The 60,948-nt window shown below is 41.0% G+C and overlaps 1 protein-coding gene across 2 annotated transcripts; it reads right to left on the bottom strand.

The window, feature by feature from the left end:
* Positions 1 to 772: 772 nt before the first annotated feature.
* GPR12 (G protein-coupled receptor 12) lies at positions 773 to 13,153 on the bottom strand. 2 transcript variants are annotated; one of them, XM_074915015.1, is made up of 2 exons: positions 12,996 to 13,153; positions 773 to 12,381 (listed from the first exon to the last, which is right to left on the bottom strand). In XM_074915015.1, the coding sequence occupies exon 2, from the start codon at positions 12,364 to 12,366 to the stop codon at positions 11,362 to 11,364; it is 1,005 nt and encodes a 334-aa protein (XP_074771116.1). In that variant the 5' UTR covers positions 12,367 to 12,381; positions 12,996 to 13,153; the 3' UTR covers positions 773 to 11,361. The 2 variants fall into 2 exon arrangements, with proteins under 2 accessions (XP_074771116.1, XP_074771126.1); XM_074915025.1 differs by having other exon boundaries at positions 773 to 12,378.
* Between the last annotated feature and the right edge of the window lie 47,795 nt (positions 13,154 to 60,948).

Genomic DNA, 60,948 nt, shown 5'->3' with positions numbered 1-60,948 from the left:
CTGTCTATAAGAGTCAAACTGAAAAAACAGAACTCTGATCATGCATCCGATTTTGCAGTTACTTAACTGGAGGATCAGGACCAAACTTCTAAAAAAACGCCTAGGTTAACATAGTTTCTTTCAACTTTTACCTTTCCCCGTTAATGATCTCTAACTCAAATACTAAGTATTTAGATACTTTTAGCAAGGCTCAATGCAGATCCTCTTGTACATCCATTTCGAATTTTGTTCCCCAAAACTGAGCGTGTACAATAACAAATCTCTAACTCAAATACTAAGTATTTAGATACTTTTAGCAAGGCTCAATGCAGATCCTCTTGTACATCCATTTTGAATTTTGTTCCCCAAAACTGAGCGTGTACAATAACAAATGGCAGTGTGTCAGAAGTGCAGTAGAGGTAAATTAACTTGGAAAAGAAAAGTAAACTTGGAAGGGCATCCTGGCTTTCATTTGCAAATCTACATTCAAGAATTCTTGTTATCTCTTTCACTTATTGCACAGAACTGTAGTGCCTGGTATTTCCTTCTACAGTGTTAGTGGATGCAGGGGATCTGCAGAAGTACAACTGAAGTTTGCACATCTGAATTTAATCTTTCGAGTTTAGTTAATGCCATCTGCTATCTCTCTGGATTGGAACATATTTGATTTTATATTTTTAGAAAGAATATTGTTTTGTTATTTGAAACAGAATGTGAAATTCAATGAAATGAAACACACAACCATTCTTTTTTTAGAAAGGAAAATTTATTTATGGTTACATATACCACATATAAAATTAACATTTAACTGAAACATGTAATTGTTTCAATCATTTATGACTAAACACTTACAATGTTGACTACAAAACTGTACAGTTTATATTTAGTAACCGATTCTTACAGCATAGTGCAATTGTAACATTTTATAAACAAAATAATTTGTGCCTTTTTTTAAATAAAGTGCATTAAATTACTATCTTGTAACAACAAGAAGCTCTGTAGTTGCAATCCAAAGCTTTATTATTAAGGGAAACTGAGGCAAAGATGTTTCACTTCCTTTTAAAATTACTTCATATACTGGCAAGCTATGGTTCAAACTTCAACCACAGTTAAATAAAAAAACCCCTTAAATTAGTATAAGAAATAACCACAGACCTTTATGTATTAAACCAGTAATTGGTTCTCATATGAAAAGCACAACATGCAGAATTTAAAGCCATTTGGCTCCTAATGAGATGTGTAGTGTGAGAACTGCCCCCATGCAACTGCTTTTGCTAAAGCTTTTAGAATTCAGCATGGCACCACACTTCAGTCTATAGTATCAGGAGTTTACGTGAATCATATGAAGTTTCCTAGGAAAAACTCTCTCTGAGAATTTCATGAGATAAGCATGATAAACCACAGGTTGTTTTAAACTGCATTTGGCAATAAAAAAAAAAAGTTGGGGTTTAGTTACTAAGTCTAGAAAATTACAAATGGTTCTACTAGCCTAGGGTATTCCAAATTTCATGGCCTGAAGTTAAATACAGTTTTAGGGCTTTATTTCAGAGGCACAGTTATAACATTTTATCCTATGAAATGTCTTCTTACTTGTAAACACATTTACGATCAACTTTTGTAGGTTTTAGCGGTGACAGTAAAGCTGAGATCAAACAAAGGACAACACAACTGTAGATTTTAGCCCCAAAGAGTAAAAAGATGTAGACATACAAAATGGATAGAGGTCTAATGTGGCTCTTTCTACAACTAATGACAAAAGTAAGAATGCCCGTTTCCTTCGGTGGGCTCTGGCTGAGGCCCAACAGAAAAGTCTGTATTCTTCTCCTCCTTCATACATACATGGGGCCGCTATCAGCTTCAACGGAAAATATACTTGAGCATGTGCAAGTAACCCTAGAGACTGCCTGAGTATTTTGCTGTGTATGTAATCTAGGCAATTTACCTGCCTCTTCAGCTGCAATACCCATTCCACACTTTTGGCACAAATCACACGTACTGTTTCCACATTCTGGAAAACTGCATTTTCCTCCTATACATTTTAACCTGTGGGACCGGCTTGGGTTCAGAAGCAGACTGCTGTACATTCAGCCACACTGCTTTGGGACAGCTGCCGCGTAAAAAGGTGCCGGCTGGAACGTGCTAACTCACAGCAGCGAGTTATTCTCCTCCTCCCTGACTAAGGGAAGTCTCTGCTTACATTGAAAAGGAAATACAAAAGAAAGGAGCTTAAATTTGGTTGGAATGTGACTAAAGGCTCACTATTTTCTGTCATGTCTTCAGAAAGCTCTCTGCTGAGAGTAGAGCTCCCTTCCAAACTCAGCATGCTTTGACCCTGCAATCAACATTGTAGAAAAGCCTCACTTCTGTGCCATTTTCTCATGAGCCCTCTGTGGTGGAGGCACCACAAGGTGGACTGAGCGCTGCTCATACATTAAGGGAGTACATTGTCTGTCAGAGGGCAACCAAAGAGCAGCAAAACTAAAACCCATGGATGAGGAGCAACTCCCCAAGCTTCATGAGGACACAAAAGTACATCCCTTTCAGGATGTGGCCATCTCAATTTTCAAAGGGCCAGGTCATGTTGCTTTCATTCGCATACTATAAAATATCTCTTCCCAAAGCAATGAAAGCTGAATTCCTGATTACTTTGATGATTTTAGCAAACACTGAGAAGGAAAATTCTACGGGGCCTAGAAATAATCAATACATTATGAGCTCCATGACCTAGGCTCTAAATCTTACAGGTCCTAGTCCCTTTTCCTAGAAAGCCCCTGAAGTATGTGTATTTCACTTGCCCTTTAAAAACAAATGTCTAAGGTTTTTTTGATACTGCAATATTCCCCAGATCAGCATTAGCCCGTGCAAAATGTGCACCTGTGTCACATGACTGCGAGGACTGCTCATGATCTGTGCAGTCCTGCCACCAAAGCACCTATGAAAGAGAGAGAGAACAGGGAACAGTGTGCACAGAACATAACTGCTATATAGGCTCATGTTAGTGATAAATATCCTTCTTGTATTCTGTCAGATCTGTGGCCATGTAACACATTCCTGTAATCCCAAAGCTGACAGTGGGGTTTTGTCCAAATCAAAGATTTGGGAATTTACCTCTCTTCCAAAACCTCTGGATTGTCTTTGGTGAAATACCAATTACTGACCACTGAATCTTTCAGTGTTTGCAACATTCATACAAGTTTGGCAACGTTTTTCTTTAATCACATGAAACTGCCTAGCCAAAGAGGTTCCACTTTGACCATTACAACATCAAAGGCATAGAGCACATCCAGCATATCATACATATAAAAAGTAAATAATCATAATTATGTATATATTTAAGTATGTAATTATACTATTTAAGTATGATAGCTCATAATAATTAAGTTAATGGCATACCAAAATACTCTAAGAAACTGTTTCTCCACTCACATGTAATATAACTAGTACTTAAGTTCTTTAAGTTGAACCTGGACATAGGTATTGCCTTTTAAAAATTAGTTCATACTTTTTTAAAAAACAAATCTATTTTGTTGGCATTGATTCCTTAAAAGGGAAAGGCCACTCCATTTTCCAAGGTGGATCCTTGCAGGATGCAGTCTTCAGCATGTGCAGTTAGTATTGGCTTGCTTTTTTCTTGAGAAAATGGGACTAGGCCCCTGCTCAGACATCATGGTAGATCATATGATTCAGATCAAATGGATTGAGAATAAAAAAAGAGCATCAAAGCATCACCAGTATAAAGCAAGCAGTAGCAGTTCACTTGCTTCCCCACCCCCCACGCGTATCCGATAAACTTCCAACGTAAGGCAAATGCTCACTGAATCTGTTCAATGAAAAAGTGCTGCTGATATATTTGAAAGGGTTGTAACAAACTATTAAAACCTTTGTAAATAAGCTTTTACCAAAGAATGCAACACTGTACTTATGAGAGGCAGGTTCTTAGAATCATAGAATCACTGAGGATGAAAAATACCTTTAAGATCATCAAGTCCAACTGTAAATCAATGTTTGTCTCCAAACAGAATGGAAAATTCTATGGGGCCTAGAAGTAATCAATACATTATGAGCTCCATACATAGGCCCTAAATCTTACAGGTCCTAGTCCCTTTTCCTAGAAAGCCCCTGAAGCATGTGTATTTAACTTGCCCTTTAAAAAAAAAAAACAAAAACCCCTAAGTTTTTTTGATACAGCAATATTCCCCAGATCAGCATCAGCCAGTGCAAATCATCAAGTCCAACTGTAAATCAGTGTTTGTCTTCAAACAGAAAGGACTGTGCCAAACATCTTCCTACTGGGGAACAATAAAAAAAGAGAAAAAAGAAAGAAAAAAAAAGAAACACACCCCCCACCCCATAATCCTGTGGCCATCACCTGAATTACTTTCAAATAGCAATTTAATGAAGTCCCTAAATGTGCAGTCAATGTCTGCAAGCACTCTATGCTTTTTAGAAAGGTCAGTTTTACTTAGAGATAGCAGGTAAACAAATCAGTTCACTCGTTCTGGGACACAAACCTCTTACCCACTACCTGGGAGGGGGAAATCCATAATACTATCTCGTCCCGTTAAATATCTAGCACGTCAGCAAGTCTGTAAAAATTGCCTTGGCATACATAGAGTGCAAAACAAAAGGTTTGGAGAGGTGAGGACAATTTCCTTAAAAGCCAATTCAAGGAGTTTGGTGTGGCAAGCTTAACAGACCTTTGTTTTAAAATCAGTTTTACTCTCTCAACCCATTTGCAAAGAACCTCCACTGGAAAATCTCCCCTTATGCTTTCAATGGCAATGAATTAGTCTGCATCACAGCAGTGATGCACTAGTTAACTGCAATATGGTTTCATGTAACCTACATTCAGGTTTGGCTTTTTCCTTCTCTTCTAGAAGAAGTTTGTGTGACAGTGAAATATGCAACTGTTTCTTCTCATCTGGTTTACAAGTTCACAATAATTGTGTGAATAAACTGCAGCATGGACTTTTTTAGTTTTTTAGTGCAAACGCATATTGTTTTCAAGGAAACAGTTACTGTAAAGTCACAGACTCAGCTGCTCCTCCGAAGAAACAGAAATACATAATGACTTACTGTAAAATAATCTGCTGTTGGTTCTACTTTTGTATTTTCCGTATTTTTTCACAAAAAAAAAAAAACAACCTTCTGATTTCAAGTGAAGCCTTGTAAGATTGTACTAAAGACGAATAATAATGTGAGTAAAACATTTGAGATCAAGTTTTCAAGGGAGGAGGACGTCACTTCTGATCCCATTTATTCCTCCATGTTCTCTGGACACCATTCAACAGCAATACTGCCAGTCTCAAGGGCACAGGACTGCTGCGCTACACCCCAGAACAATGACACCCCCAGGGCCCATCTCACGTGCTCTGTGTATGTGAGGTAAGGTTCAAAATGGACAGTTCAAAACAACCTCACAGGGGATGCATTTATTAAGCATCCTTCCTATCCAAGCTCAAGCACCCATTCCCTCCTGATTCACCAGGACTTCCATCCTCTCATCTTTCATCATCCACCTAACATGAAAGCACATATCCTTGCAGTTCATCCACATTTTTAATCTATTAAAAGGAATTGCAATTCTTGGTCTGAAGAAGCCAGTAGCACCCAGTTTTATGGAGTAATTTCCTTTTGTACCAAAAAAGTATTTCCAGATATAAGACCTTTCAAATTTACTAGGAGTCACATCATTCTTTTAGTGACAGATGTGCATACCTAATTTATCCTTCCTGTACTACTGCCTATTCATGACATGTAAATCATGCCCCTTTCCTTTAGTCCACTCTCAATAAGCAGAGTTAAGAGATTTTATTTTTTTTTTTCTCCACTGCATATCTCTGGGTCACCACTAAGCCAAAGTAAATGTGGCACTGAAAGAGTCATCGCTTTATATAATGGCATTCGAAAACCAGAAAAAAAGAATCAGGAAATTGAAATATTACTTAAAATTGTGTTTCCCGGTTATAGTAATGCACTTTTTTCTGCACTGGCCTTTTTTTTTCTGGTTAAGCACCAAATTTCACAGGTTTTTGAGTAGCCCTGCCGCCTAATATAATACCAACAGGGCTTCTTGCTGACATGGCAATAACAAACAGGCTTCTTGCTTGACACACTAAGTGTGCAATACGCTAAGCATGTGAAAATTTTGCTTTTCTAAGCTTACCACTGAAGCTATCAAACTGTTTTTGTAAAGTGGCTTCCTGCGGTATTATTAAAAAGATGTTGTCTAGTTGCAAACAACAACTCTGGTGGCAAATAGCCATTTGTTCCTGTAAAGGACAGATTATTTACTGCATTTAATCAACGTACTGGAGCAACCTCTTGTTCTAGAATCAGTTGCTCCAAAAGGCAGCAAAGTAAAACCTTGAAACTATTCTCAGATATTCTCCCAAAGAGATGTGATGAGTCTATGTGTAGATATTTAACATCTTTAATTATGTCTTTCATAGCTGCATTCTTGATACCCCTCAAGTACACCACCGCAATACCTGCTCCTGAACAGTTGGCCAGTGGCACTTAAAAATATTCTTGAATTCTTACAACATAGGATCCATATCCAGTGACAGTCTATCTGACATGGTCATCAGAAATGCTGTCGGCCTTTTTCTGGTGCTATTCCTATACACCTAGGACTTGATCTGTCTACAGCTGGTGTGCAAGCATACTATTCTTATTCCCACTCACAACAGAGCTGTTACATCAAACTGTACTGCACTGGCAACCATGCTAGTCCTCCTACTTTTGCTACAAAGCTTTTATACTGACTTGTGGGTATTCAGGATTTTCTAGAAAACTTCCAGAGTTGGTTTCTGTTTCAAGGACAGAGAACCATTCAGTATCTCTGATAAAGTGACAGAACAGCTGGTGTTTTTTTAAATAGTGACCACTCTGTCCAATTCTTATTTTTCCTTCTTTATTGTACATACAAAAAGCAGACCATACAAATTTTCTCTCCATAATTTCAGGGCCAACGTTTTGCAAATACGGTTCTGAATGTTACAGAACCACATTTTTTTTTTTAAAGTAATGAGTGTGTAGTTATATTTCAGGGTCTTGGTTTGTAGTGATGCTATTTTATCCCAACCTCCAGTCACACTGCAGGCTGCTCATTGCTTTTGAGAAATGAATCCATAAGTATCTTATTTTTTAAAAGCTAAACAATCCCTAAAAAAATGAGGCAACAGAAAAATAACTCTTTGGGGACAGAATAGGGGCTGGTCTAAACCAAAGTTCACTGCTGTCCATGGAGGAGTTTTAGTGACTTCAAGATGCCTCAAGGCTGGCCCCTGAACATGAAGGATGGACACAGCTTCTTATGTCACTGAGTGTCCACGGTAGGAAGATGCAGCAGTGACAGCAGACGTTTCAGCTTGCTTCCAAATACCTTGGGTATTGGTAGGGGTGTTTTTCAATGATATCATAGCCTTGTTCTTTTAAAAGCCAAGCTGTCTTCAGGATGGGCTAGCACCATTTATCATATCCATCTTGATGGGCATGACAAATTCACATATTCTCAGTTTTTGTTTAGTGAAGAGTATTCTTAGTATTAAGTTACAATCGGAAATCCTGAACACAACAAATTTATCCATAGAATGCTGTACAATTAAATGCCAAACAATGAAAAGAATAAAAATCCCCACTGCAATACATAATTCTCTCTTGCAAATAGCACGAATTCAGGATCCAAGAACTAAGGTAGAAGGTTATTGATGAGTAATTCTATTCAGGAACTCAGTAATTGTGGGACACTATTTCTGGTTGGTTTGTGTTACATCAGTCTGATAGCAACTGCTTAACAAAGGAAGACTTCTGCTTATGCAAGTTACTAGTTTTTGTCTAAAGAATATATTGCTTCCTCTCTATTGCTCTGAGTTTACTTAGCAGTTTATAGTATCCGCAACATGGAGGATTTTATTGCTAAAAACTTATTTCCCCTTATTGCTGAAATTTTACTGTTAGGAGAAATGGTTTAAAAGAAAAAAAGACAATTAAAAAAAAAAAATCCTCTCCCAAGAGTTGAGGATGAATATATGAAAAAACTGACTACAGTACATTTTGCCCATCAAGATACAACCTGTTACTAACTTTGTGTCAAGTGGTTTTAATAAATAAAAATGAACAATTCTTTAAACTAAAATACACAGTAAGAAAAAAGTACTTTGTCATTACAATGAAGACATGAAAAATACTTTACTGTACATAGAATGGTGAATCTAACACCTGGCCTTACACACAGGTGTTGTTTGATGGGAAAACAAAATGACAGAATCCTGAAAGCTGGCTGGGTTTCTGCCAGTTTCAGAGGAATCTTAGGTGGATATTGGCACCTCACCATGCAGAACCAGGGCCTCCACTGTAACTTTGAGGTGATAGCAGAGAATTGCTTAATGCCGCAGGGTCTGAAAAGTGGCTGTCTGTCAAGCGTTTCTTTTGTGCAAGTGAGGTAGGCAGCTTTGTACCCACAGCTCTACCCCTACGTCCTAGAGTTCATTCAGAGGCGTGTTATACAGCATCTATACAGTACTGTCTGACAGCTGTGGGCACGCCTATGTCATTGACTTCCAGTAGGATTTTCTGGCCTATGCTGCACAGTCTCTAAGAACATATTTCTGGAAGAGGCAGCATCCTCACTGGAGGTCACAGCAGTAACTTGGGAGGCATAATCATGTTTTTCATCTGTCTGTGGTAAAAGATAACCACGTGCTCCTCCTCAAACGAGGGCAAATCACATCCCTATGAGCTAGCTTTATGGGACTTCATAATTAATTCTTCTTCCCTCCATTTGACTTACGCTGCTCCTCAGGAGAGGAGCTTCCAATTACAAATCTCTCTGCTCTGGCACAAGGAAAAGGTTGGCTCCCCCGGCACTCTGGAGAGCCTCTGCGGAGTTCAGCAGCCTGTGGAACGAGGAAGATGACAATGACACTAGGTGAACCACCACGAGAAGAGGTAACAACATTATCTCCCCCTGTGCTGTTTTCTTTTGGCTTCCCTACCACCCGGGTGTTGTGGGGAAAAAAACACTAGTGCCTGTGAGGTTATCCAAGAGGATAAGAACAAATCTGCATAAGCAAAACAACAGTTGTCCTCATGATTGAATTTTGGTCACAGTTGTAGTTGCTCATCTTCATGACGCTTTTTAGCAACTTGATACAGACAAACAAATGAGGAAAAAAAAAAAAGAGGGGGGAGAAACTTTGCATTACTTTAACTTATTTTTTGCTTTTAAAAGTGCCATTCTACATTATTCAGCTCATGACTTTTACTGCCGTTTATTCCCAATACTTAGCATACTTGCAAAACTGCAGGCATACATTGCATGGATATTTATGAAGTGATTATTTCTTATACAAAAATTCCTAACAAAATGCAATGACTAGAGTTCCATTAGCATTCAGAAGTAGATAAAGAACACCAATATCCTATGCCGAGCAGGGGCCATAGTCTAACTGTGCTGAGCATCTGTAAATAGCGGTGAAGCCAAGGGAGCTGCAAGTTCACAGCTCTACTGGACCATGCCATGCAATTATTAAACTAATCACATTACAAAGTAAGAGCCAAATATCATGAAGGTTGAACCAAGTAAATAATGGAATTTGAACCCAGCATTGCAACTAAAATTAATTATTGCTCATAAAAATCTCTACAGAGCCTTGTTTACAGACAACTCATTCACATTTGAGATTCGGCTTTGTGTATAGCATATGATTCTTAACGTCACAGCAACTTTGCCACAAAAAGCTACAGTCATCCAAACGTCCATGTGAAAAGGTCAGATTTCATTTGGAGAAATCCAGACCAGCAACACAGTTGTCTCTACTATCTATACTATACAGGTATATTTTTTCATTCAACTGTAAATATTGCTATTTTTACACTTTAGTTTGTTGGGGTTTTTTTAAACTGTAATGTAAGATACTGAAGCGACAATAGAGTATGCTGACTTTGACGTTCAAAGGAATATAACCTCCTACTGATGCCGGGGCATTAACACATTGAGCTCCCATCAACACTAATGGAAGTGGCACTATGAACTCCCATGCACTGACATTAGGGTACACCTTAAATTCATGAAGACATCTGCCAGGAAGATTTTTCTCTCTGACAAGTCTTCAAATTAGAAAACAATGTTTTATTTCTAGTGCATTCTAACGCGGCTTCGGTAAAAGGTTAGCAGCAGTCTGAAATGTAGCCATTCATGAGAGGAATCTCTGCTTTTTAGACCAGAACTATCACCCTGTAATGAAGTGAGCTGATGTGTACAGTGTGAAGAATCACAATCCGTAATGGATTAAACTGCCAGAAAAGGAGAAAATATTGTTTCATGTTGCAGTTCTGGTTGCATACAATTGTGAACCAGCTCTGAGAATTTATAAACATCAGTATTTTAAATGACATTGCAGAATGATGAAAACAGGTGGTAATAGCTTTGGCTTGATAACAAACTTAAGGGGAACCATTTCATGAGATGCTAAATACGTGTTGCAAGCAGTTTGTAGGTTATTTTGTTAGACATTTTCTTATACACTTCTAAAAAGATAAACTTGTCTGAGAAACTTAGTGTTCCATCTATTGCAAATGCACAGCCAAATGAGGCCGTATTGTTTCATCAATTTGAAAATCCCCCCTGAATTCCTTTTAAAATAGTATAATGAGATCTGATGTCCCATATCTAAGTGAAAACATATGGCTGACTTTTGAAAAGGAAGGCAAAGCATATCATCTGTTTTAACATCCGGCCAGAACTCAGGAGAGAACAGGTAACCCTTTAAAACAATTATCAAGCTAATTCATGCCGAGATGTAAAGTAAAAAGCTATACAAGCATTTCCTCACTGAGAGCAAATTTGTTGCACTGAGATTATTACAGCAAATACCATATAAATCAGTACAATTGGCGATTATTTTGAGAGTATTCTGATGATATACCAATGGGGTAACAGGACTTGCGGTTTCTTTTCTGTTTTAAAAAGAATTAGTGGGGGAAAACATATCCTGTCAACAGACTGTAACATGCAGTATGACTGAACTCAATCATATAAACAGTTTCAAAGGAGGTATGCTGTTTTAATTTAATTTTAATTAGCAAACTTAATGTAAAATCATGGCAAACATGGCAAAGTCTGGGTAATATAACAAAAAGACCCTGAGCAACATTATAAATCTGTAAGAACACTGATTATTTTGATTTTGGAAATCTCCCTTAAACCACTTGATTCATTTTGGTCACTGGGGTTTTCTGTTTACAAAAAGGTCAGTGCATCCTGTGGTTTTTGTATGAACCCATCACACACCATTTAATGAATGCATCTAAACCAAATACAGCATCGCAAGAATGTCTGGAAAGTAACATGTTAAGGAGCATCCTCCTAGCTGCCAATCAGACATCACTGGGTGATCTTGCTCTCTGAGACAGGTTAGAAGGAACACAGCCACAACAGATGAGCCAAAGTGCCTTCTGTATCTCCTGGTTTCTGAAAGCATATATTACAGGATTGATGATGGAATTGTAGGTAGCTGGCAGGAGGGTGGCATAGGTGTATATAGAAGGATAGGTGTAATCTGCTATCAAAGAATAGAGCGTAAAAGGCATCCAGCAAGCAGCAAAAGTCCCCAAAATAATGGCCAAAGTAGACACTCCTTTTCGGGTGGTCACATAGTGGGAAGTGGCCAGGAAATGGTGTTGCAAGGCAATCTGATGGGCATGGCGCATCACGATTTTACAGATTTGAATGTAGAGCTGCAGCATGAGGGCAAACATAAGCAAGAAAGAGACCGAAAGGACAGCTGCATTATTTTTAGTGAGTGGTCTGATAACACTGCAGGTGGATTCATCTCTGAGGCAGTTCCAGCCCATTACAGGCAGCAGTCCAATACAGATAGATGCTCCCCAGAGCAATATAAGCATGACATAGGTAAAAGTGACAGTTCTCTCTGAATTGTAAGTCAAAGCGTAATACAGGGAGAGGTAACGATCAACAGTAATAGCCAGCAAGCTGCCAACAGATGCTGAGAAAGAGGCAACAATCAGTCCAATCGTAACCAGTTTCGTAGCTTCTGATTGCAGAAGGTATGCAAAAACGAAATTGATGATCAATCCAATGCCCGCTAAGAGATCTGCCAGTGCCAGGCTGCCTATCAGGAGGAACATGGGGGCACGAAGACTGGGATTATGGAAAATGATAAGGACCACAATGGCATTTTCGCAGGAGATAAGGGTCCCTGAAGTACACAACACAATGTCCCAGGGGTTTACCAAAAGCTCTGGCTCTGGGTCTACGACAGGAACCAGGGAGGAGCCTGCAGCTGAGGCATTCTCGGTAGAGCTGGCTTCTACATGATCCTGAGGCAACCAGCTCAAATTAACCTTCAGATCTTCATTCATTTTAACCCCTGTCTTCTTCAACGGAAAGACATTTTTTTTAATATTCAGACACAGCACCGGTTACAGCATCCCCAGAGCATGCAACGCCCTAGACAGCAACACCGATCTAATATGTGCAGGCAGACACTTGTTACATAAATGCGACAATAAAAACAAAAATAAAAACACTGGGGGGAAAATACTTAAAACTGCCCCAGATTATCTGCCAAGGGACTGACACACGGAAGCTGAGTGATCCTAACGGTAATTCCCTTCACCTGCATAGGGAAGAAGGCACAGGCACGGGAGGGAGCCCATGAAACGTCTAACACACACCCCCCCCTCCCACCAAGCGCTGCAATTTGGGGTGGGGGCCGGCTGTGGGGCGGTGTAACCCCCGTTATTCTGCAGCCACGATTTCAAAGTGGAATTATTTTCGGTCACGGAGGGAACGGCCAGGATAGGGAAAGGGATAATCCTTTAGCAACCCTCTGTGAGGAAACCCCACCCGGGCTGCGTGAGGAGGTGAGGGGAAGGGGGGGGGGGGGGGGGGGGGGGGCGATATCCCCTGAGAATTTACAAACTCGACGCAGTCACCACACACACGCGGACACCACCACACGCCCCCACGCAACCCCGGCGGCTGTCACCTGGGTTTTCCCCCGGCGGGTCGGAGGAAGGAAGGAAAGGAGAAGGAAGGAACAGAGGGGTCGCCGTGGTCCCTTCAAGGCGGCAGGCGGGACCGACCGGCCGCCCTCACGGCGCGGGGCGGAGGGCGCAGGGCAGGTGCGCGCCCCCTGCGCGCGCGCGTGGCGCGCGTGTCTGTGGCGGGAGTGGGGAGCGCGAGGGAAAGGAGGTGGTGGGGGGGGGGTGTCCTCGTGCGCGCGCGCCTGCGCAGGTGCCTCCCGCCGCGCGCGCGGGGGAGGGCGGGGGGGGGGGGAGAGGGGCGGGGAGGAGCGGGGGGGGCGTTCGCCCCCCCCGCTCCTCCCCGCCCCTCTCCCCCCCCCCCGAGGTAACGCCGCGACCGCCCTCAGAGAGACAGAGATGGCGGTTATGGGGGTGTCCGTCCCCGTCGAGCCTCAAACCCCGCTGATAAGACCCTGAGTGAGCAGCGGGGCTCATCTCCAGAGGCGCCTTTCGTGGCTCCCGGTGTGTAACCGCAGGAAAATAAAAAAATAAAAGTATTGAAAGGTTTAAAGGAGCCACGCGCGGTCGAGGGCCTAGAGCAGGTAGCACCTGGCAGTGGTGCAGGGAGCCTGGGCATTGGGGTTGCTTGGGCATGGGGATGCCCTGTCGTCTTGAGAGGGTGACATTAAGGGACACGCGGGCAGATTGGCTGAGCTGTCACGTACGGGATGGCGCCCATGGGAAATGGGCTTTCGTAGAAACCACTGGGCCATAGGAACCACACCAAACGGCTTTAAACGCCAGCTGGAGATGTTTGCGTGAAGGAAATAGCCTCTCGTGGTCCCCCATGTTGTCAGTGGAGAGAAGCGTGACCTCCAGGACTTGACAAATAAAGGGATGAGTTGGTCTTTAGAAGAACCTGGGCAGTTTTAAGAAAACATGCTTTGTCCTCATTTACACCACCTAAAGCACTTTGGAAAACGTGGCCCCGAGGGACAACTGGAATCTGGAGGGAAAAGTTCCTTCTCCCTTGTTGTGTAATGTGCTCGGCAAGCGTGCGTGACGCCGTCCTTCATTCGGGTCTACCTCAGTCACTGTGTTAAGCCTTGGGAAACTTTGCTGGATCATCCCAGATGATTCATTCATATTCCTAGTGACCCTCCTGCTTCATAACAAGGATTAAAAGTGGATATCACCTTGCTGTTGATGGCTGTCTTCCTGATTTATCCACTGATTTCTTATGTGACAGTGTAACAAACACTTTCCTCTGATCTAGACTCAGTATGTTTGGTATGTTTCAGCATCTGTCACTCTTACATTTAGAACAGTTATATTAAAAAATGCAAAAGCTTTTCTTCATCCTGTTTAAACATTTGTATCACAAATGGGGAAGACCAGCATTTCAATTAAATATTTTAATTTAGGACTTTGGAGAGCTGCTTTTATTCACTTAGTTTGTGAATGATTTTCATTCCAATTGCAACACATTATAAACAAGCTAATGTTTGTTTCCTGTATTGCCAGTTTGTCTCTATTAGTGAGATGGTGGACTGTCTTGGTCATTAGGGCAGATGGCACTGGCACAGATCTCACCCTGTAGCACTACAGAACACTTGTAATTTAGAGGAAAATGTCTTTTTAGGCATTGTGAAAATTAACAGATGCAAAAATTATTGATGGGTCATAGCTAAAAAGATCTTGTACCACTGTCTTGCCACTGATTTCTGTCTCTCTCTCATGAGCATGCTGATATAGATGATGTCCACTGACCCTCAAGCTAGCACAGAACAGCCTAGTGCTGCTGGAACAGGAAGCAGAGGTCGGGCTGTACTGGCTCTGGACACGAGCTGGGATCCCTGTCTGACGCTGTGACTGCCATGGTGACATACAAATATACCCTGGCCTATCTCAGGTAACACAGTATGACTTTGTATAATCTTGGCATATCCTGAGGCATTAGATGTGAAATCTAGTGCTGTTATCTATCTCAGGGTATAGTTTGGAAGTTGCTCACTGTTCAGGCAGTCTGTGGCCTGCAGAGTCCAGGAGGTCTGGATGAGTTGAGGCACGTGCACTTCTCTCCTTCAGGGAGCTGTGACTGGCAATACATAGGAACTGGCTCTGGGTCTGTGCCTCAGCCATGTCCTGTGTGGCAAGTCCACTTCCAGGACCCTGTGTGCCATGGATCGAAGCCTGTTCATACAGCCAAGAGGTGAAGAACGTCACCCGGTCCAGTGATGTCCTGGTCTGAACAGTAGGAGCATCAGGCTTTGAGATGCCTCCTGATTTACTCAGTAAGTACAGAGCTGTCCTTAGAAACCAAACAGCCCAATTCAAAGAGGAAGAAATGATCCTTACGTAAATTGTTCACAATTTACCCCTTTGCCTGGGGCCTTACCAGATAGCAGTCCTTCTTTCAGAAAATCCAGCAGGTCTGCATGCCTCTCTTATTCCTTCCCTCTCTTCTTAATGGTTTTTTATAGGGTTCTAGGCTTTAATCCATATAACAAAAAACCACCCTGAAGGAGGACCAAGTCAAATGACAGTCCTTAATACACTCTTACCTGGAGTTATTTTTCCTTTGGATTTTTCCCCATACATAGTCTTGTAGTAACTTAAATAAAATTATTAGGAAAGTTCATATTCTATTAAACAATTGCAGATTGTAATGGTGCTATGCTAGACCTTGTTCTCACCAACAAGGAGGGGCTGGTGGGGAACATGAAGCTCAAGGGCAGCTTTGCCTGCAGTGACCATGAAATAGTGGAGTTCAAGATCCTTAGGGCGGCAAGAAGGGCACACAGCAAGCTTACTACCCTGGACCTCAGGCAAGCAGACTTTGGCCTCTTCAGGGATCTGCCTGGCAGAGTACCGTGGGATAAAGCCCTGGAGGAGATCAAGAAAGCTGGTTGATATTCAAGGATCACCTCCTCCAAGCTCAGGAGTGATGCTCCTACTAAAGAGCAAGTCAGGCAGAAACACCAGGAAGCCTGCATGGATGAACAAGGAGCTCCTGGACAAACTCAAACACAAAAAGGAACCCTACAGAGGGTGGAAGCAAGGACAGGTAGTCTGGGAGGAGTACAGAGAAAATGTCCAAGGAGCCAGGAGTCAGGTTAGGAAAGCCAAAGCCCTGATAGAATTAAATCTGGTCAGAGACATCAAGGGCAACAAGAAAAGCTTCTATGGGTACATTGTTTATAAAAGCAAGACTAGGGAAAATGAGGGCCCTCTCTGGAAGGAAATGGATGTGGCCGGTGCACCTGCCCAATGAGAGCTTCTTGGCTGCTGCAGTGTAGCAGCTCGGGGCTGCTTTTGTTCTCAGGGGCTCGTGGTAATTGGGGCCCTTGGCCAACGGGAGCTGCTATTGACCACAGGCCAGATTGGGCCTGGGTATAAATGGAGTCCCCTGGGAGCCATTCTGAGCTCGTCCCCTGGAGCAGCAGCTGCAGTCCAGGACTCTCCCCTGGGGTCAGGACGCTGCCCAAAGAAACTCCTTGAGGGGCCTTGGGTCGGGACGCTGCCCTGAGCAGGTCCTCGAGGTTGAGAGCCCTCACTTGTCAGGTGAGTGATAGAGTGTTTTGGGTTGTCGTTAAACCCTAGGTAGCAGGGCTTTGTAAAGCGTTTGGGGTTGTCGTTAAACTCCAGGGAGCGGGGCTTTGTCTGAGTTTTGGGTTGCCGATAAACCCGATAGAGTTCTTTGTTATGTGTTCTGGGTTGCCGTTAAACCCTAGAAAGCTGTTCTGTTCACCTCTCACAGACATTCGAACCTGTAATTTACGGAGAGCTAGTTACCTGTGTTAATTTTTTTAAAATTTTATTTTTGGTGGTTGGCTGTTTATTTGAGAGCATCCATAACAATGGGAGACCTGATTATCTGGGACATGGAGAAGGTTGAGGTACTGAATGACTTTTTTGACTCCAGTCTTCACTGGCAAATGCTCCAGCCACACGGCCCAAGTTGCAGAAGGCAAAGGCAGGGACTGAGAGAATGAAGAACTGCCCACTGTAGGAGATCAGGTTTGAGACCTTCTGAGGAACCTGAAGGTGCAGAAGTCCATGGGACCTGATGAGATGTATCAGTGCATCCTGAGGGAACTGGCAGATGAAGTGTCTAAGTCACTATCCACCGTATTTAAAAAGTGGCAATCTGTTGAATTTCCCACAGACGGGAAAAGGGGAAACATAACCCCCATTTTTAAAAAGACAATAAGACCTAGGGAAACTACAGGCCAGTCAGTCTCACCTCTGTGCCTGGCAAGATCATGGAGCAGATCCTTCTGGAAACTATGCTAGGGCACATGGAAAACAAGGAGGTGATGGGTGACAGCCAACATGGCTTCACTAAGAACAAATTGTGCCTGACAAATTTGGTGGCCTTCTATGATGGGTTTATAGCGTTGATAGATAAGGGAACAGCAACTGACATCATCTACCTGGACTTGTGCAAAGCACTTGACACTGTCATGCACGACATCCTTGTCTCTAAACTGGAGAGACATGGATTTGATGGATGGACCATTCAGTGGATAAGGAGTTGTCTGGATGGTTGCACTCAGAGAGTTGCGGTCGGTGGCTCGATGTCCAAGTGGAGAGCAGTGACGAGTGACATTCCTCAGGGGTCATTGTTGAGACCGGTACTATTTAACATATTTGTTGGTGACATGGACAGTGGAACTGAGTGCACCCTCAGCAAGTCTGACAATGACACCAAGCTGTGTGCTGCAGTTGACACGCTGGAGGGAAGGGATGTGCCATCCAGAGGGACCTTGACAGGCTTGAGAGGTGGGCCTGTGCAAACCTCATGAAGTTCAACAAGGCCAAGTGCAAGGTCCTGCACATGGATCGGGGCAATCCCAAGCACAAATATAGGCTGGGCAGAGAATGGATTTAGAGCAGCCCTGAGGAGAAGGACTTGGGGGTGTTGGTTGATGAGAACCTCAACATGACCTGGCCATGTACACTCACAGCCCAGAAAGCTAACTGTATCCTGGACTGCATCAAGAGAAGCGTGACCAGCCTCTCGAGGGAGGTGATTCTTTCCCTCTACCCCACTCTTGTGAGACCTCACCTGCAGTACCGTGTCCAGCTCTGAGGCCCCCAACGTAAGAAGGACATGGGCCTGTTAGAGCCACAAATATGATCAGGGGACTGGAGCACCTCCCCTGTGAGGACAGGCTGAGAGACTTGGGGTTGTTCATCCTGGAGAGGAGAAGGCTCTGGGGAGACCTTATAGCGGCCTTCCAGTACTTAAAGGGGAACCTACAAGAAAGATGGGGAGGGACTCTTTATCAGGGAGTGTAGTGATAGGACAGGGGGTAATGGTTTTAAACTGAAAGGGGGTAGGTTTAGATTAGATGTAAGGAAGAAATTCTTCACCGTGTGGGTGGTGAGACACTGGAACAGGTTGCCCAGAAAAGTTGTAGGTGCCCCCTCCCTGGGAGTGTTCAAGGCCAGGTTGGACGGGGCTTCGAGCATTCTCTACAACTTCCTGAAAAGAGGCTGTAGCGAGGTGGGTGTCGGTCTCTTCTCCCAAGTAGCAAGTGATAGGATGAGATGAAATGGCCTCAAGTTGCGCTAGGGAAAGTTTAGATTGGATATTAGGAAAAATTTCTTCGCCAGAAGGGCTGTCAAGCATTGGAACAGGGTGCCCAGGGAAGTGGTTGAATCACCATCCCTTGAGGTATTTAAAACTTAGGAGCATGGTTTAGTGGTGGATTTGGCAGTGTTTGGTTTATGGTTGGACTTGGTAATCTTAAAGGCCTCAACCTAAGCAATTCTATGATTATATGATTGTTTGTTTTATTCTGTCCAGAGATTTTCTTGGCAACTCTGAAAAAGTATCTTGAGCCATTCCTCCTTTCTTCTTTACTTCAAGTCTTCAGATGAAAGGATGTGTCCCTACCCCTGGTAGTGGGGGGTGGAACTAGATGATCAGTAAAGTCTGTTCCAACACAAACCATTCTATGATTCTATGGTTAGTTGCATAAAGGAAGTGTGAAGAACCCAAATATATGACAAGAGCCTGTGTGCATTTTAGAAATTACTTTTGTTGGAATTTTCTTTCAGGAAATTTAAAATCCTCCTTAAACATCCACAGTGGTATTAAATATGAATTTTAAATTTCAGAAAAACATTAAAAACATTAAAAGATTAACTTATTAAGCATAAGATTTGTTGAAAAATAAATATCCTGTAGAGCAGCAAAGTAACATATAGGTAGAATTCTATATGCAAATGTGTAGACTTATAATATTTTTTTCTTCACACTGAGACAGTTATACATAGTGTTAAAGTGCTTACAATCCAGTTACCTTGTTCCTGAACTTTTCTCTATAGTTTCTCTATTTCTTATCATTACATTTTAGATAGCAATAACTACATGGGTAAGCTTTACTTTCAAATATGCATCCATCTTTTCTATGAATGCTCTCTGTCTAGCTTGGGCCTGCCTTTAATTACTTCAAGGATTCTCTCCTGCAAAGTGAGAAGTGACTTGAGGTTCTGTAAATGTGTTTGTCACTTCTTTTTAATTCCTTCCTCTTTGCCAGTATTTTTTCTTTTTGACAGGGAGCTAGCTTCACACTGATTTAATCTCGAATGTGACATGAGTGTCATTTAGACACTCAGACCATGTAATGAGCCAAGCTCTGCCCATGCACAAAATTGTGCAGTTATTACTGACCTTTCAGAATCTTTGAGCTGGAATACCCTGTGCATACACAGCCAATTTTAGCCTTTTTTTTTTTTTTTTTTTTACTTTTTTTTTCTCCTCCTATTAGTGAACCAAGCGTTGAAGTCTTCACTTATTTTTTCTCAATTGCTAGGCAAGGTGAAAACTATTAGGAACATAACTAAAGTAAGGGTTATATAGAAAATGCTTGGGGTTTATTCCCTTATCCTGAAAAAGTCCTTTGTCCATTTCTGAAGGAAAGAAAGGAAATGGAGACTAAAAGAATATTTGCCATTCTATATCAGTTTAATATAAAATAAGTCTTGTCACACAGACTTGATGTTATTACAGAGGGAAGATATATTTTGTTCCTCCACAGATGCAACAGATTTTTGATAGGCACTTGCCTTATCATATGTCATTATAACACAAGTGCCAATTTTAATTAAAAACATTTGACAGAGATTAATACCTGTTTTTTTACAAGCTCTTAAAACACTAGCTTCCAACAGAGCCTGTGCCAGACCTGCAGTCATTCAGTAACCCACAGGACCACTGGCAAAGAATGGGCAAGTTACAAAGATAGGTGTCGTGGTAAATGAAGAGGAAGGAAGCGTGCTAAGAAGGGAGGCTTTTGGCCATCCAGCTTGGTCAGACAACTGGTTTTCTTAATAACATCCAGCTAAATGCATAACTGTATTTCTAAGAAGAGATGATGTAGTCATACCTATGTCATGGGGAACTCTGTGTAGTGGAAAGTAGGAAGAAGGTGGTTGTGTATGAGTTCCCTGTGCAGAGCTGTAACAAAAAGGGCTGCTGTGATATAAGGAGAATCATGAACAAAACCAGGGAGTTAATATTACTTCTGGACAGGGGACCCGTGAGATCAATATTTGAAATCTGGATACAGTTCAGGCCAGCATGTTTTAAAAAGGTAAAGAGAAATGAGAGAGATTGCAGGAAAGAGTCATAGAAATTATATTGAAGACCTGAGAAAATGTCTCATAGTGAAGGATTTATAGAAGTTACTCTGTTCAGTTAGTCTAAAAGAAGATCAAGAGATGGCTGGATTACAACATACGTTCTTCAGGGTTTCGTATGACGCTTGAATCTAACAGAAAAGGGTGTAATGTCTGAAAGCTGAAGTTAGAGAAGTTCAAATTCAAAATTAAGCTAAAACATTTAATAGCAAGATAATTAAGCACTGAAACAACTTATCCAGGCTAGTAATGGTTCCATTTCCTCTTAATACCTTTTTGGAAGATGCCCTTATCAAATACAAGTTCTACACAGGCACAAGCCAGAATGAAAACCTTACCTGAAAGTAGTAGCAATTGATTTTTTTCCTTGTTGCAGTTTATTATATCAAGGAAAATTTTCTTATAACTCAGTGTGTTCTCTTCAGGTAAAAGAGCATGAAACTCTGACGGTCTTAGATGTTTGAAAACAACCCTTTTTCCCTTGGGTGCCAAATGCTCTCAGTAGCCAAGGGTGCTCTGAGTAGTTGTCCTCTGCCAGTGGGCTCCTTTCTTTCCTGTCCAATACATGGCTCAGTATTCAGGGTCTTCAGAACCGTCTGTCTGGGAGAGATGTTTCCGTGAATGTACATCTCATGCTTTTTTTGGTAGCTACTGTGTCTTTCCTGCTTCCTTTAACAAAACATACTGTTTTTCTTTTACTTCATATGTAGTTTTTTATCTTCTTTTTTTTTCCTTTTTTTTTTTTTTTAATGATCTGTCATGGCTGGAACTGAGGACAGTGCACTTTCTTTTTACTTTTGGCTATTTTTGATTACATCTACAAAAAGTGGTTTCATGCCAGTCTTCATTTATAAATTGAGGACAAAGTGTGAGGTGATTGTGAGAGTCACTGAGCTTCTTTAGGCCATCACAAAGTACCTGAAGTTCTTCAAAAGACCACAGAGGATATCATCAGTGTGCTCACTTCTCAGGGTTCTCAGAACAGAAAACAAGGCAAGCATAATAAAAATACTAAAAGGTGTATGTTATCCTGGGAAAAGTTTGTACTACAAACCATTATATTGACCTTGCTTAAGTGGAAAAGCTGGCTTGCAGCTATATTGGGTTGCTCTGTTTTCTGGCAAAGTAATACCCCACAGTCGAAAATGATTTGAGGCACATTGATAATTATAGTTACTTTAAATGAGATAATGGGCATCGTGGCTCTTAAAAGCATGGGGAATATTTCAGAGAACATTTCTGAAAAGTGTGTTCAGTTATAATAGATGAGATGAACAGCTTCTCTGACATAAGGACGAGTGACTATATTGCTGCAACATATAAATGATGATTTAAATGTTCACACTTCCACCTTGGTGGAAATTGTGGTAGCAGTGCTTAAAGATATGTTATCACATTGGAACGTAGGAACTGCCAACTGTTGTAGGCAACGCTGTCATGATGTTTAACAAACTGTATAATGACTATGATGATCAGGCTGCAAGAGAAAGAAATGGGAGCTCCACACATTTATGATCTGAGCATGATACCCCTGAAACTGTAAACTCACGAATGTAATGAAAAAATTATCCATGTGAAATGTATTGCAGTGCATGACATGGGAAATGTTAGCTGTGTGAGGAAGTTGGGTGAAGGGGTTGTCTAACAAGATGCACTCCTCATGTGGAAACATTAGCTCTGTTTTCTGATGACTGCTTTGTATCATTTTTGATGTTCAGTGGAAGGGCTTTAACTGTGAGCTTGGTTGGTGGCAGAATCCGTTGAATGGAAGAGTTTGACTTCCTCTTTGTATCAAAGAGGAAAGCATCTTAGAAGTTCTTCATGGATCCAACATGTCTTTCACAGAATTATCACTTATATGAAAGTGATGCGCCACTTTAACCCATGTAATCCAATGGAAGTTAGAATTTACTGTGGGACAAATCCACTGGAAAGAAAGAGTTTGCAGTTATGCTCTGAGATAGACTCTGAATGACAACGTCTTTCTGAATTGCTTATTTGCTAATATCAATGTTGGGGGTCTGGGGACTCCAAGTGTGTCATAATGCAAGTACAATTTCAGACAGGTCAGACAGAAGCTTTATTAACTATGATCATAGTTAATGATGTGGGGAAGCGGGAAGTTGCAAACAATCACTGTTAGCTTTTACTTGAAAGGAATGTTCTTTTAGTTAGGATAAACCTCTTAGCCAGACCTCTCAAATCTTAAATGTTAATAATTTTGCCACCATACCAGTAATGGGTGCCATATATGACCATGTTTATGAAGTAGCAGTAGCAGAACTACTTTTAAGTTTTCTGTCAAGACATCACAACAAAGACAAGTTAAAATTTGTGCTTTGTTTCACCCAGTCATCTTGAAAAGAAATATATATATATATATATATATATGTGTGTGTGTGTGTGTGTGTGTTTGTATTCATTAGGGACTGCATGAGTAAAGGAAAGAATTCTGGACAGGAGCAAAAGCTTTTCAGTCCACTTTATTAAAAGGCAACACATTTAGTAATGATATAAAACTGCTGTAGATTGACAGTGCCAGTCTCCCCTCCTTACTTGACTTTCTCAGTTATTTTCTGTCTTGGTCACTGGTCACCATCCCGCCTATTTTCCAGAGATTATTCTCAAACTCAGACCTGTTTGTCTCCTTGCATTCAAACTCAATCTATGCCCTTTAGATTGTGTTATTGCCTTTCTTGACCACCTGCATGGTGATAGCTCTTGCCTAGTCTCTCATCACCGAAGCATAATTGTATCCAAGCTCAACAAATGCAGCCTTCTCCAGCTGATACCCATCCAGATTGCTGCTTGTAGAGGTCACATTCCTAGAGCAGTGCTTTCCTCTCAAACTTCAAATATGAGAGGTTCATTTTCTCTTCTCAAACTCTTCAGGAAACATTACCTTAAGTATTGAGAAGTGTTCCTCACCTCTGATGAGCTTCTGGAGACAGCCTCCGCTGCCTATTGATTACATATAGTCTCTCCTGTTCTCCCTTTGGGACTTGGCAGATGCCTCCCATAAAACATCTATGCTACCACATCATTATCCTCTTTCAGATGACTCATTAATGCTGTTGACTAATTTATTCAAATGTAAGAATTATTAGATGAAGTCTTACAGAGATCAGACTTGTTGATCCAGAGATACCTTTTGGTCTTGAACACTATGAATCTCAGCTTTCTGAGTTTTATTTGATATTTTTGCTGTGAGTGCTATTTTTTTCCATACCTGCCATGTAAGTTGCTGGATATACTTGTTATGTTTTACTTTGGTGTATCATGTTTCCAAAAGTGTTCTTATTTTCTATAAAACAGAGGTATTTAATAAGTCTTTTCAGTATTTTTCACATAATTAATGTGGCATCTAATGAAATAACCTCTTCAGAATCCTCCTGCTCCTCTGACTGCTTTTACTACCTGTCTTAACTATCTTCACATTTGGCTAGTACAGAGCAAATTAATACACAAGACAAAACTGTTATTGATGGTGCTGTACATTAGATAGCAGAGTGTGATACAGGTGACAACCAACCAACCATCATCACATGGGCTTTTAGCTTCTCCATTACTTCCAGCATTCCCTTTCGAAAGCAAAGGTGCAATAACAAGGAGAAGCTGTGTTTCCTGTTGACTGATCTTATGTTCATTCCCAATCTTCTGTTAAACAAAAAGTAATAAAGTTACTAATGTGCTTTTCACTGATGCTCCGTCCATAACTCCCTGCTGTTTCAATCCCTAATTTCCCTTTTAAAACACTACATGTGAAATCTTCTTTTGTCTTGTTTGCCTATTCATAACTGATGTTTCTTCTGCGCTGTTGTTCTCAACAGTCTGTGAGAGGAGAGAACTGTGACCAAGCGTCAGTAGTTTATCAAGTTAGTTTCCTAGCTGAGATGCACTAACTGCCCCTATCCCTGTTCTTAGACCCAGCTGAGAAGTTATATGACTTAATTTAGCTTATGATCAAAAATAATTAAATGGCATCATCTTACATTTTTCATGGTCCAAGACTGGTTTCATGGGCAAATCCACAGACATTTGGTGGCTTGTTAATGGTAATAATTTGTCAGAGAATCTAAGAGGTTAGCAACCCCGAAACCAGTCACAGAATCAGACTGGCTAGAGGGCCATTTGGAGGTCTCTAGACCAAACCCCATCTCAAACTGCATCCAGTTATACAGCCTGATCACCCAGACATATGTCCAGTTTGAATATCTGCAGAGATGGAGATTCCACTGGCTCTCTGGGCAACAAATGAATGAACTAGATTTTCACTAAAGTTAAATATTGAAAAAATGTAATGAACATCAATACGAATTTGTAATGGACAATATTACATTGCTTTTTAGCATGGTAAAGAAGTAAATGTTGATAGGTTTTTTAGTGCTTGAAAATATTCTTTGATATTGTTCCAAGCGGTAAAAAAATACAAGACAGTGCTAATAACTTTCTCAGGTTGAGAAGGAAATAATTTGCTTTTTTGTTTAGAAACATGGAAAAGTCTTCACAGTAATACCTTTAGCATGGGCCTAAGAATGCAATGGTTAGGGATGTATTCATAATGAAGTTTGCTTAGTGCATGTCATGTACATTAGAAGTAAAGACAGTAAACTTTTATCTGCCTAGTTACATATTTTTATGTGTTAAACATGATTGAAATTTTAATTTATAGGAGGAAATGATTGGATATATTACTTGACATTCAGTTTTCTTTTCATGTCTCTGGGAGCACAAGAGTTTTGGATGCATTTGTTAACAGTCATATAATTTGATTTTTGGTTTACATGCTAATTTCTGCCCTCCTCTTTTAGACATTAACTTTGGCCTTGCTGCACTATCCAAACATCCACTGATGTTTCATGAAGAACTGTGTACCCATGGAATACACTGATGGGCTCAAATATTTTAGAATAATTGTACTGTTAGTTCTACTGATAATGATTAACTTATGCTGAATTTCGATGTGATTGCAGCAATACCGAAATTCTGAGAGCTGTGTTTATTGATGCATTTTCTTTTGGGATGCCCATCTCAAATACTAATAAACAAATTATTAAAAATTTTCTAATTTACAGACAAATATTAATGAAATGATTGGGCTTGGCATTTAAGCTTTATGAGCTGCAGAGGTCTCTAGAGCAATTTCTGTTTCAAGAGGAGCAAGAAAATTATTTTTAATATCTGTAGGGCTAACTATAGCCTATGATGAATTATAAACTAGATCACAGTCTTCTAATATTTTACTATCCAGACAGTGACCCAGAAAAAACCTCTTTCTGTGGCCATAAAAGTGATTAATTTTCATGGCTTATTCATCCATAGAAATATTTTCAGCTAAGATGACCAGTTTCTGTAATGGGTATGATTTTGAGTTACAGATTTCTGAAGTTCACAGAGAACACATCTATTCACAAATCAATTATTTGTAACCAGTGTCAGTTCTTACTGTAGTATTTATATGCACACATGCTAATTATATATTCACTCATATTTTTGGTGCAGTGATCATGATTATAATTATTTTTTTTAATACTCTCAACAGTTCTTATTTAAAATTTTAAAAATGCTTTAAATGGGTTTAAATTTTTAAATTTTAAATTATGCATATTAGGGTTGAAATTAAGGCTTGAAAATTGCATGCTTATTAGCATGTGTTGTCTAAAAATTAGTGCAGGGTCATAACTAGGGGGAGTTGTTATAATGCTGACGTTTCCCTAAATGTCAAATGCTTTATATGTCTGACATTTAGAAACTGTGAAGGAAAGGGGAATGGTAAAATATGTGATAATTAAAAACTGGCCTTAAAAAGTCAGGTCTATAGAGCTACTACCCTCATCATAGATCCAGGAGGTGTGTGATTAAGTATCTGAACCTATGAAGATTTATAAGAGCAATCATTATTCACAGCAGTCAAATGAATAAAAAATAGCATTAGAAAGGATTCAGGATCATGAGGAAAAGGGTGATGAGCAGAGCTGATGGTTCATCATGATTTCATTTATATGACTATAAATCTATAACTTCTTGATGTCACTTCTACATATTTGTCTTCAGTGTCTGACTGGTATTTGAATAGTTCTGGTAGGGAACTCAGGGATGATACAGCAACAGTGTAAACAGCACAACCGCACAGCTGCTGTACACATGTACAACTGTACATCCTGTAGCTGAGAACACTGGGCTGACTGCCTTGGCTTACCTTAATAGAACAGTAAATACATGCCCAGTAAATGTAGCCAGTGTTTCTATTACCATAAAGCATAGACAGAGTTCTTGCATACAGTGTGTATTTAGAGCCCTTCAGAGATCTCTGTCCCTTGCCTTTAAGAGGAACGAATATTCAAGGAATTCCTGAAATGAAACAGTTGTGAGAATGATGCTTGATTATGATGAAGGCTCTATATCCTTCAGTCTGATGGTTTGTGGTGTAATTTTATCCTCTCATTCTGTTAAAAATTGCCCACTGGGGAAATCACAACCACTAAAAGCATTTGGGGATTTCAAGCTTGGTACAATGATTTTTCTCTCATTTTTCTCTCTCTGGCAGGAGTTGAAATATAGCACTCCTTCCCAGGGTTGAGAGGGAAGTAGGGTGGGATAAAACCAATCGGAAGTGGTTCTCCTGGGAGCCTTCCCTGGGGAAAGCACCACTTCTCAATCTTGAGTAATGCTGTTCCAGTGCTTTTGTGTAAAATTAGTCCATACTGATAGCTTAATACTGTAGCAAACTCATTCACAGCACCAAAGAATCTAGCCTTGCTTTTTGTATCTTTGTCACTTCTTTTAGCTCTGTTTTTAACAATCTTGCTACAAAGGCTGCTATAACCCATTAGGTTTCAGCTGATCCCAGGAGAACTACTATACGTGCCAATAACCACCACAGAAATGGCCTGAACAGAAGCTATAAAAATCCTCTGTCCTCATTTATGGATGCAATGATCGATACATTTCTTCTTTCCATCTTTTTCTTTCTAAACCTCTGTGGCAGAGCAATGGTTTATTGCACATCAAACAGGACAGAAGATATCTAAGTGGCCAGATGAAGAAGTACAGTGCTGACCAACTGCAACATGAAAAGTTTCTGAATTCCTGTATGGTGGCTATTGTATGAAAAAGGTAAATGTACCTTTGCTTGTGTCCTTGCAACCGTAATGTTCCTGTAGCAGAAATACTCCAAGCTGTGAACTGTAGGCATTCTAGCTTAAGTATTTCTTCCTCTTAGATGTTTTTGTGTAATGCTATAGATATTCATTGTCAGCTTGAGACCAGCCTGTTTTTCCATTATTACCTTGTGTGCTATGCAGGACAAGCTGTGAGTATAGAAGCTGGGAAAGCTCTGAGCTGTAGACATGAGTTAGATCTGTATCCATCCTGAACAGTGAATCCAGTGGCAGGACCTTGAAGTTGTTATTACTGCTGCTTGTCATAGCACTGTTAAAATTCAGATAGGCATGTTGCAGAAGAATAAATTTATTGGGGGCTATAATCTTTGTAATGTTGTGTCTGAAGTCTTTTTGTATCAGAGAAGCTTTGGGGGAAATTTGGGATAAAATAGTTGAGCAGAATTAGCTTCTCTTGGTGTAGGCCAAGCCAGTTCTCAGTGACGTACTGATGCAATGTTGATCTACAACGGGATTAAAAAATGGTTAGGCTGTGGTTTTATCTGTTTCCTGCACACACACAAGACAGGGAGTTCTGGATTCACTGTCTGGATCCACTGCACACACACAAGACAGGGAGTTCTGGATCCACTGAAAGGCACCCCAATTATGACTGTAATTAGCTGCTTGAAATGGGTGCTTGAAAGTGCGTCAAGTGTAGTAAGTGAGACAAGAAGATATAATAAGTGTATTATTAAGCAAAGCAGTGAGTTAGAGAGCACATGGTCATCCCTGATAGTAGGTGTTGATGATTATGAAAATGCATGGTATGATGTAAAGAAACAGTAAATGCATACACAATAGGAGCTGGAATGCACACTTATTGGACTCAGGCTGCTGAATGGTTCCACCTCTCTGTATTTTGATTCTTAACTTGACATGCTTTCTGAGTATTCTTTAAGTGATGAATCTCATCTTAAGTTTAGTCTTTGTTTCAGGATGGATTCAGATCTGTAGCTAGTGAAAGAGGAAAATTCTGGACCACTCAGTAACTAGACAAGAGTACATAAGAGCCCTGCTTATGAGAGAAAGGGATCTATTAACCAGCAACTGATCCAGTGTGTTTTCATTTATGCCTGGAATCTGTTTCCGTGATTTTTATTTTTCTGGTGGCTTTGTTAGTTTGTTTGTGGGGGGTTTTTTCTAAGTCCAGGCCTCTGGATATGTGTATGAGAGAGCAGGAACATAATATAAATCAACAGTACTCCTGATATAACGTTAAAACACACTTGCATCCATTTTCAGGAAACATATGTCCACTAAAGAGAAACCTCCAAGGATGTGCCCACTGACTTGTACTATTTATGAGACATATATTATTTATTTGACCTAAATATTCTTGTACGGCTTCCTATCTTGTAAAAACAAGAGATTGTATGGGCAGTGTATTAACAAACTGCCTGGAACTACTTGTCTAAACCATAGGAGCTCTCTGCTATTCTTTTTTTGCTCTGTAGCTGTTGTGGTGTACTTGTCTGTCGATTCCACAGACTGGCTTCTGTGGTCTTTTTTCCCAGCACTTTGACACTTCATTGCCTGTGCAGTATGTAAACTATCGTTACCAGAGTTAAGCAATGTTTGGAATATATTTATTTTAAAGCATTTCAGTTTCTCTTTAAATTAGTAGATATATGAGTGGGCTAATTAGAAGTGAATCAATCTGAATTGATTTCAGAATGAATACAGACGTTGAAAAACAGCCAGATTTGTAAAAGAAAAGAATCTTCCTCCTAGATTTCTTAGCTGTACCACAGCACACAAAACCAACCCCAGCAGAAACCAGAACTTTATCTGAAATTCATGACTGATTGCCTTGGATGTTGTCAAACTGTTGCAAAAGTGAAATAAATAAAATCACTCACTATGTTAAACCCAAACCACTTTGGCTGCGACTTGGGTTCAAAAATGTGGAATACATTTAATACTAGTTTGAACAGACCTATGGTTTGGCCACCCCATTTCTGTCTGTTCTAAACACCTGTTTTCATTTAGCTGTACAAGACGAACCAAAATTCTGTACTAACTTTACACTCCAAATGACTCCACTGAAATCAGCGATAGCAGTTGATTTTGAACACAATCCACAGTATCACACTTCATTTCTTCTGGAAAAAAAATATTACGGAAAAACTACAGTGGAACTAGCCAAACTGATGGGAATTTTATAAGATGACTGTAACACAGTTAAGACCCAACTATGCTCTTGTGGCTTCATTCTCCTCTTTCTTTCTGGATACTAGCTCACTTTCTCCTGCCCTTGTGTTACTTGAAAGCTGCCACACTTCATGCAGAAGCTCCAGGAAAGATTTGCGATAGGGGAGTATTTAAAGGAAATAGAAACAAAGTAAAGGAAAACAAGTAAAATTATGTTTAACAAACAAACCAGATGGTTCCTGAAATATGTGATATTAGTTGATTGGTAGATTTTAGACCAAAAATCCTGACAGGTTTTTGACCTTGCTTTTTCATTTTCTGTTTTAGTGGATACAAAAGAAAAACCATCTGCATGATCCATCTATATGTCTGATGACTTGCTGCATGCATTTTTGAAAAGTTGTTTGTAGTATTCAGCCTTGTCACTAGTTTTACCATTTTTATATGTAATAATTTTCTCATACATCACTGTACTTATCAAGCACTTTCAAACAAGCTACTTTGGTCTTCATCTATAATAGCTGTGTTATAGAATTAGTAATAGATGAAATTTATTTTATGATTTCCTTATTTCATCAAATCCATCGAAGGAGATTGTCAGCAAGTGCTTATTTTAGTGTCTTGTCCATTATTTTATGTCACCAAGTAGTTAAGGTGTAGACTCAGCTTTTGAGAAATATAAGTTCAAAATCATGTTTTGTCTCATACTTTCTTTGTAACCTAGATAAGTCCCCATGTGTGGGAACTATCTAAACAAAGTTAGTCTTGTGTTCTCCAGCCATCCAGTTTCTCTCTCTATCTCATTTAGAGTTAGATATTCCCTGAGAGTAGTTGAAATTTACTTATTTTAGGAAGGAACAGTCACCCTTTGAAAGTGCTTGCTTCTTTTACTCTTCATGATGGAGGGAACCCAGGTTACTGTTTTCGACAAAGTGACTTGAAGTCTAATGAGGTAAACAACAGCCTTTCAGTGTTTCAACTCCTCCTCTCTAAAGTGGACATAGCATCATTACGCTGCCTCAGGAAGCTGACACAAGGTTGTTAATAATTATGAGATATTAATGATTTATAATAAAAGTTATATGAATATCAAGATTTATCTCATGGAAAAATGAGAGATTCTATCTCTGTCCATTTGAGACTTCCTTGTACATTTTAATTTTACCAAAGATATGTTAGCTACAATGTGAATTTTACATATAGACTATGAGAAATATCCATTTTTACATATCTATATTGGAAAGATTTTTACAGGCTTATTTAAAAATTGAAATGTAAAGGTTTTACCAAGTTCTTTAAAGAAAGCACAGGCTCTTAAACTGTGTTACTGCACCTTAAAAAAATACTCAGCAATCCATTTTACAGCCATCCCCGTGAAAAGTCCCAGTACAAGGGGCCACAGCAAAGAGGATTTTGAGACTTGCTAAATACAGTATGCATGTTTTGTTCTTGCCTGAGGACTTTCAAGGGCATCTGCATTCTGGAGTGCCATTTTCAGCAGCAGGTGAATGTAGTAAAAACATGGGCAGCTTGAATGGATCAATGGTGACCTCATGTCAGCTTGCAATAAAGATAGGAAGCTGCATAATCAAAAAATGTGTTAAACTGGAGGGAGGTACTTTAGAAAACTTTCCTAAGTTTATCTCATATCTTTTTTTTTTTTTTTTTTTTTTTTTTGGTAAGAGCCTGCATGGAAGATGACTCAATCAAATGCCTCAGTATTAATCATCATAGCCAAGGAAAATAATGCATGAAGTGGCAAAATTGATGGTAACTTTACAAGTCTCTCTAATCGCCTGTGTTGCTGTCCCATATATTTTTCTCTTTGTGTATGTGGGAGTGGATCTGTGGTAAATCTGGACTGTCTGAAGCTGGTACTTCCACAAAGTGAATAGTACAGGCTATGTATAGGGGGTGAATATTGGTGTAGTGTGCTTCATGGGTGAGTGCACTCCTGCATACGGTATGGCATTCCCAGTGCTATGTCACTTAGCATTATGTCACTCCTTGCTCTTCTTGTCTTATTGCAGCTCAACAACTGATAAGTTTAGGATTAATGTGCAGCAGTAGCTCCCCATGGAGCAGATATTTAAGGCCAGTATTTCAACATCAGAATCCCAGAGGCACAAATTAAAACCAATCTCTCCTTGCAAGATTTACAGCTCTTTTTCTGATTAGCAAGCGCCAGACATTGTTTCCTGGAATGTCAGTATTGCTGTATCTCAGTAATGGATGTGACACTAATTAAAGAAAGCAGAGGAGACAAAAGCATTCCTGTTGTAACTTTAGCAAAGCCGCAGGCAAATATGGATTTGACCCTAGTGTTGCATTTTGGATACTTGCACAGAGTAACACTTATATCTGTGCCAGTAGTTTGCAGAGCAGGTTACTTCTCTTTTATGTACTCCCTTTTGTGTTTGGCACCTATTGGCAATGTCAGAAGCATTTAGCTACTTTTTCCTTGGAACAAAGTGTGACACAGGTAAAACACATTTTATTTCATGTGTATTTTGTTACGGAGCAGTCTGCTCTTTTGTCTTTACAATGAGAATGAAAGAAGTTCTGAAAAACTTAAGTTTGAGCCATGGTTCGTAAGAAAAGTAATGGAAATCTGTGATACAAACAGGATGGAAAGAAGGAGAAAGTATTAGTGAGGGTATGTATGCCCTCACTTATCAAAAGGAAATTATCTACACTGCAACATTTCATGAAGGGAACATCCCATTTCTGTAGAAGTAGCTACGAACATTTCTTCATTAACTTCTCTTGTTCTGCAGCACTGACCTGGAGCTGTCAAGATGTAAACTGAACTTCCAAAGTGCAAATAACCTGTATGAAAAATGTCAACATGTATCACAACATTGCTTTAAGGGAAAATTCACTCAGTCCTTGGAGTCTGGAGGCACTTTGTTCCATCCCTTCTCTGTTTTGAGCAGGTTCTCTGTGAAGTGCTGCCCTAGAAATCAAACCCATCAACCCATGAGATTATTTTTAAGGTGTTTGGATTCAGTGCCTTAGATGGTCATGTACAAGGTGGGGAGATTAAACATACCAGTCATGGTTATTTTCCTGCTTATGCAGCTTTTGTAGGATACATTCTGAAGCTGGTAAGGGAGTAAGTGGGATTTACTTGGCTGTGCCAACAGCCAGTGCTGAGTGAAACGCTTGGATGGTCACAGGTTCTAGGAAGCTGCTGTGTTTTCCTCACTAGATTTTTTCAACCCCTGTTCATTCAGTCAGATTTCTTTAGAACTGAGGTCAAAGTTAAGAGGAATGGTTACTTCCTCCATAAATCAAAGTCTTTCAGTCATAGGGAAGGAGAAATTCCTTCCAGCAAATGTAACATGGAAGTGTAATAGAAAATACTAATAGCTTAAACTCCTTTAGATAAAAAGAGAGGGTTACAATTATTCTGCTTGCTTACTTGGCACCTTGGCTATATGATGCACGCTTGGCTGGGAAAGATGGAGCAAGGGCAGGTAGTTCCCTGTTACTTTATGCTGAGGTAATTGCCTGTGTGGACATATTTAAATATATATTTATGTAGGCATACCATCGTGTGTAACATACAAGGACACTCTTCTGCTCACTCAAGAAGGAACCAAAACCTCCAGTCTTCACATGCAGATGTCCTCCTGCCATGTTGGGCACACCCAAAGCGGGCACTGCCCTAGTCCAGCCCTGTGCAGCTGCATGGGGTCCTGTGAGCAGCTGGATGTGGGTTCAATGCTGTGTTCTCTGTAAAGAGCTTATGGAGTTAAATATTTTGTTCACTTCAACATTACTGTAGTGTTTTTCAGATTGTCTTCTGGCTGGTGTCATTACTAGTTGTCACAGCATGCTAATTACAGCATTGCAGGGAGCTGCCACCACTACAGAGCAAAAGCAACCCTGTCTGTTGTTACCCACCAAGAGGTCAGTGCTTTACTGATTAGTGCAGGAAAGATGTACTGCTGTGCAAATAAAACCATTCAGCATTCTCTGTAATGGTACAAATGGTTAATTGTGCCATGAATAAAAATCCTGAATAGGTAAGAGGCTGGAGTAGCAGCCTTTGTTCCCTTTAGGTAAGTGAGTTCACCTGATTCAGGTGGAAATTTTACTGGGCCGGGGTCCTGTTATTACCACTCTACTGCTAACTTCGTTAATACCTCAGTGCTGGCAGGTGTCATTTTGTGCTAGTTACTACACGAAGATATGGAAGGCAAAACAGATGGATGGGGAAAAAAACCCACAAAACAGATGACCGAGCAAACAGGTGGTTTGTGTGAGGAGGGATGAGATGACAGTCCAGTGGGTTTTTTTAAACCTGCTCATTAGTTGGGAAGCATGTGGCTGTATACTAGATATGCTCAGCTAGACTACCTGACAGAGCTCAGTCTCAAGGAATTTAAGGCCATAGTGGCTTGGTGAGGGAGGACTTATGTCACATATGAAGGGCAGAATCTGAGAAATTAAGTTTTCAGGCAGATTTTACCCTGTGAATTGTTGAGATGTATTAGGTTAGCAGGAGGCAGTGAAGGTAACCTCCTGTGTCAGTGTTCAGGGAGGTTACCCTCACTCACCACTGGTCTCTTCCAACTTTTACTTGATGACTCAGCTGGCAGCTTTCACTCTTCTATTTTAATGTTTAATTAATTCCACAGATGTTTCATATGGAGATTCATTTTACAGCTTGACTCCAAACTGGAGTTCATTTTTTTCAGTCTTTCTTTTTTCCCCACAGTGCTTATGTGGCTTTTCCTGGAAATGGCATGTTCTGGAGCAAAGTGCACCTGTCTCCCCTTAACTAAACAGCAGCCCATGAGACACAGTGTTACATAGCAAAGGTAAAATGGGAAAAGTGACAAGGACATGGGGATTATGAAGAAAATACAGTAGGATCCTTTTCCTATATCCAAGTCCTAAAATGAAGAAATGTTTCTCTTTTGTTCAGCCAACCAAGTGAAAATTCCTGAGGGGCAAGAAGCAAACAATTCCCACCATAAATGAACTGTGAATTATATTTGCAAATAACATTTTTAATTATGCTTGGCATATCTGAACCTCCTGCTGGTGGGAGCCCAATGCAAGCGCCTGTAAACCCGAAACCAACCAGTTCAGTGTTGAGTGTTTATTGTTTCAGGTTACACTGCTAGTTTGTTTAGCCATTCTCTGACAGTAAAAGAAAGAGGTGAGAATTTTGCTGATTCATACTTTTAAATGTACAGACTAAGGATGCAGTTCTTTACACATTGCAGAATAACATAAAGAAGGCTGTCAGTGATGAGACTGCTGCCCCACAAAGAGGCAGAAATAACAAAATTCAGGGGCAAAGTCAGCAGCCTCAAATGTTTGAAACAATCACTCACACATCTAAAACTCATGAGAATAGCCTGCATGATACAAGGTGGGTTTTTGTTTATTTTATTTAATAATAAATTGGGGTTGTCTTATATGCCCTGTGTGGTTTTAAGCCATTACAATTCACAGGAATACACAGCCCAAATTTGTAAAATTTGCTGGGGCTTCTACATACAGCATTGAAGCTGAAAATGCTCAAATTGTCTCTGGAGAAGTATCTAAAATTCTCTAGTTATTTAAGTGTGTATCTATCACTATCTTCCATGGTAGACACGTGTCCAAGAATTTTGTGGCCAAATAACCACTATGTTTAAAGGTGATGAACTGAGACAGAGAGATCAAGACCATCCTCCCCTTCCTTTTTCTGGTTGGTTATTGTTACGACTGTAAGCTGTATGATGCAGAGACAACTGTCTTCATCTAGATCACACTGTGTATAATACAATGCCACTGGGATACAAATAATAAACAATGATGTGTACTGTGGTTATCTGATCAAATTCAGATAATTAAGTAGCTGCCTCTGTTGCTTTGAGAATTTGAGATCTTCTCTTTAGCAGGGGAATAAGGCAGACGGGTAACAACTGAAGCTTTCTTTTTGAAAGGAAGCTTTGTACCTTACGTTTGAAAGATATTGTGGTTATTAAGACCCCAAGAGAAATTAAATCGTGCATGGCTCAATTTAAAGAATTGCTTCTTTAGGCATCCAGAGTGCCAGTGCCAATTCCAGAGATTTTGTTGGTGTTAGGGGAAGGCAGGCAAACAAATACAAAACTCCAACTTATCTTGAGAGAAACCCAGGAGACAAAAAAAGAGAAACAAACAAGAAAACAACCTAAATCTCAGAAATACAGAAGATCTGTGAGCTGCTATAGAAACAGCCTATTTAAAGTGATCACATTTTATAAATAATCCAGCAAATTCTGGAGTGTGTGTCTTTTCCATCTATTGTCCCCATGGGGCTTTGCTTGGTTTAATTTCTGCTGTTGTATGTAGCCAACTTGAGTAAGAAAGTGCCGTGTTTCTGTTGAAATCCATGTGACCTGCCAGCCAGCAAGGCCCAGGGATAGCATTTTTAAGGAAGCAGGACAGTTTAATTTGTGAAAGGCATGTCCAACCCACTTAAAACATTACAGCGAACGTATCTAGTACTTTCATGCAAACAGCTAAATAATAAATGCAAAAATGCTGGACCTTGAGCTGGATGTCATTCAGTGCAGATTTGTTGAACTGTCTCGTGGTAGTTTCCAGGATAAATACAGATGTAACGTATGTTTCTGTTTGTTTTTATTTGGATCTCTCTATTCCGTCCCCCCCTCCCCCTGCAGAGTTCTCCTCTGACCCAGACATTTGCATAATACAAGCAATTATCTGCAGTAGTTATTTTCTTCTTGAAACAATTTATTTCTTTATTACTGAAAGCATTAAATAGATATATATATAGTGCACAGGCTCTGAATGTAAGATAACTGTAGCTAGGTAATACCGTAAGCTTTGAAATAAGCTGATTTGAAATACTGAGTACTTGCAGAAAGCCTTTGGGGTAGAAAGAGGTGTAGCAGTAAAATAATTTTGAACTTTAGTCCTGAAGTTAATTCACAGTTTGCTCTCAGAGAAGATATTTCACTGAAATTTCTTTTCGGTGTGCTTCTAAATTTCCTATTTTACTGTACCGGCCTTCAAAGAAAAAAAAAAAAAAAAGAAAAAAAAAGAGAACAAGCAGGATTTGTTTCCCTCTTCCTCCCCAATATTTTTATGCTTTTGCTGGGAGTGATCTGAGGGTCCTGTTTGACATAGCAGCTTTTCCTCTTATATTGAACCAATGCCCTCAGAACCACAATCACACCATCATCTTCCAGCTCCTGTGACCCCTGGTTGTCCCCACTGCACTGGGAAGAATCTGCATAATTTTTCTCCCTATATTCCCATCTTTCCCACCCCTCCCCATCAACTAAATCACAGCCAATGTTTCCCTCCCACTCCATGGGTGCTTCCCTAGGCCCTCTGCCAACCAGCATCTGCCAGACCCATGTCTGCATACACACTGCCGGGCTGTCCTTCAGACAGGAGGGAAGTGGGAAATTACAGAAACAAGCTTCCAGCCATCCACAGGCTGTGTCTACACAGGGCCTGTCAAATCAACCAGCAAAACAATACGAGCCCAAGCAGAATGCAGACGGAAAGGAAATGACCTCCTACCAGCTGATGTGCAGTAACTGTGGACATACTCTTAGTTTGTGGCAAAAGCAAAGCACAGAGTTGCAAGTCTTTCCTTGCAGACTTTTAACAACATCTGTGCAGGCAGCCATTGCAGGGTAGCTGACACATAGCAACTTGTCACCCCATGGTAATTTGTCTGTGTGCCTGAGGCTTCTCATTTTTGGCCTTGTTGCTAAGGTACATTCAAGGTTGCCAATGGCCAGGGTAGGAGAGTGATGTTTGTATCCAAAAACATGTCATGAAAACAGTCTCTCAGAGAACTGCAGCTGGAAACACAGCGTTTAAATTTACCGTTTCGATGGCCCATTAACGAGCTGCATGGGGAGCATATGTGGGGTATCTGTCCTGGTACAGGAAACTAGGGACAAGGTAGACAAGTGGGACATAAGCCATTTCAGAGCAGGCTGTGCAAGGCAGCAGCTGTGCAGGGACAGGGGAGTGATAAAGCACCACAGGCTCTGGGGCCATCCTTGCTCTTCAGCTCCCTTCATAGCTCAGTGCAAGAGGACTGCGAGAGCAGCATCTTCATTGAAAGGAATGTAGAATTTCTGGCAGTAAATTTTGAGTGAGATGCAACTGGTGTGATACTAGTCTGTCTAGAGTCACCGGTCTGCACTGAGCACAGCATGCATGTAACTGTCTAACTTGCTCTGTCTTTTTTACTCTGTCCATCATCAGTTTGGCCATGGATTAGTCTTTCCAATGCCAGGCAAAAACTTCCTTAGAAGCAACCAAATGACAAAACCCAAAGACGTTTATAGCCCTTTTTGTGTCTAGACCATAGATGCACAAAACAATTGCCTGGGCAGTTGGCATGCTTCAGTGCCAAAATAGAAACTTATAGCAGAGGAATGGGAAACAGATGTGGGCAGAGGAGAGTGGAGTCTCCTGTAAGTAGGACCTACTGTTACCAGAGAAGTTTCTATTCTGTATCGCTGATCTCTTTTTTGGGATTCAGATATCAAAGGAGGTCACTCATGGTTGTTCCTACCTTCAGCCCTCACTGTGTTTTTATCCTTTAGCCGAAGATTTCAGTCCTCCAAGTTCTGTTGAAGGGTAAGAATAAATTGTGTGGTGAGCAAGCGAGCCCTTGCAATGATTTTCTCAGTTTTCCAGACATTTTGGGTCTGCCCTTGTCCTTCAATCTCAAACTCTAGTCTTCATCCCAGTTTTTGGAAATTTTTCACCTCAGATCATTTATGAAACTTTCAGTCTCTGTATGAAGCTTGAAGGGGATTGATTTCTCTTTCCAGTGCCATTATATGGTGCTGAAGTCTTCTGTGACTACCTTGGCACTCACAACACAACAGCAGCTCACTACAGTAAAACATCTGAAGGCCTGATCTTTCCCTCTGGTAACAGAGTATTGAACTTCTATTAGAGATCCCAAAGAGCCCTAGTAAACCTGTTTTCAAGTCCTGCCAGAAGCATTAACTTGCTTCTCTGTTTCTGAACCCAGAAGAGCAGACTGGTGCCTGCAGGCAATGTACCAGTGATATTTTATAGTTAGGAGTAGGAGTGTGCTGTAGGAGCAATTGTCCCCTTAGCATGCTTTGATTCACATCAAGAAGTGGTCCTCAAGCACACAGATTGGATTCTCTTCGAGCGTAACTAAACTGAAAGATGCCCTCCAGGAGCACTCCCGTGCACTTTTCCTGCTAATGGCCTGCTTGTGGTGTGGTACGTAGGTGGTGTGTAGGTGTTTCACTCTACAATCCCATTCCTTTTGCTCCTTATTATGCCACATGTAGGCATCACTTTATCATCTGCACAGCCAGTAACAAACCTTCCTAGAGGTTTGGAATATTTCTTTTCAAGTTACAACAGCAAAATCAGAGGTTTAGGGAAATGACAGCGTCTTAACAGAGAAGACTCATCCATGATTTTTTTGTGCAAATGTCCCGTTCACTACCACCTTAGGAGAGGAGGAAGGAAAAATAGCACTACTTTTTTTTTGGCAGGAGCTTTGTCATTAATACTGCTAAGGTACTACATTTTTTTCAGGCTTAACTCTGCACCTGGAGGAAGATTAATCAGAATCTTATTGGTGCTCTTCAGAGGCTTAATTAATAGATTCAGACCGAGATTAATGGATCTTTAACATCAGGGATGGGGACAAACCCGTGGAACGAATCAAGGAAGTAAAGGATGTTCTTTAAAGTATAGACTGTATAACTGTCTACCTGAAGATATCCTAAAATCAGCTTATTGTAGTATAGACTCTATGAAGTTTACAGAGTCACCTTGAAGCCATATTATTCAGTCTTGCTAATTTTAGTTAGGTTCCTAGCTCATACCTAACCAATGAGACAATGAGCTAATTTGTTTTTTTCCCAGTGTCCCAAAATTTTGCAGCCACCTGGACACTGCAGTTGTTTCCAAAAGCTGCCAATAATGTTTGTTGCGTTTCATCTTTCATCTTCTTATTTGTCTATACTGATATTATTTTGACATTTTCTTGTCGTACAACTTACTTTCCTTTGATGCGCTTTGACATAATTTTGTGTTTTCCTGAAAGTATCAGGTGCTCCCTGTGGATTCCAATTAATGTTGGTTTGAGGTTGAGTTTATGACATGACACAGCTGTTGTGACAATGCTGTCACCTTCAAGGGAAGGTAAATTAAGGTGGCTTCAGCTAAGCAAACATCTTCAGCTGCTGTAGTCACCACTTAAAAGTCAGTCTTTGCTCAGTATGTACCACCAACTATTTCTTGTCCTGTGCTTAAGAGATGAGCATTATTTTATGGTTACTGATAGCAAAATTGAATATTTTCAAGTGTGAGTGTTTTGTTCCAAGTCTGTTTTTTGAAGCAAGTATTCATCATACTCAAAGACAAGTTGAAACCACCTTGGTGTTACATATAGACACTGAAACGTTTCCAGACCTGCCACGAAGCCATTTTGCTGAAGTGCAGCTATTACTGGTCTAGAGCCTTAGTTCACACTGAAGCTCATCTGATGCTGTTTTATGAATGTATTTGGTTAGCTTTTGTGATGGTTAAGCTAGCAAATCTCTTACACACAGGCTGTGTTGGAAGCCCAGGAGTGGTCCCATGGAAACCTATCAGACAATTCACAAGTTTAAAGCTATTCACTCCTAAGTGCCTTTGTGGAGTGAAGCCTGAAATCACTTTGATAACAGCTATCATTTATTATAAAGGTAATCTGTCTTTAACTACTAGTGACTAATATACTTAGAAAATCTCCCTTTAAAAGTAAATTTAAGGGCAAAAGACTATTTCATTCATAGTGATCCCCTCAAAGATTTCCCACTGCAATAAGTTTGGGAGAATAATTTCTTCTTTGCCAGGAATCACTGGATATAATTGTCCAGTTTATACACACAGTGGTTACACAAGAGGTAATACAGGCTAGATGATGCCAGAAGTCCCTTCAGGCTCTAAAATCTATTAACCTACCAGATAATTTACAAATAGAACAATTTATCGAGTGAGAATCTGTCTATTGTGTGTGATGAAGGAAACATTAAACTCCGCATCATTCATTCTGATAGAGCCCCTGTTTACAGTGTCTGCATGCTTATTATAAGGGAGCAAGAATAAGTTAGTGAAGACTGTTGAATGCTAATGTAGTATTATTCAGGCTATCTGTGAGCAAAAGTCTTCCTTAAATTTCATGTTGCTTTTTAAAAAATTCCTTCTGCAACAAATAAAGGCAGCAATGTGGAATATTCAAAAACAAAGGCAATGATAATGAAATATCATGGGTTGGGCAGGATGGGCACATTGACAAATGGGAGTAATTTGCAACGCTGATAAAGGTTTAGGTACTTGCAGCAGCCTACAGCACTGCAGGTTGGATTCTTCATAGCAAGGCATTCTTGCAGCTGTTTTCAAGGATCTGCTTACAGCAACAGACTTAAATTTTTAGAAAAGGAGGGCAAGAGACATTATGAATAAGTATGAGTTCATCCCATTAGTTTTAATGAAATCTGATAAAGCTGGAGTCCTTGAATATTTACAGCTAAGCTACAGCCAGGGCCCTGAGGGCAATAGTAGACCCTATTGGTCCTGCCTGACCTCCTCTGGGGCCTCCCCCAACCCCACCCATGGCCCAGGACCACATGCCAGCCTCCTGGGGCTGTCAGTCCTTGCCCAGTGTTGCAGCAGCAGTGCTGGTCTCCGGCTCCCCACAGCTCCACCTGGCCATGCCAGGGCAGTGCCTGACCCTGGGTAACCCCACTGGGCCTGACCCTGGCCTGCAGGTTGACCTCCCAGCTTGACCCTGGCCCTGCTCCATCATGATAAACATGCTTGATGACTTGGGTGCTTGGTTGACCCCAGCTGCCAACCCCAGGTCTGCCCTGCTCCCCTGGATGAGCAAGTGCCCAAATGAACTATTTCAACTGCCACAGAACTAGATGATTAAAAGGAAAAATGATCCCAGTGATTTCATCTGCTCATTCTCATGTTACCTGAATGGCTTCCAGGTCTGCTCTGAATGCAGGTTTGTGTTAGGCAAAATTTGCAGTGAGAGGGGGGAGGCAAGTACCTTCAGAGAGGCCTTAGCCCAGTCTAAGACCTGAATCTGTCTTTGGAGGTCTCTTTCCTTCTGAATAGACCGTAGGTTCCCAGCCTCCTCCTTGAAGAGCTGACACCTGGATCTGGTGAATACAGCTCCAGTATTAGTTTCCAGGTTGTTCTAGCAGGAGTTTCCATGCACTGATTTGCTGTAATTAGCAAGGCCTCACTGACATTTTCTACGTAGAGGTTTGGTCACCTTCCTAAAAAAAGGCAGTTTCTAAATTATGTCCAAATAAACAGCATTAAATACTTCCCTAAGCATCAGTTTTCATAGTGAAAAATGGCTGCAATGACTACAGACATAGATTTTGTTAGCCCAAGGAGGGAAAATGATCCAGACAAATGTGAAATGGGAGGGAACCTGAGAAACAGTCTCTTTACTTGTATTGTCAATGCTTTGAAATGTACTTGCTGCATGGATCTGAAGTGTATTATGCCAAATTTGGAGGTAAAGTAGGTGCCAGTGTAAACTGTGTGAATAAAAGAAAATTGCAAGGATGGGGTTACAGAAAGGGAACTATAAGAAGTTATCCATACATCATCCTGTAGGAATTTAATTTATTCTGCTTTACCGCTGTTGAATGGTTCTCCTCCTGCCACAATCTTTCCCTTCTGCTCATCAGAAGAGCAATCACTGGCAATCATTTACTTGGAGTTTTGCACTTAGATTACCTCCAAAATTGTCTCACGAGGGCGCTGACCCAAACCCCATTTAGGTTTTTTTGCCACTAACTTTGTGGAGGTTTGGATCAGGCTGAGGTAGCTCCCAGCGAGTACGCACCACAGGCTCACTGCTGTGCTGCCCTTGGAGCTGGTGCAATGCTTCAGGTGTAGGCCAGGACCGTGGCTTTATTCACACTCAGAGACTTACACATGGGGAAATGTGGTGAGAAATGAGGTTCCTAGAAGGTGTTGCAAACCTAGCCTAGATTTGGACAGCCCTTAAGCGGGTGGTCAGCTCCTGATCTGAAGGATTCAGTTAAAGAGAAGGAAGGGTTCTGATGTGAGGGCAAATACAGGCAAAGCCTCAGCTGTTCTGTGGTGGAAAGTGGTGGGAATGGGATAAAGAAGGATGGAAGGAGGAGGAAAATGAGCTGTATGAAAAAGGTAGTTTGATCCTTACAAAAGCACCTCATGCCATCATTTTAATAACATAGAGAAGAATTTGGTGACTTTAGCACTTTAAATGCTAGACCCAATTTTTGTTTCTCTCCTTCCTTTCTTGCTGTTGCCCTGGGACTGTCACCATATCATCATCAGAGTAGATGGCAAGCAGCTTTGGGTGGTACCTGAGACACTGTGGGAAGTGGCTGATTGTGGGACTTGCCAAATGCTGGAGGCTCTTTGTTGGTGTGAATACCAAACCACAGCTCAGGCCCTCTCTACGTGGCCTTTACTGCACTTTAGAGAGCTTTCCAGAGTATTTTTTCTTTACTGAAATGAATATCTTCCACTTTGACTTCCTTGGGTTGTGCTCAAAAGATTTTAGCATCATCCAAACTGAAAGGGGAAAGTAGGCAGTTCCTGCTTAACATTCAGACCAGAAATAAAAACACTCGGGGAAGTCTGACATAAGGATTCAAATGGCTTTCATTTGCTAATCCATTCACCCAGTGGCTATGATGTTAAGCTGCTTCCCTATCTTCTCTAATGCTATTGTAAATTAAATGATGCAGCCATGATTTTGCTGTCAAATATTGCCACCACAAGTTTTGGAGACTGGTGAGTCTCTGGTGACTTCTGAAGTCTGACAGTGCTGTATCCACCTGGTCACTGGAGCAATGAGCAGATCTAAAAGCCCGTCCTGTAAAGTGGACAGTGATCAGTGATCCTCACCACAGGAGCCTTTCTCCCTGGTGACATGAAGCCTTTGGCAACATTTGGGAGGTTGACAGAGGGGTGGAAGCTAGCCATGAGGAGCCCAAATGAAGCAAATATACCTTGGGATCAGGTATGTGGGAGAGTTTGATGTAGTCATGGTACTGAGGAAGGTGGGTCCACAGTGGTGGGGCTGTTCCCCTGCCACGTGGAGCCAGCTGCCACTTACCTGATGTCCTTGCAGCAATATTAATGTTCCTTTGCCTGTAGCAGGGGACAGTGATATAAATTATTAAAGATACTGAGCATTGAGATTGCTCTCAATTTCTTTATTAAGAACAGGCACTTCTGAAAAGCTGCCTACCTCTGAAATGACTGCAGAGGGAAGAAACATGGTTGATATGAGAGCTGGGAGGTTTGTGTGTGCCGCTCTCACTTGTACCAGCAGTTACTGGGAGAGACAGGGAGAGGCATCGGTTCCTCGAGGTCTGTTAGGATAACATGAAAAGGAAGCCCCAAGACAGCTCTTTTTTTCCTTTTTCCGTGACAGTCCTGGGGAAGATGGTCTTACAAGTTTGTACAGCATTTGTGTGGGTTTTTGGTACTGTGATTCTTTTACTAGGAAAGTAATTATCCTCTCTCCCAGAGAAAGCTATTGAGGACGTATCAGCCACAAGAACAAGCTATCACTACAGGAACTCAGCCGTCCCTGTGGGCTGGTGCCAACATAGTAACAAAGCTGTGTGTTTAAATTATACAGAGGTGGTTAATGAATTTTCACCTTGTCGGGAGAGCAGTCCAAGGTTAAAGAATGATGTGTCCCAGAAATGAGAGTGAGAAAAGCTGAGTTTTGAAAATATACAACCTGCAGGGTGAGCTGGTATTTTAAAACAAAACTGTGATAGGATTTTCCTTTTTATGGAAGCAAAGTGCAGCATTACAAAAAGCAGGAGAGGGGCACTCTGATTCTGAGTGCAGTTTGGCAGCTAGAATATATTTAACATGTTATTATGTTATCAGTGGAAGTGTTTAATGAGATTTAGTAGATGTTCCCAAAGCTGTCCTGTCATGTTTATATATTCAGATAGGGGCTGTGTAAAGTGGCCTGTGATTTATTTGTCTGGCAAGCCAGGGCAAAGGAGGATTTCAGTGTTTCATGCTACATCTCATCAAACAAATCTGGTTTTATTTTTGCTGAGATTATACATGTTGCAAATGAAAGGAACAGAGCAAATGCAGTTTCTTTAGATTTTGGGAGTCATTTGTATTATCTGCCACTTGACATTTTGACTGCAAGGGTAGCCCTATACATTATCAAGAATGTACATGTTCAGTAGCTTAATATCCAGTTAATTGGTAGAGGCTGAAAAGAGTCATATTTACCCAAAAACACGGGAGGGAGAAATATTTGTAACTATTTATGTGAAAAAGCTTTTGGCTTTGAATATCATGATGTCCCACCCCTGTTGTGCCACATCCTCAAAACTGTGCTTCCCACATCACCCATCCTTTGCACACTTGGATCTGGATCTCCATCCTTTTCTCTCACCCCATGCTCACAGACCAGAACCCCATATCCATGTCCCCACCATCCTCATTGCTCTCTTTCCCTATTCTTGACAGTCTCAGGTTAGTACTCCCTGTCTTCACAGCCCTGACTGCTTTTGACTCACTTTTCTAGTCCCTGGAGTGCAGAGCCTGCAGTGGGTAGTGGGCTGGGAGTGTCTGCCTCATGCTGGCACAAACTTTGTCTGTTAATTGGCACTTGCTGCCTGTGTAAGAGCTCTTACTCTTACTCTGTTCGCATTCCTGCTCACTTTATTTCCATACATATCACACTCTGGTCCATTTTGGTTTTGTGACAGCTATATTTAAGGCCAGACTTCAGCACACATCTCTGGATTGGTCATTGAAAGCAAGACATGAGTAGCATGTAAAATGTATTTTTAGAGCAATATTCCTAGAAACACCTTAAATTGTCTTGAATATGCATAATTCTAGAAGCTTGTTGTAGGGAATCATCACCAGATTAAAGTGTGTCTAATGAAAGTCTTCAAGGTTGTGTACAAGACCCAGTACCACTCAATATTTTTAGTACTGAACTTGAAGCCAGAGTAAAACTTGCAACTCACACAAAGACTGTAGAAAGGCCTGTAGAGATCAGGGGGCAGACCTGTGGAGTGGCCTGGAGTGCTGGATAAGTTGGCCTTGTTGCACAAAGTTGTATTTAAGTGCAATCAAACACATGCTATACATCAGGAAAACGTGATGCTGGTAAAAGCTTAAGAGTCCCAGTGAGCATCTCGTTGAATATGGTGTTACAGAAGAAATGGCCATGAGATGTATAAATAAAAGACTGCTGAATTGAAGGGGAGTTGAACTCTGTACTTAGCATTAGTAGGGTTGGTACTTGAGGGCTGCACTCAGGTATACATTCATGTTTTTTAAAAGAAAAAAAAAGAATGATAGAAGTTTGCAGGGGTTGCAAAAAAGTCATACTTTTTCTGAAGAAAATGCTCTACAGTGAGACCTATAAAGGGCATCTTTAATCCTGGATCATTACCTGATGTTGATCTGTATCACTTGTGTAAATTTATGCTCTGCCTAGTCTAGGAGGTCCAAGAGCCACAATTTGCAGGGGGCTGGGCTCATAATCAGGGCAGGTGCTGATGGATGTTCGCTCTGTTGTCATGCTCTTCCCTGGGCACCTGCTGTTGGTCCAGATGGAGAGTGGAGACAGGCTGTGGAACTGGATGGACAATTGCTCTGTCCATGTATGGCTGTTCTTATGTCCCTGACAGTTTTTCCAGGTCCTAACATTTTCTTTAAACAAAACCAAACTTTTGGGCTGATTGCAGAGGTAATCATGGAAAAAACAGAGCTTGTGATAAACAAGGGAATGCATACTAGAGCATCTAACAGTTCTTTTTGCTGTAAAATCTGTTTCTGCTTGCAGTGATAAAGTCTTGAGGTTAATTTTTAAAAAGGAGTATCAAGTACATGTCTAAAAGCCTGAGTTTAGCTGCATGGTCAAGGCAGAGCTTGTTTTAAGTTCTTAGACATCTCTTATCCTCCTAAGATATGACAATGTCACCTTCAGATGACACACAAGATTACATGCCTACACCACATCCTGCCCTGTAACCAGGTCAGTGGATCTGGCAAAGCACTGCTCTCTAAAGCTCCCTGAAAGGCTACTCATCTATAGCTTACTCTTAGAGAGATCTGTTGCTATACCTCCTCAGTGTCTATGCATCATCGCTATTCACTGCCTCTGTGCATCCCAGTATGAGGTATCCAAGCAACCAGATGTACAGAGGTCCAGATACTACCAGGAGGACCAGGATGCTCAAAGTCAGGCATTGCAGTGGCACATAATGGCAATTTATTGTTAGTGTCCTTTTTCTAGGATCTAGACATTAGATTTTTGTGCTGTTAATTCCTCCTCTGTATAATACTCTGTGAAGTAATGGGGGTAGCATGAGGTTAAATATGTTAAAATATGTTAATTGTGAACCATTTGGGTAATCCCGTTTGTTGATGTAGACCTTGCCAGTGCCTTGGGCAAACAGCTCCCTGGATTTTTGTGGTGCCTACAGCTGTGAGTCAGTCTGGAGAAATCAGTCAAGTAAAGAATCACAGCCTTTGTGCAAAAGGCGATGGAAAAAATTCTAGGATCATACTGACAGCTTTGCCTTTCCCTTTGGAAAATCTTATAGACTTCATGAGTTCACTGAAGTCACAAAGACAGAAAGGTTCATAGAAGTGCTTGGTAGTGATAAAGCATAGATGTAACACTTCTGATGGAAGGGTGGATAGTCCTGGTGTCTCCTCCCTGCAATCATAATTAGTGTACCTTAGTCACTGTCACCAAAGACTCATGGTCAGACACATGGGGGACATTGTGTGTGTCACTACTACTTCCTTTAATTATATCAGATGCACATTAACTGGCAGTGTCTAGACACCTGTGTCCTACAAGACAGCATTTAAATCTGAATAAGGGAGAAAGATCATAGCTGCTAAAACACAGCCTTTCCTCTCTTGATTCATCTCTGCATTGTTTCTGCATTTTAGAGCACACAGAGTTTTCTAATTGTTGTTATTTTACATCTTCTTTAATGCATAGTGTTTTATGATGGTGCCTTATGAATTAGTTATTGGTGACTGCAGAGCTGTTGCAACCATTAGTTTTGACGGTACTGTAATCATTTAGCAAAGTCAATCACCTATTGCTTTTATAATAATTTTTTACAGTTCAGATCATATTTGCGCTAGTTTATTTTATTACTGTGCACCTTTTCCAGCTGGGCTTATGCAATTTGCTAAGTTATGCTCATAGAAACAATAATGAATGTTTACTTTAGTGCCTGAAAGGCAAGTGAGAGGCATGGTTTCTCCTTAGTTTCCATTAATATCATAAGTGCTTGCATGACAGTACCATGGGATATATTTGAAAGATATGTTGGACTTGTCAGGTAGCCTTTTTTTTCTAATGGGGAGGTTCAGAATGCTTTTTCCTATGTCTTCAGAGAATAAATTAGAGAAAAGCTTGTGAGGGAACTGCATGATTTGCTAATTGTCTATAGGAGAAGAATTGCAACTGAAATGTCAGAGAGATTTCTGGAGCCCGCTGACACCTCACTACAATTTTGGCTGGAGGCATGAGACCACAGGTTAGATTACCACACATCAGATGGCTGCTGGTTCTTGAAAGTATATTCTGCAATCAGTAAAACTTTTCCTGTTTTTTAAACATCCCATTGAAATACCAGGAAATCTTTTCTCACATTTTATGTATCTTTGTCATGTTCCTTCTGATTTGCAGATGTTAGGATGTAATTGCCACAAAGAAAATGTCTTTCTGTGTTATTTGGGAGATGAGAAGCAACCAAAGGTGTACTAGACATCTAAACGCAACAAGGCTAAGACATAACTATACATAGCTGAACATTTTTATTTGATCCTTATGTTGTGTGCACATTAGTAGGAGTGAAACTGGGGGCTGAGTTTGTATTTTGCAGTATTTCATGTTGGGTTGAAATAATAATGTTAGAGTTTTGTGTTTGGCTTGCAGGTGGCTCCCCAGCAAAAGGCTTACATGTATGGGCAAAGTTTGGTTTCCATATCTCTGGAGTCAAAAGCAACTCGTCATTTGTCATTTATTTCAAAAGAAAAAAAAGCTGGAGTCCCTCTGGTAAATAGTCATAGGACATGAGCTTGATTAGTAGGTGCAAATCAAATAACATATCTAACATACCAAATTCCATGCTTATTTGCAGGTGAGGCAGGCTGTTTTATCATCTGTTATTTCTAAAGGGTATGCTTTCTATGGCATTCAGCATAATTTAAACAAGTGAAGGGAGATTTGAAAGTGTTTTGCTTTCAAACTCGTAGGAAGATTTCTACTTTACTTACTGTGAAGTTTGGATTTATGGAAAAGGAGTGAGTTAAAAATATGTTTTATGTTTATTGATTTGTAACATTTATGCTCAGAATGCATCCAGGCCTTTCAGGGTTCCTATTTCAAATTATTTGCATTAGGTGTTGAAAACTAAGGCTTAAGGCTCAATTGGGCTGGAAAACAAGAACTCCGTCTCATGAAGAAATATTGCAGTTCTAAAATGTGGTTTCATTTTGTGTCAAAATGAAACTGCAAACTTTTCAAAATACTATTCAGTAGGAATGATGAGATGCTTAGTGACAAGTGGGCTTTGTTGGCATGCAACACATATAGGTGTCACTGCTTCCCCGATTCAGGCACAGGCAGGGCTGAAACCTGGGCTTCGCATCCGCCATGTTGATTACTGGTTATTCTGGGCCGCCGTTCTCTCTGACATGGCATCTGCAGGCCATTTCAGTTTTAACACTCATGATGAACAAGCAGCATTCCAATTTTGCAGGTCAGATGAGGTCTTTCTCTCTCTGGTTTTTATTAAAACATCCACCCTTACTTGGACTTCTTGCAGGTTTCTTGAAATAAATACATTTCTGCAAAATCCCTTGGTCTTGCCAAACTGGAGTTTTCTCCATCAGCTCTTGATTTTGTTCCACGAATATCTGACAGCTTAGATAAACCACTTGTAAAATCTTCCAGCAAGTAACTTCACATTTTCTCCCCTGGCCTTAGAGAGAGTGTAAGAGAAGCTGTGAAGTTACCTATGGAAGATTACTTGCTGGATGTCTTCCTATGTGTGTGGAGGAGCTCCAGATGAATAGTGGAAAAGTTCCCTCACTGCTTGCATTCAGATTCCCCAATAAAATCTTCCCTGCTGTGACGTTTTAAAAAAAGTCTGTGCTGGTTATACAGAGGGTGGGCTGTGGACAGTCCTAGTGCTGGTTTGTTTCTCTCTGCTGTTTCCTTCTCTGCCACCTATGCCTGCCTCTTGTGCCTCATATGCACATCACATGGCTGGGGCTGTTCCATTTTTAACAGGCTAGCCCTAGGACTTCTACATGCTAATAATGACTCTCACTAAAATTAAATGTATTTGGGAGTCTCAGCTTAGTCACACTGCCAAGTTTGCCTCGTTTAATCGAATAGAGAGACACTTTCCTAGGATAAGATAGAACCACATGCCTGATTTACATTACAAACAAAGTCTTTATCCCAAAATATCCTATTATGTGGCAGGGCTGAAATCTAGATAGACACAGCCTCCTAGACCCAGTCAGTAGGTTTAGGATCAGGAAGAAGTTTATCTCCAGGTCAAACTAACAAGCACTTTCAAATTTTTTCCATTTGTTTATGGTCTTTTTTAGGGTCATCTCGGCTCTGTTACCTAATGGATTCTCTGTTCCTGCAGAAACCCAAGAAAAATTATACTCTTTGTTTCTTCTGGGTTTTGAGTGGTTTTTATTTTTGCTTTTTTTGTGCATGCACACTGTCATTTTTGAGGCTTTTAGTCTTTTATATGAAAGATCTTAAGTTTGTTTTGGAGCATGCTTCAGACATTTTTTTTTTAATAACTTGTATTTGTCAGGTGCACCAAAGTGGATGTTATTTACCCTTTATTGTTATGCTCCTGGGACTCTCCTTCCCAGATTCAAGCAAAAAAATCAATTGTTTCATCTGGTCTTCAGTGTCTTGCAACAGCAACAGGCAAATTGCATTTTAATACATTGGGAAGAGATATTACAACAGTTTTGGGACAATAGTAAGGACAAGCGATGGAGACTGAAGAGGGAGTAACAAATAGGACCGTCCATTATTCTGGAGAGGGTTTGGTGTGACTGATCTAATATCTTGAAAAAAGAAATCATGAAGATATTGTTATTTCCTTGTGTATTTCAAATCAACCCAGTGAAAACCTTGCCAAAACGTACAGATTTGAAACCTGACATTTCCTCACGAGATACCTTTCTGAAAATCTGTAAAAAAGGATGATGGATTTTGGGGGATCTCCTCTTTCCCATATGGGAAAACATGAGGAAATTCATCTAGACAAAAAAAACCTAAACCACTGAATTTCCTGTAGTGATATTTATAACCAGCTGTGTATAAATGCAATAGACAGGCAAATAAGACCTGGAGACATGCAAGTAAGATGAGGGAAAGACGAGTCCAGAGTTTCTGGTCCTGCCCCTGTTTTTTGTATGCCAACATGCTCCAGGGAATGGGAACCAGGACCTTTGACTCTTCCCTGCTTGGGTTCTTTGTCTCCTGGGCACAGACACATGCTCAGTCTTGATTAGTGTCTGCTCTCCTTTCAGGCACCACTGAATGTTTTGATGCCCTGTGGAGCAGAAGAAATGATGGGAACAGCAGGTGAGAAATCTGGAAGGTCAGAAATCAGAAAAGAAGTGGCCTGTGGAGACCCATGGGCAGCAGTAGGTCATATATTGGTGCACAGCAAGTCCCTGATCCTCCTCTGACACCATGACACATCAATGGCAATACCCATCATGTCAGTGGTGTGGGACTTAGCCAGTCTCAGGAGAGAGGAGCAGAGCTCGAGGTGGGGCTGTGCCGTGCTTGCTGTCAGCCTTGTGGTGTGGGTCTAGTTTCAGACTCGCTTGCTGCAGCTAGAGCTGAGCTAGGGATAAAAATGCTGCTGTCTGTAGCTTGTAAATAAGAATTCACACATGGTGCGAAGCCAATTTGTTGGTGTTATTTTCTTGTTCCTGTTGTTGCTAAAACTGCACTCACAGCAAAAAGGTAAAGGGATTGAAAGAGTCAGAAGCGTAAGAAAGAACTGCAGACTCTGAAGTGGGCATTTGAAGGGCTTTCTTTTTCTGCATCGGTCATAAAACAGCTTTCATTTCTATACAAGCACCGATGGACTCAGGATTTATTTTATGGCTGATGAAATGAGCTGGAATTTGCCTGTTCAGTGACTGGTTCTGCATCCCACACGTGCAGAGAAGTTCTTGACAAGGACATTACCTGAGAAAGTTAATGATCATGGCCACAATGTCTCACTGTCACCCAGCTACTTTTTCTCAACAGATTCTTGTACACTTGAGATACAGGTTTTCTGCGTATATTCATCATGTCAAGAAACAAAACATCAGCATTCAACCTTTGCAAAGGCATTTTCATGCTCCTGTATTCTGGGTCTTCTTTCTTGTTTCCCCTTGAAGGAATCAGCTGGGATTGGAAGTAGATGATTCAAGGTTTCACAAGACAACATTGATTCTGCTGGCCTTCTGCTGCTTTCACTGAGTGCCCAGTTATCAGAGAGGCAGGGAGGAGGCAGGCAAATGGGGGTGGTACAGGGAAAGCACTGGGGGCTAAACAGGACAGTAAAGCTAGATGTGAAACATAGCAGAGGGTGTGGTGTGTAAGGGAAGGTTTTTCTCTACGCAGGGACCTGTGCCAGAGTGATGGCCTTGTGCACATTTGATAGGTAGCTGAGGGGAACAGTGGGAGAGCTGGGAAGAAGGGATGATGGATTGGAAATAGTGGGAGGCATGAACCAGACCCTGGTAAGCAGAGTTGCTTTGGTAACTGAGTGTGTGTGATTGTAAAGACACACCTGTCCACCTGCTAAGGTCCTGATAGCTCCCACAGAGTGGGCTGCAGGTAGATAGGGTGGGCCATCATGAAGGAGAGCTGTTGCCACCAGAGCAACAAGATCAGGAACACATGATTTTACAGCCAATTTATCCTTGGAAAGATCAGTCCCATCACAGTCCTCTCTGCTGACCCAGCTCCTGCCCACAGTGTCACATTTCCACAGCACTGCATGAAGAATTTTGAACTTTAAAAATGCAACAATTTCAATTTCTTTCCTCAGGAGCAATCCAGACTCCCTGTTCAACGTTCAGTAAGTAAGCTAAAACTGAACAGTAAGCTGATAACTGGGCACTCAGTGAAAGCAGCAGAAGGCCAGGAGAGTTAATATTGTCTTATGAAACCTTGAATCACCTACTTCTAATACCAGCTGGTTCCTTCAAGGAGAAACAAAAAAGAAGACCCAAAACATAGAAGCATGAAAACATTTCATGTTTTAGCTTATTCGGGGTTGACAGAGCACTTAGGGATATGGTGTAGTTGAGAATGGTCAGTGTTAGGTTAATGGTTGGACTGGATGACCTTCAAGGTCTTTTCCAACCTACATGATTCTGTGATTCTGTGAAGTAAACAAGTCTCTAGCCTCCAGCCAATGATGGCACAGGGACTCTCACTCCCTCGATAGCTTTGTAGATCCATCCCTCTCCCTTTCCTAATTTGGCAGCAGCTTCAGGAGACCTGTGACATCTAAAGATGTGTCGAAGCTGTGGTAATTGGTGAAATGAAATAATTGACAAACTGGCAACAACATTTTACTGTTCTTAAAATACTCATACACATTCAATGTATGCAAGGTTAGCGTGTCACAGAAAGTGTGCTCGGTGCTAGTTTTGGATATAGCCAGGCTATTTCTTTGCCAAGATTTGTGCTCTGAAATGTTGCCAATATTGAGTTATTCAGGTGGATGAAGGACATTCTAATGAGACAAGAGCTTATTCACACATTTGTGCTTGTATAATTGCTGTAAGTTATTTTCATAAAACTTTCAAAACCAGAAATAGGTTTAAAATGTTGTGTTTTATCAAAAGTAAGACATTGCATAGAAAATGCTTCAGAATCTGTAAAGAAACAGATTTTACACCGTAATAGACTCGAACAAACAATAGGTCCTTTTCTCTTTTCAAACCATCCACAAAATGTGTTTACTTCAATTTCATGCAACTTACTCTGAAGAGTGATACAAATTTATGGGTTATGGCTGCAAACCATTTGGTTTTAGTACAGCTATTCCCACGAGCAGGCATAGCACAACTAGTTGCTTGGAGATGGATTTGTCTGTTCAAACTTTAGATATTACTTTTTATACTTGAGCTGGTTCTTTACACTCCACTTACAGTTAAAGCAAAGAAGGCAGCACTTTCAAGCTGTAGCTCGCTTCACATCGAGGTAGACGAAAACCACTAGATAAACTGTTCTCTGGAAGTAATGCAACTGCTCTTGTTTTTGAAGTTTTAAAAGAGCATCCCATTGGCTTGGCCTGGTTGCAGAGAGTCTCTTCCTGCACAGTTTCACCCTTGGGGGGTCTCAGCCACTAGTCAGGCCTTCATCCTTGGAGCCCAGGTGATGTCAGATACCCTTGGAGTAGGTCACAGAATGCTTTGATGATAAAAGTCTGCTTTGTAAGCCTTGTAGAGAGCAAAGTGCATTCTGAAAGCTCCACAGTGGTCGTGTGAGATGCTGTTGTGTTTTCTATGAGGCTGGGGTGGTAAGCCCAGGCAAAATGTAATGCCAGCACCCATGCAGGAGGTGATGAAGTTACATATAGCCCAGGCCATATTGCTGCCTGACAGGGTGGTACATAGCCTCTTAACAACTCAGGCCGTGAAGGAGAGCAGCCTGATCAAACTTTGCTAAGTACTAAAATAGCTGTTCTGGAAATCAATGCTATTCATGCTCTGCTGTGCCCTTTGAATGGTATCATTTACTCAGAATATAGCATTGCACCTTGTGCTGCGTCGTGCTGTCATTGAAGCATTCCTCATTGTATTTCTCAGTGCAAAGCTAATAGCTTCTATAGAAAATGAATCCAAGACCCAAGAGTAAAAGAAGAAGAAAAAGATGACAGTCTTAGTAAACCTGCCACTTCAAAGGTATATTTAGAACATATTGTAATAAAAGAACTCTCAAACTGAAAATGAGAGGCTTAGCTTCTCAAGATTTTACATTGCCATGGTTCATGGAAGTGAGAATATAGCAGGACATTTTGGCTTCACCTACACTTGAGAATTAAACAGGTTGAAGACCATCCTCTGGAACTTAGGTCAGCTTGGAAATCATCCTGATAAATTCTTTCAGTCTCCAAAACAGGATTGCTACATGAAAACTGCCTACGGGGATTGTTCCTGGCAGGAAGAAAGTCAGTCGTTTAAAGCCTGCCCTTTGCCTCTCTCTCTAGGTCAAGTCCCTGAATTTACTATTGAACGATGGTGAGCTCAAAACCTTTCTGTGCCTGGATTCCCATTACAGGCCAGTCATTGAAGAGGTTTGCTTCTTGTGCACAAATTCCAGTGCTGGGACCGAGCTCTGTGTATCCATCAGGGATGTGCGGGTCTGGCACAGTGGAGCTGGGATTGCAAAGTGGGGTGGAGTGGGTATGGCCCAGTCTTGGCTAGACTGCATCTTTCCCATCTTCTCCGGGCTATGTTGAACAGACAATTAGCAAGCCCTCTTTATCAAGTATTGATGCTATCTGTGCAGTCAGCAACTGCAACACTGACCTTTGGCAAGCCCATGAGCAACTTACGAAAGTTTGGAAGAAAACTGGTCTTTCAGGGAGCAAACACAAAGGAGAGAGATTGTTTAAAAACTGTTAAGCAAATCCCTTCTGCTGCCACTTTAAGAAGTGAGAAAACACTGGGTGTTACAGAAGAGGTTTATGTTAGCCAAAAGTGCTGATGCTTTTGCATCTGAACCTTTAGATCCTTGATCAGTTAGGTGGTGTGCTGTATATAGAAGAGCTACTGGAGTAAGCAATGATTTTAGTAAAATCTTTTATGCTTTGAGATAGCAGCAATTGCTGGAACAGGCACAGGGAGAGGTAAAGGAAGGGTAAGGTTTGAAATCTGATGTGACAGTTTCAGAGTGCCTCAGTTCTCTGGGCTTCAGTAAGTCCTGCTGCTGCTCCTGTGGCTCAGCGAGATGTGAAGGACGTGTTGTCAGGGGTGCCACACATCACAGCTCATCAGGGGATGATGACAAAAGAGTCAAGAAAATTGAGATCACTGTCACTCAATGTGTGGAGGCACACATGTCCCCACCCAAATCCTGTTCAGATGAAATCCCAAGGACAACTGTGCAGGACAAACAATTAGGTTCACCCTACTGTAGTGGGAATAGTGCCAAATAAGGTGAATGGACTTATACCCACTTCTTCTGAAGGAATGATGGAACACTTTTCTAGGGACAATCTTGTCTCTGAGAGACTATTGTGGTGGATGAACTGGTTTTTGCTATGCTGCTTTTCAAGCTTCCAGTGCCATCCCTTCATTCTGTCAATAATTATAATTGCTATTATTTCTATTGACATAACATTTCTTCTTCAGAAACCCATAAATGGAGCTAGACCCTGTGATAGGTACTGTGCAAAACAGAACCTAAGTAAAAATTCATGAATATGCAAAAATCTTCCTGAGATTCAGAGTGTCATTGTTTTACAGACATATTCAAAGAAAGGAATATAAAACCAGACATTTGGGAAGATTTACCCATGTTTCACATCAGCTCTTCCTTGCAGTGTTCTCAGCTGCTGAGAAATGCATGTACAATGCACCTCTTCTCTATTTTTCAGGACCTCTGTCTAACGAGGCTTGAGAGCAGACAGTAGTTTCTTTTTACAGTAAGCACTATGTCACCAAAAGTAAATTAATTGCCAAATGATAAAATTAGAAATATTGAAATGGACTAGCTAAATGGATTCTAATTAATTATGGAAACCAGTGCTATAATCAGAGGTTGTTCATTGTGTAATGGAGATATTTGGTTTCAGCTGGATAGTTTTTCCCTTTCTGGTTTCACCCATGCAATTTCAAAAGGCTGAACTGGGGAAACATAATTCAGAATCAGGAACAACTTCTTCCCTCTGTTGTAGTCCAACTCACCTTTATGAAATCACTTTATGAAAACTGATCATTTTGTGCAAGCAGCTTGTGTGATGCTGAGCATATTGATCTATCTCCATGACTCAATTAGATATTATCGTGATCTTCAGTGGACTTAATTCCCGCAAGAGCTGTGCCAGGCTGTGTGTACGCCTCATCCCGGTGGTGAGAGGAAGCAGACACCTGCATGGATGTGCCACATCCCGTTAGATGGGATGTGTATATCTGCAGCTTATTCGCTAGCTGATTGAAGAAACGAGATTTATATTCCACAAAGGAGGCATTGAGCCAAAGTGCAGGCAAAACACTTCCCCAGGAATAGAAGGCAGGGTTCAACTCCCAGAATATTTCCTGGCCTTTGGATGCTCTATTTTCATTTGAGGGCAGAATTCAGTAAGTAGTGCCAAGCAGACTTTCACAGCCTGAGTATCCAAATGGTGTAGAGAAGTTCAGTTCCACCGAAAAAAAACCCTGGGGCAAGCCCAGGTCACCTCCCTGCTGGATGCCATATATGCTGTGCCACCATCACAAAAGTTTTATGGTACAGTCTTATACTGCCTGAGTATGCTTAGCTTCCCAAATAGCAAAGTTGTATTATAATACAATTATATTTTTTCTCAAAAGTTACAAACATTTGAGTTAAATGCATTTTGATCTAAATCAAAATCCTCTGCTCTCTTAACTCAGTTCAGCCTCCCTCTGAATGTTCTGGCTTTGGTTAAACCCACAATTGCAAATATATCAGGCAATCTCCTTTTCTGAGAATATTTTCAGTTCAGCTAAACCCAACGTATAGTAAAAATCTTGTCAGAAGCCAAAACTCATGAGACTTCCAAGACAAAAAGGTTTTGACAAGTCAGCTCTTGAGCATTTGGCTGTTCTCCTTCAAAATCAGAGGTAACATTTTTTTGTGATTGAAAGTGAAAGTGACAGGAGATTGACTACCACGACCCCCAAAAGGTTTAAAACACTTAAGTTTGGCCTGATTTTCCAGTTTAAACTCAACTGATTGGTGGTTTTTTTCTTATTCTTGCAAGAAGTCTTGGTGCCGTGAGGAATGGTAGGGGATTAAAAAACAGTGTGTCTTTTTCTGCACATAGATGGGTTATAAAGGTTATAATATTATTACTTACTAAAGAAATATGTAACACATGCGATGTTTATTTTCTGTATTACCTTATTTTTTATAAACCACATAAGTTGTCCTTTTGCCATGGGATGATGTGATATATATATATATTAAAATATATATCAATATATATTTGGATTCCATTGAACTTGGCCTTCCCACACCTTCAGTGGGCATTTTTGAGTGACCTGATTTCCTAGCAGTGTGTTGTCAAAGAATTTCTAGAATACTGAATAAAGTACTGATATGCAATTTTATTCAGAGATACATAGAAGCACATTAAGTTTATTTTTATTGAAGACCTGTGGCCATCTTCCAAAGTACATATTTCTTTTTCATTTGTTATGGACAGGCAATTAACTTTACTTGCTTTAATATAAATTAGAATTTAAAATAGCCGCTTAGGTTCCCTGCCTTGGAGGGTACAATTAATTACATCTTTGCAAAATACATTTCATAGCCATATATTTGAGATCTACCTGAGATCACATACAATCCTCATGGCAGACCATTACAAATACAGTATATGGAGTAAACCAAAGCCTTTCAGAGAAATCCCAAACACTTGATGTTCTGCCAGGAACCGGATTCTTAGGGGGAAATCCAGCCTTCCCAGATAAGACATCGGCTCAGCTCAGCAGAGGAGTTTTACAAAGTTTGCTCAAGTGAGGCAAGATGATCTGTGCTCATCTGTGCTGGACCTAGCTCCTAGAGCTGTGGTGAGGCAGAAAAAGGATTTTAGCTTGTGAGTAGACCAGTCTGGTTTGGGGAGTATTTTTTTCCCTTGAAGGTTTTGTGAGTTCCACAAATCCTGACTCCTGCAGATAAATCAGAATAAGATGGTAACAGATAGCACAGGTAAGATGCAGCAGGAGTTAGATGTTCAGGAGACATGTGCCTCTCTATCCTTTCCTACAGGTAATGGTGTATCAGGTCTCTGACTTGTAAGCAGGGGAGCAATCAGGAGAGGCCCAGGCTGGGGAAAAGAGGTTGGGTGTGCCCTGAGTAGATGTCCACCAAGTAAAATCTGACATGTGAACTGCTCATTGTGGGTTTCCAGCAGAGAAGCAGAGATTCAAAGGTGCACTTCAGCTCATCCTGTAGCAGATGTCAGGTGTCTGAAGAAAAATGGTGTGTCCTCTCTGCGTTAAAAGTTGCTGAAGGCCTGAACAAGGGAGCTGGAGCTGTGCACTTATGAGGACTGTAACCCTCCTTTCCTGACTGCTGGATCCTCTGATGGGCTATGCTGGCCATTCATGATTCTGAAGGGATCCTTTTATGGCATTTTCTGGCTACCTGTGCAGCGAGCCTGTGGACACAGTTCAGGGGAACCCCTAAGCCCGTCTGTGCCTGGAAAGTTTCCATGACTAGATGCATACTGCTTACAGCCTTCAGTGAGGCTTACAGAAGCCTTGAACATGCCTGAATATCCTCACAATGGGGCAAAGCTGCAGCCGCCCCTTTCAGTCTGATGTCTGATGGTGTTTTGAAGGCAATTTGGAAGTAGCTTGGAGAAGCTGGGTTTTTCCTGGAGGTGCCATGAGCTTGCACAGATATGTCCATAGTGGGAAGGTGATGAGGCAGTCTTAGCACTCCTAAATACTAATGAAAAGGTAGCATGCCAAATACAGATGCATGCCCTGTCCTCTTATCCTCCCTGCACAGCAGTGATGAAGCTGTAATTCAGAGCTAAGTGCCCAGGGGTTAAAGATGTTAAACCACAGCTCATATTGCTCTACCTGGTGCTGTATTGTCTGTCTGCTGGTACAGGGAGGAGTACAGAAGAGAACCAGACCATGAGCCTCAGTCTCCATACAAAGCCTTTCTTTTGTTGGGCAATAAATGAAGGGAAATTCTTGTGATACCTGTAATATGCAGCCTGACACAGGGATGTTCACAGTTATGGACTTGTCTTCACATGGAGACATTTTTAATAGCATTTCATCCTTTAGAAATTAAATTGAAATTCAGGACTGGAAAGCAAATGGCACACTCTTCCCTCCCAGCCTCAGGCACCTGAAATACCCAGACCTCCAGAAGGGAGAGCTTTAAAGCCATGGACCATTTCAAACCAAATTTCTTCTTTTAAAAATCAGGTGAGTTAAACATAGTGAACGATATTCAGTTCAATTTTCTCTTTCAGGCATCTGAAATAGACAGCTCCATGCAGAGAAATTGCCTAGTTCCCCCATGAGTGATCTTTATTTGAAATCTAATAGTGCCACCACAGCCTGCCCTGCTTGGAGCTGGAGTGACTGGCACCATGTTACTGCAGTTATGCCATGAGCTGTGTGGGCTGTCTTGAAGGTTTATTACATATTCACGACACCAGTGCTCTCAAAACTGTAAATTACATCATTTAAAAAATAAAACCATAGAGATGCAAATGAAAACTGTGACAAACTGAGTTTTTCTGGTGTTCTGCATGCTGCAGGGAGCTGGCAGTCAGGGGGAGTCTGTACCACACATGGATAGGAGGAAGGTGGAGGACCTGCACACATCTGACTCTGGGCATCGTGGAAGCTGTACAAATGTACTATGCACACTCAGGTACACTCTCGGTCTGTCACCAATAGCACACATTTCATGGGTGACAACTGGCCAGTAACTCATCTCAGGGCCTTACATTTCTCAGTCAAAGCCATAGCAGGCTGTTCAATAAGAGTTTTCTTTTTCTCTGACTCAGACTTTGAGTAACAAACCAGGCAGACATGTTCTTGGGCATGAAGGAACTAGTAAGCAGTGTGGAAAATAAATCAGTGCAGACTAAAAAGGAGTAAAGGGTTGTAATACCAGGGGCCATTCCCCATCACATGTCCCTTGGCAGCAGGGCAATTAAAG

Source organism: Athene noctua, chromosome 1 (assembly GCF_965140245.1).
Source record: "Athene noctua chromosome 1, bAthNoc1.hap1.1, whole genome shotgun sequence".
In the NCBI taxonomy this organism is placed as follows: domain Eukaryota; kingdom Metazoa; phylum Chordata; class Aves; order Strigiformes; family Strigidae; genus Athene; species Athene noctua.
This window is presented reverse-complemented; position numbering and strand designations above follow the sequence as displayed.

Bases quoted from the DNA above. Each gene is read 5' to 3' on its own strand.
- GPR12 (XM_074915015.1), bottom strand. From the start codon at position 12,366: ATGAATGAAGATCTGAAGGTTAATTTGAGCTGGTTGCCTCAGGATCAT.